This window comes from Vulpes lagopus, chromosome 18 (genome assembly GCF_018345385.1).
Source record: "Vulpes lagopus strain Blue_001 chromosome 18, ASM1834538v1, whole genome shotgun sequence".
Taxonomy (NCBI): domain Eukaryota; kingdom Metazoa; phylum Chordata; class Mammalia; order Carnivora; family Canidae; genus Vulpes; species Vulpes lagopus.
Window position 1 is genome coordinate 30150894 of NC_054841.1, and position 67857 is coordinate 30218750.

Below are 67857 nucleotides of genomic sequence, written 5' to 3' on the forward strand. Positions count from 1 at the left end.
AGGGGCCAGTTTCTTCCCGAGGCCCCAAAGAAAAGCAGAACATTGCTGAGTAGGTCAGGGCTGGAGGCCTGGCCCAAGTGGAACAAAGATTGTGTTTGAAAGGCAGGAGATAAGGTTGGAGCTTAGGTCTGGGAAGGGAAGCTTGAGAGGTCAACCAAGGGCAGGCTACTTCTTGGATCACTTGGATCTTCTCCTGTAGGTAATGAAGAGCCACAGAGAATATCAGTGGGGAGGTGATGGGGCCAGATTTGTACTTTGGAAAGTACAGTTGCCCAATAGAGATAGTTGGAAAGGCAGGACATCCTCAGAAGAAGGAGTGAGCCAAGGCCAGAGGTGGGAAGCCTGGCCTGGAGAGACACTGCTCCTGGGAGGATACTCTCAGATGTGGATCCTTACACCAACTTCCCCACCCAGGGAGAAGCAGAAAGCCAAGCAGAAAGCCGGTAAAGTCAGTGGGGGGCGGGAGGTTCCCACAATGGCACTGGGAGGGGAGAGGAGGGCATCCAGGCACACAGAGGATGGTAAAGGAAGGGGCTCTGCAGGATCCTTGTGCATGCCTTCATGAGGCCAAACCTGCTGGCAACTGAATCGAACATTCCTGAATTTGAGGATTCGCTGGGATTATATGCTGTCCTCTCTGTGTCAGACTGGAAGCTGCCCAAGGGTGGGGTCTGTAATTCCCAAATCATACTGAGAGGGCCTGAAATCGTGGGATGAGGAGGTGAAGGATGCCAAGTAGGATGCTGCTGATGTCTGGAGACCCCCTCCCATGAGTCTTCACTTTTGCTCAGAGCCTGCTGCCCTGGCCCTCAGAGATGAGCCAATAATGTAGAGCTCAGGGTGGGGATGGAAAGAAGCCAAAGTTGAAGGGCAAAAGAAAACAAGAGACTGGGCTATATTGGAGGGGCCAGACCCTTGGCCCGTTCGTTCCCCATACCCTCACCTGCAGCCACCCGCACCCTCCTCAGCTTTGCTCAGCTTCTGGCATGACATGAAGACCTAACAGCCCCCCATCACACACCTGTCACACACATAAATACAAACACATGCACAAAGACACAAGATACAGTGACACAATTATGTAATATACATAGACACAAAGATGCAGTCACACAGATGTCCCAAGAGACACACTAACACATGAACACAGATACACACATACAGCCACTGGCACACAGAGATGCGCTCATTCACACAGACACGCACTCACCGGAGCAGTCAGGGGAGGCTGCCGATTGGATACCCTGCTGGCTTACTGGCCTAGGTACTGCCATCCCAAACTGAGTGGCACAGCACATCCCCTACCCTGGACCTGGCTACAGGGGTGCTCCACGTCAGTGACCTGATGGTAAGGGCAACATGCCTAGGAGGGGCAATGCTTAAGCTTAGGAACTTTTAGATGCGCAGTAGGGGAGGAGGTACAGTCTCTAGGGAGGGAAAAAATGGCCCCTACAAAGGTCTGGGGTAGTGCGGCAACTGTGATGCCCAAAGAACTGTGGGGCCCTCGTCTGGGAGGGGGAGGCCAGCCCCCCTACTGCTGGGAGAGGTGGCTGAGAAGCAGCCCTTGGCCCCTGTCCCACCTGCGCCCAGCCGGGGTCCTCGTGGGGGCCCACTGTGCAGACCAAGCTTCATCAAGGAGAGAGCCAGGCCCAGCCTGGGCCCCAACGGGCTGACCTCACCTTCAGTCTGACCCTGGAGACTAGGCTAGGGCTGGGTGGCACGTGGAAGGTGGGATGGATTGGGGACTGTAAGTAAGAGGAGTCGGACCGGGGGACAGGAGGGGTCTGGGCCGGGCCCTCCCTCACCAGCGGCTAAGCTGAGCCCCGAGGTGGGCCCTTTGGGGCGGGCAGACAGAGCCCCTCCGCCGCCGCCGGCCGCAGGAGGCCAACCAGGGGTCTGGAATTCCTCTTCCCTCCCTCCGCCTCCCCTCCTCGCCCGCCCCCCACACCCACCCCGGAGCTGCGGGCGGGCGGAGGGGGGCGCGGGGAGGGGCGGCGGCGCGGGCCGGGCTGGGCCCCTCGGAGAGGCGGCGCAGGCAGGCCCCGCCCCGGCCTCGCACATCTGGGCCGGGAGCGCGCGGCCATCCGGCCTGGGGGAGGGGGCGGGGGCGGGGGCGGCGGCGGGGCGCGCGGCGAGCTGGAGGCACCGGCCCGGCGCACGTCGAGGGCTGCGGCCGCCGCGGCGGGGCACGGCCACGGGCTGCGGGCCGGGGATCCAGGCGGCGGGACGGAGGTCGAGCTGTCGGGAGCGCGGAGGTGAGTTCGGGGCGCCGGAGCTCCCCGAGAGGAGACAGGCGGCGAGGTGCGCCGTCCGGTGGGTCCCGGGCTGTCCGCTGAGACCACCCCCCCCTCCAAAAAGGCTTCCTAACCCTGTGGGGCCGGGCTGGGGACAGATGCTGCCAGCCGTCCTCTCCAGTGGGGCTGCGGGTGCGGAAAAGCAGTCGGAGCGGTGACCGTGGGCTCCCACCCGGGCTTCGGGACCCCACACCGGCTCTGCGGAGGGCGGGGGCTGAGGAGACCCCAGGGCGGAGGGAGGGGAGGGGCTGCGGGGCTGGAGTGGGGCCGAGGTCTGCTCCAATAAGCCAGTTTGTGGAGGACACAGTGCTCGACCAGACACGGAGACCTGGGGCTTGAGACCCGGCTGTCTGTGTGTTTGGGGGTCACCTGGTGGGGGAAAGGGCTCCTAGGGCCTATGGTCTGGGAAGCTCGAGAGTGGCAGGGTGGCCAGGATGCTACAGTTCCAGACGTGGGCAGGCCTCCTGACCAGGGACCTCTGGTTTCTTTCTGTGAGGCCAGTTCAGGGGCCCAGGTAGGGTGGGGTCTCCACTCCCTGCAGAGGCAGTGGAGCAGATCTGTTAAAGCAAGCGTGGGGGGGGGGGGGGGTAGAGAGACTGCGAAGGAGGGAGCTCTAAAATATGGCCTCCCTGTGAGAGCAGAAGGGGCTCTGGAGCCCCAGAAGGTAAGGGAGGTGATGGGGGGACTGGTGGGCAGAGGATGGGGAGGGGCTTCAGATCCTGGGCTCAGTGGGACAGAGGTTGTTTGTGAACTGGCTGCTGCAACGATGAGGACCCAACAGGGGTGGGGCAGGATGTATGGAAAGAAAAGTTGAGGACAGGGAGGGGCCATGGGAGGCCATTTATGCCTCCCCCTGCCCCACCACAGGAGAGGCAGCCCCCTTACCCCACAGCTCCTAGTGGTCTTGAGGGTTCCTCTCCAGAAACAGACTGGAACAGCCCTTTGGGTGCCATTTCTAATCTGTCCCTTGGCCCTGGTTGGTCCAATCTGTGGCTTGGGAGAAATGCCTGTGGCCTCTCTGCCTGCTGACAGAGACCTATTCCATTAAAGAGCCAGGAGGACATTGAGCAGAGAACAGTGGATGGGAGAGGCAGGGTCCAGTGAAAGGAAGCAGGCAGGGGAGGGAGGGGAACTGTAAAGATCTGGGTGGGCTCTTTGTCTACATGGGCAGAGGACAGGTATGTGTGGAGTCCTGAAATCCAGCAACTCTACACACCCTCAGTGTTCTTTGGGGGTGTAAGTACTCAGCCTTAACGTCCCCTTTCCCAGGAAGAGATTCTGGGAAAATGTTCTCCATCAGCCCAGAAGTCCTAGGCTTTTGTGAGTCTGGGAAGCACTCTGGAATGGGAGTCTCCTGTTTTGAGTCCATGGACTCACCCACACCCCATCCTGGTCCCCAGTGACGGGTAGGTCATACCTACTGGGTAGAAGTCAGGGCCAGAGGTCAGCGTGAAGCTGAAGATTGGGGATCATTATGAAGCCAAGGACTAGGGGTCAGTCTATGGGAGGGTTAAGGGTCTGGCTGTGGGTAGGGTTGGGGTCAGGCTGGGGCCAGAGTTTAGCCTGTGCTTGTAGCCAGGAAATGAAGTTCCTTTCTGCATAAATCAGACTACCACACCCAGTTACGCTCAAACCCATAAGCATCACCAGTCTGAATTAGTGGGCCCCTGGGGTGGGGGTCTACTTTGCCCCATGTCCAGCTATGGATACTGCCCAGTCATAGCTTTGGGGAGCCAGTGTTGTCCCGAGCTTCATGATTAACATTCTTTTTAAGTGTTTCTGGGTATGTATGCACGATGGGGGATGTCCCAAAGACATCTGAGGCTGCCACTCCCTTCTACTTCCATCTCTCAAGGAATCATCAGGATCCTCCTTCTTTAACACAGATTGATTTAACTGCCAATGTTCTCCCTCCCTCCCTCCAGAACTCAGAATGATTAGAATAAAAGTCTTAATAAGACCAAAAACTTCTGGGACACCTGGGTGGCTCAGTGGTTGAGCCACTTTGGCTCGGGGCGTGATCATGCCCCTTTGGCTCTGGGCATGATCCTGGACTCCCGGGATCAAGTCCCGCATCAGGCTCCTTGCAGGGAGCCTGCTTCTCCTGCCTCTGCCTATGTCTCTTCCTCTCTCTCTCTCTCTCTCATGAATAAATAAATAAAATCTTAAAAAAAAAAAAAGACCAAAAACTTCTAACGAGGAAATTCAAAATCTACACCATGAAGGAAAAGAAAACTGCTCACACCTGTTCAAGTCCTCCCTTAATCAACCACTTTCCTTACCTGGACTTGTTGGTCTTCACAAGTCCCCTGTGTGACCCATTTTACAGGAAAGACAATGAAGCACAGAAATGACACAATCACTCTGGCCAGGTGCCATCATAGGCCTTTGCTGGCCCTGAGACCTCAGGGGAGGGGCACTCTGTGTCCACATACTCAGAGATGGGAGATAACTGGAGCAGCTTCAGACAGCTGGGAGGACTGTAGGCACACAGTTTGGACATGGAATCCAGCTTAGAGTGATAACTCCTGAGTCGTTTTCTCCTGGTGGTTCTAGATTGATTCGCCTCCAAATACAATAGCATGGGTCCAGAAAATTCATTCATTCCTTCAACCTCCTACCACAGAGCCTGAAACAAAGAAATGCTCAGTGTTTGCTGAAGAATTGAAACAAACTACCAACAGGGCTGTCAGCCTCTCCCTTGTGTCCTCATTCCAGTGGTGTGCTGGTAAATGTTTTACCATCAACTCTCTCAGAGGGAGAAAAACCTGATGTAGAGGGTTTGCCAGTTTCTGTGGTGTAAATGCTTCCATTGTGGCTGATTTCAAGTCACCCATGTGCTGTCAATGAATACAGAGTTGGGAGGAGATGCAGAATCAGCTCTTGGGGCTGGCGAGGACCACCTCCAGCACACCACTCCCTCCCCCTAAACTGAGCCCCTGTTCTGGCTCTCAAGAGCCATACCCATGCCTACTATTGGTTTTCCCTTTTCTTAGCACCACCCTGCTGCTCAGAGTACCCACAAGCAGCCCCTATCTTTCTCGTGATTCTCATTCCTGGGCATCAAATTGTGCGCCTCTGCTGACAGCAGGATTGCAAGTGTCTGGAAATTTTTTTTTAATATTTAATGTATTTATTTACGAGAGACATACAGAGAGAGGCAGAGACATAGGCAGAGGGGGAAACAGGCTTTCCACGGGGAGACCTATGTGGGACTCAATCCCAGGACCCCGGGATCATGACCTGAGCCAAATGCAGATACTCAACCGCTGAGCCACCCAGGTGCTCCAAGTGTCTGGAAATTTCTATGGTGCTGGACATGGGGGAGTATTCTGGACATGTCGAAGTGTCCGTCCATCCTGGGGCTGGGCTGTATAAACTGTGTGAGCAAGGGTGTGTGCGTTTGCGTGTGACAGTGCCCAGCTCTGTGTGTCTGCCTGTGTTCTGTTAGCAACACCTCCTGATGGGGCCACTGGCTAGAGGGAGTGGGCTCTGAGCAGCCTCCCCTGTGTATAGTGGGGCTGCCCGGCCTATAGCTGAGGACAGTAGCATGGGTGATCTGAAGATTGGCCCAGAGGTACATTGCATGGCATCTCTCAAACTCGAATGCACATAGAACCATGTAGGATCTTGTTAAAATGCAAGTTCTGACTCAGCAGTTCTTGGGTAGGGTCTAACAGCTCCCAGGGGTCCAAATGCTGCTGCCTCTAGCCTGGCCCCTAGAACTTCACAGGCACAAATTCAGGTTCCTCCCATCTTAGGAAAGAAAATGAAAACATATTCTCCCCTCCTCAAGCTCTGTGTTCCTGTAGCTACTGCCCTCACACCAGCCCCTGATCTCAGCCAACCTTCTTGCAGATGCTCACTGCATTCTCCTACCCTCTTCTCACTTCTTGCCGAGGCTTGCTTGACTTCTACCCCATCTCCATCATTCACCGAAATGCTGGCTCTGGGCCAATGAAAACAAGTGTTTCGAGGCTCATCTAATAACTTCTAAAGGCATCTAGCTTCGAGTGCTTGTCTTAGATCTGAGATCTTCCCTGGAACCATAGCAGGCGTCCAGTCTCCTCAGGCAGCCTGCCTTCCTCCAGACAGCCTTTCTGTGCTGATTCTCCCTTCTCTTCCCCCGCCACTCCCTGCCAGGCCTCCCTTGACCATGACTCCCAAAGGCGCATCTCCACCTCCGCTTTCTCTCTGACTTCTGCATCTCATGTCACCTGGCTCCTTGTCTGTTCTCTTGGCAGTTTCAAAATTGTACCCAGAACTCTACCCCTTGCCCCTGCCAGCCTGACCTTCTCCAGTGTTCTCCACCTCACCGGCCACCTCCTAGCTCAAACTGGACAATGTCACCTTTGACATCTTCTTCTTCCTAATTCCCCATATCCAATCTGGCCATCATCTGTCATCGGCCCTGTTGGTTCTAACCTCTAACTCAAGAACTCTGCTTCTGTCTCAAGACATACAGCCACCACTATCATCCATCACCTGGAGCCCTGAGAGGGCTTCTGTTTCCATGCTGCCTGCTGCAATCTGCACTCTCCATACAGCCAGAGGGACTTTTGAAAATGCCAATTTAGTCATGCCTCCACCTCTGCTCTGCTACTTCAAACCTTTCAAGGTTTGCTGTTGATCTTCATATAAAACCAAATCTAAAGTGGGGTCCCCGAAGGGTGCCTGGATGGCTCAGTCATCTGCCTTCGGCTTGGGTCATGATCTCAGGGTTTTGGAATCAAGTTCATGAGGCTCCCTGCTCAGTGGGGAGTCTGCTTCTCCCTCTCCCTTTGCCCCTCCCCCCTGCTTATGCCCTCTCTCTGTCTCTCTTTTTCTCTCTCTCTCAAATAAAATATTCAAAAATTTAAAAAATAAAATAAAATAGGGTCTTGGGGGCCTGCCTACAGGATCAGACCAGCCCAGCCTTTCTGCCTGGTTTGTATCCAGCTGTGACCTTGACAGCATCCTTTGTAATCTCAAATTCACTTGGGTGATTATCTGACTCTAATCAGTTTCCCCACCAGGCTGTGGGCCTCCAGGGCAGGAACAGTGTCTCTCTGGGTCGCTGATGCCTGCTAGCACCTGGCACAGAGTGAGCACTTGAAAACATTTAGGAGCATCTTGATTCCAATAAAGCCACTGTTAAAAAGATATTTTTGAGACAAGCAGGGACTGTGGAACTAAACATTAGATGAGCCTGAGGGATTGCTGTTAATATTGTTACACATGACACTGGTGTTGCAGTGTTGTCTTTAAAGCCTTTATCTATTGGAGAGATGTATTGAAGATTTTATAGGTGAAGCAACATGATGCCTGGGATTCATTTCAGAGGACTCCAGCCAGAAGTAAACAAATAAAATAAATAAGCGTTCAAGGAGGAAACAAAAGAACAAATAAATGCCGTTCTGTTTGTCTGTTCCTGCTCACAGTCACAGGGCCTGCAAAGATGCTAGCTGTCCCGGACGTGGGCCTGCAGGGGCTCTACATCGGTAAGACTCTGCCTCACCAACCTTGGCCCTGACCCACCACCCCACCCGCCCTGGCACTGAGACCCACCCCCAGTCTGCATGTGGGTGTCTCTCCCACTCTGAGCAAGTGGACACAGGACTGTGTGCGTGAGTGTATGTCTGTGAGTGTGTGCACCCAACACTCACAGGACCGGGTGTATGTGTGCACGTCTTGAGCAAGTTCTGTGAACATGGGACCTGGTAGTAGTGTATTTGTGTTTGTCTGTCTGTCTCTCTGCCTGCGGGCAAGTCTCTGTGCGCAGGACCTTTGTGACAGTGCATATATATATTGGCAGGTGGGTCTGCATGCACAGAATTCTGCATGTGTGCACCCACTTCTGCCTGTGGCCTGGCCTGGGAACGGGCTCTGGGCTCTCTGCAGGGGTGGGAAGCCAGGAGGCAGGAGGGACACTCCTCAGGAAGTCCATTAACAAAGACCTGGCGGGCTGGGCCTTCCTTCCTGCCTCCCGTCCCCAGCTCCGCTTGAGCTACAGCAACTTGGCGCCTCAAGCTGGAGCTGGTGGCAGGGCCTGGGCCTGTACTGACCGCCTAGAGAAAGGAGCCCTGGGAGAGTGGCCGCCATCCCCTGCCCTTCCAGCACCTTGGGACAGACTCTGGCCCTACCCAGGCACTTCCTAGCATCCCCCACCATGCCTCACATATGTTCCCTGGGGTGCCCCAAGGCCAGGGAGAGCTAGGACCTCTCAGGGCAGGACAGCTGCTGAAGGAACACAGACCCTGGCCCTGGCTCAGCCTAAAGCCAGCCAGACATGTTTGACATGCCAATGAGTCTGCACACCAGACCCCATGAGCCTCCTGGGCCAGCCTCCCTATCCCCACACCTAAATCTCGGGGCAGCCGCAGTACCCCCGGTGTGGTGGTGATGAGCCACCAGCCCCCACCCAGGGGATGTCTGGCCAGGCAGGCCCTTGAGCTGCCTGACAAGCCAGACTTGGGGCTGCCTTCCGGAGCTGCTCTGCCTCCTGCCCCCAAATGCCAGCTCCAGGTTTCCGCATGTTGTGAAGGGAGGCTCAGAAGCCAACGTCCTAGTGTTGTGGGCACCCCCAGCTCAGGGCTGGGCTGGGGGAGTTCCATTCCCCTTCTTGGTCCTCACCAGGCAGCTGGCTGGGACCATCCTTGGCCCTTAGTGGAGGGAGGGTGGGAGGGTGGCTCCTTCAGCTCCTGATTAGAACCATGTGGCCAAATGCTACTGGGGAGGGGAGCAGCCCTACCTCCTGCTCAGTTCCCTCTGTACTTCCCCGTCTTCCCTGGTTCTCTGCCCTCCACCCTCACCTCTGCCCCAGGAGCCCACTCACCCCATCTCTTCTGCCCTTCTGGCTCTAGACTCAGTCTCCTCCATCCCCCATAATGCTTCTCCATCTCCCCCCTCCCCTTGCTGTGTCTGAGGGATGCTGGGGGAGACAAGGAGTCACCGGGTGAGGCCTGGGCCACCCTACAGGGGTAGATAACCTCAAATTGATTTACAGGCCCTCCATCTGCCCCTTCTTCTGTCTTTTCCCTCCCCCACTAGACCCACTTCCCCAGCAAGGTGCCTCTTGTCTCAGCCCAGTGAGGACTGATGGAGAACCTCCTAGTGCCAGGCCATCGGCCCCTATCCTGATTGTGCCAGAGTGACTTGCCCTCTCTTTGCAGGCTCTAGCCCTGAGCGGTCCCCTGTGCCCAGCCCGCCGGGCTCCCCAAGGACCCAGGAAAGCTGTGGCATCGCCCCACTCACACCCTCGCAGTCTCCAGTAAGCCTGGGAGAAAGGATCTTGGTGGTGGGTGGCCTGGATGCTATGGAGACGGGTCATGCTCCAGAGAGCAAAGCCTGGTGTCTAGCAGAGTCCTGGTGGGGCCTGGGGTGGGCTGGGAGTGGTGCCATGCCTCTTGCCCCAGCACACTCCAGTCATGTCTCTCCCAGAAGAGTCAGCCTCAGGTGACCTTGGACTATAGAGGTAACAAGTCTACTAAGGTGAGCCCCACAGAACTAACATCCAAACAGCCCTGCTCTGGGATGACATCCATGGACCAGACCCCACCTATGGCAGGGGGACATCTGAGCATGTAGTTACTTTAGGGCCTTAGAGCACTGGGCCTTTCAGAGTTTCTCAACGTCCTGTCACCCATAGCCCTCCCCGAATACAAGTTCTATCTGGGGAAGAGAAGACACATTGCTAAAAATTAGCTTGGAAACTATTAACTTGAAGTATACAGGATATAACCCGCCCCTGCAAACTCCCTGGGTCACCCCACCCAAGGTGGTGTCACCCTAGTGATCCAGCCTGAGGACCCCCCTTGTTCTCAGAGAGCCCAGGCCTGGCCTGGGAGAAGGAAGGAGCCACTGTGTGCATGTGCACAGGCCTTTCTTCTCTGCCACAAAACCGACACAGTCTGGTTGTCTCACTGTGGCCACAAAGATCTGGGGGATCAAATATACACAGATTCTTGTGTTACTAAAGCTGTCCCAAGGAGCTGTGAGATGGGGGTGGGGCTCAGGAATGGCCAGGCAGAAGGTGGGCAGAGAACTGAAAGAGGAAAACCAATGCTAAGCCAAAAGCTGCAGAGGGCGACCTGAGAGGCCTTTGGGATTCTGAGCAGTTGGCAGCTCCAGGGCTCAGCCTGGAGCGTGGGAGGCGAGGGGAGCCTGGACAGGTAACAGAAGCCAGGGCCAGTCTGGACCACAGCCAGAGGAGAGGAGGGGCTTGGGTATGCAGTCAGTCGGGCCCTCAGGCTGCTGCTTAACTCTGGGTCTCGCCCTCACAGAAGCCCGAGGCCCGAACCCCACAGCATGCTCCTTTCTCCGTGGTGGTGGCCATCGACTTTGGCACCACCTCCAGTGGCTATGCCTTCAGCTTTGCCAGTGATCCTGAAGCCATCCATATGATGAGGTGAGGGTAGCTGGGCTGGGAGATGGGAGCCGGGGTCTTCACTCCCTGGGATGGGCCTGGTCTCAGAAGACTGTCACTGAGGACACATGGAATCTCCCCAGAGCTCCCTCCATCCTTAGCACACACAGAGAGATGCACATATATGTGTTTTTTAAATAAAAGTGGGATATCATAAGATTTGCCTTACTTTTAAACTTGCAATATTCTTTTGTAGATGTTTCATGTCAACACATAAAGCCACAATTTCTTTTCTTTTCTTTTTTTTAATTCACCTGCTTTATTTTTTCTTAAAAAAGGAAAAAGAAAAAGGAACCAAACAAACAACAAAAACCAGGTAGCTGCCTGGCTCCCCTGGGATCTAGACGTGCATCTTGTTTGACAGAGCTTTTCTTCATATCAGCTCCTGTTAAAGCCACGATTTCTTTTAAAAGCTGCATAGTATCCCACAAGTACATATGTGTCATGATTTTTCTACTGATAGTTTTAGGAGGTTTCTTCCCCTCTCATTTTTCACTATTACAAAAAGTGCTGCAATGAGTATCTTCCTTGAAAGCCTGTGCTGCGCTTTGTGTGTGGTCAACAGGCAGATTCCTAGATTGAGCACCTCAGTTAAGGTCGGGGATGTGAAGGATCAGAGGCTTGACTGAGTTGACAGGCCACACAGTTGTTATGAAAGAAATGTGCAAAAAACCCATTCTGATAAGTTTTGTTTGAACAATGCCTTTGTTTGACACTCCCCTCTAGGCCTCAAGACCCTGATCTTTTCTTTGAGTGTGTCTTTAAAAAAAAAAAAAAAGATTTTATTTATTCATGAGAGAGACACAGAGAGAGAGAAAGGGAGGCAGAGACACAGGCAGAGGGAGAAGCAGAGGGAGAAGCTGGCTCTGTGCAGGGAGCCCGATGTGGGACCCGATCCCGGGACTCCAGGATCACGCCCTGAGCCAAAGGCAGGCGCTAAACCACTGAGCCACCCAGGGATCCCCTCTCTGAGTGCGTCTTAGTGAAGCTGCAGCCAGTAGGTGGAAGACCCTTCTAGAAGACCCCAAAGCTCCAACCCAGACTGGGATGGGGGAGCAACGGGGCTTCCCCAGGGCCTGGGAGGATGAGATGGCAGGGTGGATGAAGAGACAAACATTAGGGTCACTTCCCCAAAGATACAAGGGACTTGACCTGCATGAACTGTCCTTCCCCTTTCTCTGTTCTATCCACATCCATATCAAGCCACAAAGGCTCTGGGCACTTAAAACCCTCTAGGAGCTGCAGGGCATCCAAGCCGGCACGCTTGTCAACACACACAGCTGAGACCATGCTGGACTCCATGCTGGGGCTGAGGACCAAGAAAGGACACTGTCTGATGAAGGAGACAGTCATGGGAAGTAACTGGAAAACTTCTTGGCTTCCTCCCAAACCCTCCCCCAACCCTACCAGCCACCAAGCCCTGTCATTTCCATCTCCCTAATATCTCTGGAATACCCAGACACTTCTCTCCATGGCCACCACTCCTAAGTTTAGCTCTCCCCTCTCTCACCTGGATGGTAGCAATATCCTCCTCTCTGGTTTTTCTTCTCCATTTTTCTCTCCCTCCAGTCTGTGGCCACATGGAGACCAGTGACCTTTCCTCCGCCATCTCCTCCTCCTTTTCTCTCTCTTTCTCTCCCTTTTTCTCTCTCTTTGACTGGGCTAAATGGCTTTATTAGAGAAAGACAGGATTACAAAGGACTTAAGAGTTGGCACTAGGGCCCTTCTTCTTGCCAAATGTGGACACAGCATTAAGAAAGCACCAGTTCTGGGATGCCTGGGTGGTTCGGTGGTTGAGCACCTGCCTTTGGCTCAGGGTGTGATCCCGGGGTTCCAGGATTGAGTCCCACATCGAACTCCCCGTATGGAGCCTGCTTCTCCCTCTGCCTGTGTCTCTGCCTCTCTCTGTGTGTCTTTCATGAATAAATGAATAAAATATTTTAAAAAATAAAAAAGAAGAAGAAAGCACCAGTTCTGCATCCACTGTTTGGCCTGGCCTATCTTCTTTTTCTTCTATTTGGCCACTTTGGGTCTGCCCTCTTACTTTCCCAGCATGGCCCAGGGAACCATGGACTTTACCTTCAAGCATGTGGATGGTTACTTCCCAGGTGGTAGCTTCATCTTCTAGGAGCAGGACCTGATCTCCTTGGAGTGATGACTCTCCAACAAGTCTATGTGAGCCTTGATCTGAGCTATTGGCCCCTAGCCAGTCACCTCAAGGGTATGTAGCTCCTGGGCGTGAATGAAAAGCTCTGAACCAGAAACTGAATGGCGGTCACCACTGCTGCTACCACAAATCTAGGCAGAAGGAACAATAGCTAGTTCTCCTTGCTCTTTCATACCTCCAAACTTTTGCACATGCTGTTCCTTCTGCCTATATTCCCAGTTCCTTCCTCTAAAGGCTGCAGGGACAAGCTTGGCTTAGAGGGGTCCAGGCATCAGAGAAAGGCAGAGGGAGGGGAAAAAGAAGTTTCAAGCCAATGAACTAGACAGGGAGTTCTGGGTGGAGATCCAGATGGCACCTGCAGATGGGGAGGTTTGGAATCTGATTCAGGTTTTGAAGCCCTGCTGGGGTGCAGTCAACTTGGGGATAGCTGTAAAGGTGGGTCAGATAGGAATGATCACCAATGCCTTGAAGGACCTTGGTGGTGGAAGACAGCCTAGAAGGGGGCATACCATCTGTCTGGGAGAAAGCTTTTGCTAGTGTCCTCTAAGGATACGTCAGGAGGCCAGACCCAGACAGGTGGATGATGGCCTGCTGCTGCTTAAGAGTACAGCAAAGTGAAGTCCAATGGTGCACCTCATGGGTGGAAGCAGGAGCTGAGAATGTTGATGGGTCCTGTGGCCCAGGGATAGGGAGGATCCCATGAGCAGCATTTATGGAGATTTAAGTGGATGCCAAGCACCATCTTCACAAGAACCCTAAGAGGTATTATTTCCATATTACATGTAGGCAGACTGAAGCTCAGGAAGGCTAGGTGGCCTGCCCAAGGTCACACAGCTGATCACAGAGCTGGTTCCCAACCCCAGGAAGGGAAGGTTTCACTGGACCGCACTGACAGCCCTGTGCCTCCACAGGAAATGGGAGGGCGGGGACCCAGGAGTGGCCCACCAGAAGACCCCCACCTGCCTGCTTTTGACCCCGGAGGGCGCCTTTCACAGTTTTGGCTACACCGCCCGCGATTACTACCACGATCTGGACCCTGAGGAGGCACGAGACTGGCTCTACTTCGAGAAGTTCAAGATGAAGATCCACAGTGCCACTGTAAGGCACGCACCGGTTCGGGGACCAATCCAGCCAGGGAAGCGGGGCCAGGAGGGGAAAGGAAAGGGCTCCTGTAGGGGGAGCAGAGGTAAGGGGGGTGGGGAGGCTGAGAGGGCGGGGCTAGAAGTGGGCCAGGATTGGATGAGGGGCGGGGCTAACGAGAGGGGCTGGGGCCAGAGCTACTAAAGAATTAGCAAGGACACTTCAGAAGGGAAGCACCAGGAAGTGGGGGGATTTTTAGAGAGAGGTCGTCAGGAAATGGGGGCAGAGCTATGACCTTCTGCAGAATTGCCAATATCCCTGCCAGGATCTCACCTTGAAGACCCAGCTAGAGGCTGTAAATGGAAAGAAAATGCCAGCTCTGGAGGTGTTCGCCCATGCCCTGCGCTTCTTCAAGGAGCATGCCCTTCAGGTGCGCTGTGGCCCCACCCCTGCCCACCGAGGCAGGGACCCCGGGGGTCCATCCTCTCCTCTCAGCCTATCCATCAGGGGTCAGAAATTATCTTCTCTGGCCCCTGCCTTCCCATCTGATGAAGCCTGCGGGAGACACACAGGTCTTGGGGAAGGGGGTGTTAGGAATTGCTCCTACTCAGCTGGGAAGTCCGTGCTGAGGCCTGAGTAGTTCCTCCAGCTCCCATACCCTGAAGGCTGAAAACACCCCCCACCCCAACCCAAGCCAGCTTATCCCTCACTGCCCCCTCCTGCTCCAGGAGCTGAGGGAGCAGTGTCCATCGCTGCCAGAGAAGGACACTGTGCGCTGGGTGCTGACAGTGCCTGCCATCTGGAAACAGCCTGCCAAGCAGTTCATGCGTGAGGCTGCCTACCTGGTGAGGACGGGCAAGCAAAGCAGGGGGCATCACTGGGGAGGGCTCCAGGGAGGACCCAGGCCCTCCTTTACCCACCACCCTTGGGACCAGTCATTGTGTAAAGACCTCTGGCCTTCTCCTGCTGGGCACACTGGATGGTTGTTGCCCCCAGGAGAGGGTGTGAGTCTGCAGGAACAGAGAGCAGGGGGACAAGAGGCACAGCCAAGCCAGCTTAGCCGGTGTCTTAAGTTCCCTAGAAGCAGAGCCCAAGACAGGGACTCTTGTGCACGTGGTATATTGAAGAAGGGCTCTCAGGAGAAAGAGGAATGAGAGAAATGGACAGGATAAAGACCCGAGCAGGAATGTGGTCTCAACTGGAGTCTAGCCTCAGCCCGGTCCCATGGAGAGTGCTAGAGGGAGAACTGTACCCAGCAGTTGACCACAGTGAGGCAAGGCACCTGGCTTTCTGTATATCTGTCAGTCTGTCTTGGTTGCTGGGGGGTGTGCGGGAAACTTCTCCAAGTGAGATGGTTTCCTCCACCTCAGCCAGCACCAGTATTGTCAGGGACTCCACCACCATGCCTCAACCACTGTAATTTCTTGAGCAAGGGACACAGAACTATGAGACGATGAAGGAAAGTGATTTGGACCAAAGCTGGGCTTCCTACCATAAGAGATGCCCAAAGGTCTGGAGAATGGGGGGAAGGGTACACAAGTCAAGTCCCCACACCTCCAGTGAGATGGAGTGAGGAAGTAGGGAAGCACAACCTTCCAGAGCAAGACTCATTGTTTGGTCCTTGGGGGACATCCTAGGACCTCCAAAAGGCCTGCCAGTGCACCCCCTGGAAGATATCAGAGCCCCCAACCCCCACCCACCATGGGCCAGGTATGCTTCAGGTGTCAGATCTGTGTGTGCCTGCGCTTATAGGAGCTCACCCTGAGGTAGTGGGCATCCCTACTGCAGAGACCAGGATGAAAGCAAGGCTGTGCCCAGCCAGGATAAGCACCGCCCCCCACCCTAGTGCCCCCTGCCGGTTTATCCACCCTGGCTCCTCCCACACTGTTCCATGGCTGCCAGTTCAGGAAGGGCTGACCCTGGACAGGAAGTCTAGATACCCACCCATCCCCAACCCCCACCCAGTCAGAATCCAGGGAATCCCACAAAACCATAGAGTACTTCCCACAGGGATCCCCTGTCCTGATACAGGAAGCAGAAGATCCCGAGTGTTTTTCTCCCCTCAACTGACCTGTCCTGGCACCTGGAATTTTACTGTTGTCTCTTGGTGCCTGTATCTGATTCTCTGGGGAAGCAAGTTCTTCTGGGAGTGAGGAGGCCAATGGGTATTCTCTGCCACCAGCCTGGTGAAGTACATGAAGGACGAGGGTTCAGGGAGCCAAAGGGGACCCCCCACACATACCACCTCCTCTAATTGGTGGCCTGGCCATTACACCCCCATACACACTGTGCTAGAGTCTTCAGTTGGTGCTCAGCTGGCCAGCCCTGCACATGTGAAGGGGACCTTGCTGCATCCTGGGCCACCTTGGGCAGCTTGGAGGGACAGAGCCCAGGTGCTCTAGGTTTCTCACTCTGTCTAGGGTCTCTTCCTCCTGGGCAACCCCATGGCATTCCTGGCAGTGGCGGTGCCACTCCCCAGCCTGGTCACAGGGTGGCTGGGAGGCAGTTCCACATGTGTGCAGCATTGGCAGGGGGGGCGAGAGGCCCACCATGGGTGGGGTGTGATGGAGAGGTGGTAGGAGCCCCACAGCCCCTGGTTGCCTGCCCAGAGGTGCCATCTTAGGTGTGACACTTGGCCCATAGAGCTCCCTGGCCCTGCCCACCACCTCTCCCCAGGCTGGCCTGGTGTCCAGGGAAGATGCAGAGCAACTACTCATTGCCCTGGAGCCAGAGGCTGCCTCTGTCTACTGCCGCAAGCTGCGTCTACACCAGCTCTTGGACCTAAGCAGCCGGGCTCCAGGCAGTGGACGCCTGGGTGAGCGTCGCTCCATCGATTCCAGCTTCCGGCAGGGTGAGCTGCCCCCAGGGGCACTACCCAATGGTATTACATTTGCCCTTGGAGGGTTGGAGGGTCACTGAGGCCAGAGGCTTGGCCATGTCCAACATAAAGAGGAGATAACCCCTCCTCCCCCACCTCTAGCCCAATCTGAGAGGGCAGAAACATCTCTGGTGCAATTCAGTCTGAGGGAGGAGGCACAGCCCTGACCTGGGGAAGCCCAATCTGAGGACAGAGATTTCATGTTGCCCTGGAGGATCATTGTCTGAGGAGGGTAGGACTCAGCCCCCATCCTGAATCTGAGGGTAGGGGGAAACAATCTGTCCTGAGTGGGGGTGCTCAGGTACTGACAATGAGGAAGTCAGCTCCCATTCTGAGCCAAAGGTGGTCTCTAAGGGTTTTGTCTTAAATAGCCACTGAATCAGCGCCTCTCCCATCCTGGCACATCAGCTGTCATTCCCCTTCCCCCACAATAGCCTTGAGCTCCTGCTACCAAGCTCCAGCTCCAGTGTCCCTGGACTGGGCCCCTGAGACAGCTATGGTCAATCTTAGTCACTCTCCCAGATACCATCTCCTGTAAGTAGGAGAGGTCCCTAACGCTAGGCTCCCCTGGGTCACCCAGGACCAACCTCTCCCCACCTCCCCCAGCTACACACAGGTCCTCCAAACTGTCCCAACCCTGATTTTGCCATGCCTCAAGCCTGCCAGCGTTAAGGGAATGTACTGTAGCCAGAAAAACTTCCCCTCAGCTGTTGGTTACCCCATCAGGTTTTTCTGGACCCTCTGAGGTTCAACATTGCCTTCTCCTAGTTAGAAGTAGTAGAGCAGGAGTTTCAGGAGAACTGGCTGGTCCAGATACTCATGGAGGGTACTGGTGGGAGGATGGGGGTCAAGGTTGGTAGCTGAGGCACCTCCCTCTAACCCCACTGTCCTGCTGTCCCTCTCCGCCCCACCCCCACCCCAGCCCGCGAGCAGCTGCGCAAGTCCCGCCACAGCCGTACATTCCTGGTGGAGTCTGGTGTTGGAGAGCTGTGGGCAGAGATGCAAGCAGGTGGGGGGACAGAGGGATGTTTCTTGGGCCCTGAGGGGAACCGTAGGGGCAAGGGAACCTTCTTGAAGTGGGTTCCAGACCCTAGAAACTCTGCCCCTACTCCTCCATCAGCTGCACCTAACCTGGTAGTCTCCCCATGGTCACCTGCACCTCCATGTCACTCAGCCTCGCCCCTAACTCCCACTTCTCCGTGGGATTCTCTGCGGATAGAATCCTGGAAACATTTTCCCCAAAACCCTTGTGCCCCTTCCCGGTGGCCTAAGTTTCAACTACCTGAAGCCCCTTACAGCCACTCCTACTCCCATCCTCCCCGCAGGCAAGGGTCTCTGGTGTGGGGCAGGGCTGGGGGCTGGGTGAATCTGGAAGGGGAGCAGAGCTGAGGGTGCAAAGCAGACCAGGAGTGTGTGCTCACGCTCGCCGCCACAGGAGACCGCTACGTGGTGGCAGACTGCGGAGGAGGCACGGTGGACCTGACCGTGCACCAGCTGGAGCAGCCACATGGCACCCTCAAGGAACTCTACAAGGCATCCGGTGAGTAGCCAGCCAGGCAGCACGCTGGGTACCCAGCGCTCGCGGGCCCTGCCACCGCCCTCTGGCGGCGGAGTCTGCGCCGACGTCCCCTTTCTCCCCTGCCCAACCCCAGGCGGCCCCTATGGCGCGGTGGGCGTGGACCTGGCCTTTGAGCAGCTGCTGGGCCGCATCTTCGGCGAGGATTTCATCACCACCTTCAAAAGGCAACGGCCGGCAGCCTGGGTGGATCTGACCATCGCCTTCGAGGCCCGCAAACGCACGGCAGGCCCGCACCGTGCAGGGGCGCTCAACATCTCACTGCCTTTCTCCTTCATCGACTTCTACCGCAAGCAGCGAGGGCACAACGTGGAGACAGCCCTGCGCCGCAGCAGGTGGGCCCGGGGACCACGGACTCAAACCAGGGTTTGCGGCTGGGAAAAGCCTCTGCAAGGGAGGATGTGGGTCCCAGAGGACAGTGGGAATCCGCCCCATCTGCCCCGTGCACATTTCTTGCCAGCCGACGGCAGGCGGAGGGCATGAGCATCCCAGCTAGAATCCCTAGAACCCGGGTGCCAACTGGGGCACAAATCTTGAGCCTGGGGGAAGGGCCAGTAACTTTCTCCTTGCACCACACCCACCTCGACAGCCACACACAAACACACACCCTGTACCAGGCAGTGTGCCTTTGTTCCTCTGCCCAGAAGCAAAGAGAGGCTCCTCTCCTGGGACTTCATGCCTGGAACGCAGGCGGGCTGCTAAAGCCCCTGAGGGAGTGGGGTTGGAAGAACACACAATTTGCAGTCAGTACCCAGCCACACTGGCCTTCCAGGAACCCTGGAAGAACCCTGGACCCTGACCAATGAGCTTGTGCCCCCCTTCATCAACAGCGTGAACTTCGTGAAGTGGTCCTCACAGGGGATGCTCAGGATGTCTTGCGAGGCCATGAACGAGCTCTTTCAGCCCACCGTCAGTGGGATCATCCAGCACATAGGTGAGTGCCTGAGCTTGGGTCCTCCACTAACCCCCGCATTCACACTCAGGTGCAGAAATGATTCTTCCTTATTAGTGCCTGGACACATCCACATATCCATACACTGCAATGAGACCCAGAATCATCTGGAACACCTGGAGGACACAGTGTGGTGGGTATTAAGAACTAGGAGGGATGATATGCATAGTCTCTCCAAGTGACAGAACCTCTGATGCCTTGGTTTCCTTACTTATAAAACGGGGCGATAGTATTGGGTTCCCAAAACTGTTATCCCAGGGATTTCAATGAGCTGAAACATCTAGAGATGCGCACAGTCGGCAGTAGACACTTAGTACCTGTAAATGCGTATCCTTATCTAGCCCTCCACATTGTGGTGGGAGAGGAAAGGGGGTAGCATGCTGGGGAAGCAGAGCCCGCGAAGACTGCCAGAAGCACTAAATGAAAACTCTCGGTTTTTCTTCATCAGAACCTGGCTACTGTTTGAGTGAAATAGCTAGTTTCTAGTTGCCAGCTGCGTACAGGATGGAGGAGGGGAGGGGCCTGTGGCCGCAGCGCGGCGGCCTCAGCGGCTGGTGCTCCTCACCTCCTGTTCCAAGCTCTCACCTCCCCCCCCCTCCCCCCGCAGAGGCGCTGCTGGCGCGGCCCGAGGTGCAGGGCGTGAAGCTGCTGTTCCTGGTGGGCGGCTTTGCCGAGTCAGCCGTGCTGCAGCACGCGGTGCAGACGGCGCTGGGCGCCCGCGGCCTGCGCGTGGTGGTCCCGCACGACGTGGGTCTCACCATCCTCAAGGGCGCCGTGCTGTTCGGGCAGGCGCCGGGCGTGGTGCGCGTGCGCCGCTCGCCGCTCACCTACGGCGTGGGCGTGCTCAACCGCTTCGTGGCCGGGCGCCACCCGCCCGAGAAACTGCTGGTCCGCGACGGCCGCCGCTGGTGCACCGACGTCTTCGAGCGCTTCGTGGCCGCCGAGCAGTCGGTGGCCCTGGGCGAGGAGGTGAGACGCAGCTACTGCCCAGCGCGGCCGGGCCAGCGGCGCGTGCTCATCAACCTGTACTGCTGCGCCGCCGAGGACGCGCGCTTCATCACCGACCCGGGCGTGCGCAAGTGCGGCGCGCTCAGCCTTGAGCTGGAGCCCTCCGAGGGCGCGGTCCCCGGCCGCCGCGAGATCCGCGCCGCCATGCAGTTTGGCGACACCGAGATTAAGGTCACCGCCGTCGACGTCAGCACCAATCGCTCCGTGCGCGCCGCCATCGACTTTCTTTCCCACTGAGGGAGCGCGCGGGGCGCGGTGCCAAGCCCCACCCTGTGCTGGGCCCCGCCCTCTTGCGGTCCCGGGTCTGGGGCGCCGGCTCGGGTGGACAAAGCTGCTGGTTCTGAAGTCAGCGCCTCTTCCCCCTCCCTTTTGCCCGGGAAGATGAGGTCGCAGGATGGGTGGGGACAGACTCTAGCATTGGAACTGGGCCCGGGTCCGCTGACTGGAAGGCTGAAATGCTCTGCCAAGGGCTGAGGTCAAGGACTGGGAAAAGGTTTGTAAGACGGTGTGCCCACAGGGGGCACGTGACCTCGAAGGCAGCATGCACCAGAAGACCAAACCACGGTTTGAACTGGGTGGGTGGAGGGGTGGGAGGTGGAGGTAGCTGCGAGAGGCCGGCCAGGGCGGCTGCAGGAGGACGGGGGATGTGCAGAGCTTGGGCCTGAAGAGCCCAGCACATGGACTGATGGGCTTAGCCAGCACAGGGCACTGGACAGAGAAACCCTACGGTGTAGATAAACGGCTGGAGGCTGGCACAAGCGGCACAGGGGTATGGGACCTCCCCGGGTGTGGTACTGGCCATCCGAGTATGACTGCTAATCTTTAAAGTGCCTCAATTAACAGGCTAATGAGAAGTAATGAGAAGGATACGGGATGAAGGCACTTATGAGAAGATGTGGGGGAAGCCAGCTGGGGGGCCTTCAATCAGGGCAAATGACTCATCTGAGAAGGCCCCAAGGGCAGCCTATGAATGACCCGCTTGCACCCTCTCCCAGCCACCGACAGTAGGAGGTTGGAGGACTGTAGGGAGACTGGAGAACTAAGGGCTGATCCTGGCTCTGCCATCAACTCAGTGTGCCATTGGGACATTACCTCCCCACCCATGACGTGCAGCTGCCCACCTGCCTGAGAACCCTAAGGCGACAATAAAGCATTTATGCTTCAGGTGGGGTATAGCCTGCTGATACCTCACAAGAGAGGACCCCAATAGAGGAGTAGTGGAGGGGGCTGGTTCAAAAAAGGGAGAGTGCTTTCGGCTCTGCGCAGAGCTGGACACTGACCAGAAGGGGGCGCTGCTCTCTGTCAAACATCCCAAACAGAACTCGCCACTTCCAAAGACCTCTCTCAGGCCCAGGCAGAAGGCTCCTCCCCATTTACTCTCGTCAGCTTTTCCTAGGCCTAAAATACCACACGTGCACACTTCTTTGGGGGCTAGGTGCTAGAATACCACGGAGTGCCCTTGCCTCCTAAAAAAAATGGTTATAGCCAAAACTGTTCCTTAGCCTGTCTGCAGAGGATTGTGGGTGTTCTGAGAGCATCGAAGAACAAACACTGGCTGGCATCTGGTATCCACTGAAAATTTTATTTCTTTACGGTTTTATCCCAACCAGTCCTTTAAAAACCAAGTAACACAGACCTGGGGGCTAGGGCTTGGAGACTGTGCCTCCCTCCTACTCAGCGCTGACAGCAGTAGGAAAGAGGGAGGGAGCACGGGAGGGCTAAAGCCAGCCAGCAGCAGCAGTAATGGGAGTGACGACGTCACAGAGCCAGCTCCCTCCTCTCCCAAGCCCTGGCTAGATCCCCTATGGCTTGGGGTTGGGGTGGGCAGAACCCACCCCAGGCGCCCCCCTCCCCTCCTCAGATAGCCTCCTTGGGGGCTCAACCCATTTCTTCCGGCAGGAGACTGAGGCACACGGAGAGGAGGAAGTGGGAGAGGAGGACGCAGGAGAGGCAGGGAGGTGGCACAATGAAGGCAGAGGTGAGAGGCCCCTAGACACCCCACCCCCACCCCCACCCCGGGGAGGGGCGAGGAAGCCACACCATCACACAGCATTCGGGGAGATGAGGTGGGGTTTAAGGCTGTGGGGCCCTGAGGCGTGCAGGGCCTCAGGCCTCAGTCGAAGCCGTGCCAGTCGCTGTGCTCTGAGTCGTATTCTAGCTCAGCACCCACGCACTTGACCCCATCAAGCAGCATGGGTGTGCCGTGGTGTCGGTCTGCAAAGCAGATGACAAATCAGGAAGCCAGGCTGGCCCCTTGGTTCCACCCACTCTTTGGAGGCCCCTCCCCACCTTCCCTCTGGGCTCTGCTAGGAGGGTGGGGAGAAAGGCAGCCAGGTATCCAGGGGGCCAAGGGTAAGAATCCCTTTTTCAGACAGGGAAGATAGAAACCCCTTGCAGCCAAGCTGGCACCTCCCTCCTCTATCCAGACACAAGGCTCACACACTCACCCATGACGCGGGCCTGCACTGTCACTCGCACACAGGTGCCAGCGCCACCTTCACAGGCTAGCAGCATCTCCTCCTTCAGGACGCCCTCCTTGTGCGCTGAGTACTCACACTTGACACTGTAACCTGCACAGGTGATCAGCATTTCCATGGTCTCCACCCCTGCCCCTCCCAGCACTCACTGGCCTCAGCATGCCACCAAGACTGGCCACCTCCTCCAAAGGAGTAAGGATGGCCTAGGACCTATCTGCCCAGGGCTGGGCAAATAGGCCTTGGAAACTTCCCACTCTTCACTGAGCTCTATGTGACTCCAGACTGTGGACAACCCCATTAGGGCTCCAAGGGTCAAACTCAAGTTTCCAGGAGGAAGACCCACTGACTCCCCAAAAAGGAAAGCAAGGAGAGGGGGTGGTGGGGAAAGAGGGGCAGGGCAGCCCTGAGCATATCTGGTGGCAAGAGGTAAAGGCCAGAGGGAGGGAGCTCAATACACTTAAGGGAAAGATCATGAAGAGGAAGTAGGGGGCCATGAAACTGAAGCTGGGGTGTCAGCGTACTGTGAAACTGATACCCTAACCTCTGCAGGGGCAGGAGAGGACTTGAAGAGTTGGCAGGGTAGGGAGTAGCAGCCTCAAGTCTGAAGCCTGTGCCTGGGGGGTGCTAGGAGGTAGCTGCCCAGGATTCCTGGGGCTCTGGCAGATTTTTCTTAAGGGGCAGGCAGGAGGGAGAGCTGGAAGCCCAGAGCCAGTTGACTGGCTCCATGACCCCACTGAGGGAACTATAAGGTGACACACAGGCATGGGCCAATAGTGTAACCCCAAGGCCTAAGGTATGGGACCTCCCAAAATGCCACACTGCCAGCCCATAAGGAGGCCTCATGTCCCCCAATTGCTGAACTGCCCATCCACCCTAGAAGGGGGGATAGCACCCATGCTCTCACTCCCGCTTACTTCCTGCTGGAAGAGAACAGGCCTCCAGCACCTGAGCAAGGGACACACCTTCTGGGACGGGCATGACGCTGAGGAGCTTGAGGTGTAGGCTGGGGACTGGTGCTTCTCGGATGTCCTTGCTCAGCTTGTGCACTGGGGGCAGAGTGAAGGTAATCTCATACCTGTGCAGGATCTTCAGGAAGCCAACCTATAGCAGAAAGGTAGGGGGAAAGGAGGAGCACCTTCACTCTCAGCCTCCCCAGGGCCCACCCAGGTCCTGCCTCTTAGGATCCTGTGGGCCCCTGCACCCATTGCTTTAGGGATCCCAGCGGGGGCCTAACTCCCTCCAGCACTCTAGCCTGTACACGCCCCAAGCCCAATGGCTCCAGGCCCTTGGCCTGAGGACCTCATTCCCTCAGCTTGCTGCTCAGCATGTTTCACAGGCCCCACAGCAAATGGTGGCCCATTTTATAGATGGAAGCCAGTGAGTGGCTGAAGTCCGCACGGTGTGGCCAGGGTAAAGCTCTCCCTAGACGTCTGGGCCACTCCTGCCACATGTGGCACATAGCAAGGCACCTGCCATTGCCCACAAGGGGAAGCTCAAAGTCCCACAATACAGATCATTCACCTCTCTCCACCACTGCCAACACATGCCCAGAGCCAACAGCCTGGGGTCAGGGACACTGGTCCTCTAGTCACTCATGTGGAGATAGGGGCAACACAGATTACACGAGATGGCGGAGGAGACAGAATTAGAAAAAGACACTAGATCAGCTTGTCAGTCTAGAGCTGGCCCCTGGGCACCAGCTACTGAACCCTGCTGGCACCTGAATGTGGATGCCTGCCTGCCCACTCAAAGGCTCAGTGTGCCCAAAGCCCCAGCTCATGGCCCAAGCCCTTTCTATTGTTCATACACAGTGACTGGCAACCAACGCCCCCTGGGAGAGATGCCAACCTGGGTAAGTCCAGCCATGTGAAGGGACACAAGCTGAGGTGGCTGCTGAGCGGGCAGGCTAACCAGAGTGCAGTCCAGGAGGCACAGAGGTGCACACTGTACCTACAACTCATGTACACACACACTGGCTTGCTCACAGTTGCAAGGGCTGGACAGCCCTGTCACTGAGGCTTGTTAGGACTGGCTGCATAAAGCGTTTAGCTTTTCAATGGGATAGGCAGACATCAGTGTATGCTAAAGGTCAGTCCATGTGGCTCTCTCATGCTGCAGGTGGAGGACCCACCTCTCAAGAGGGCTTTTTGGCTATCTCACCAATGGTGACCCTGTGGTCCAGCTGCACCAGTTGCAGAATTTTCCAGGGGAAATCCTAAGAGATGTGCAAAAAAACACTCACCACTGCACCATTTGTAACAGTAAAAAATAGAAACAGTCATAAGCACCAGGAATAGGGAACCGGCTAAATCAATGATGATACATTTAATGGAATACCAGGCAACTGGAAAATCTCATGGAAAATTGTTTACTGACATAGACAGGAGATGGTTCACAACATAAGCAAACAAAAAACAGTGTGTCTGCTGTGATACCAGCTGTTTTTGGAAATGAAGCAAAAAAAAAAAAAAAAAGCTGAAATGACACAAACCAAAATATTAACTATGGTTGTGTCTGGATAGTATGATGGTGTGTGCTTTTAAATTTCTTTATAGTTTTCTCTAGTTTCCAAGTTTTCCCCAATAGATGTCAATGGGTTTTGCAATGGGGAAAGAAGGGGAGAGGGAGCTATTCTTTAAAGTTTTGATTCATTCTGTTAATTCCCTTGAGGAAGCTGTCAGCTGTAGGAAAAGAGCAAGGATTTTACAGTTGGGCAGAAATGATGAATCTGGACCCCTTCTCAGGGAGGTCTCCATGGACCAGATGCCTTCCCCTTGCTAGGGCATTCCTGTTCAACTCCAGAGCCCTGGCTTATTGTTCAACCTGATGAGGGGCTCATTCCCTGTTTCTCCACCAATATGTCCCCTCCAGACACTTCCTCCTGCCCCTCCCAAGTGGATGTGGGATGTGACAGTGCCCCAGAAGTTGGAGAAGCCATGCTGGGGTGTGTGTGAGGTGTGACCACTGGGAGAGGTGGGTCCTCCACCCAGGAGAAAACATAGGGGTGATCAGTAAGCATTAATACCACAGAGACCCTTAAGCAGCCAGAGGTTTGGCAAAGAAGAGTAAGTAAAGTCACGCCTTGTTATCACCAGAATTGGCCTCACACCTGTGTGACACACATACATTCTTTCATCTCATTCTCACACCAACTCTCTGGGATGGAAATGGTCTTCATTTCAAAGAAGAAACTGAGGTGACCTGTCCAAATTCACAGCTCCAGAATAGCAGGCCTGGACCTGATGTGCGGTATCCCAAGCCTTGACACCACCTTCCATTGCCTTGACACCACCATCTACAGGGTGGGGAGTGGATGTCATTGTTGGGATGACAATGATAACAACAGCTCTGTACCACTTGTTTGAGTAACATTCTAAAGGTACTCATTTCATTGTAATCTCACCACCTCCCATTTACAAACAGTGAAACAAAGGCCGAGGTAGGGACACAGATGTGCCTATGTAGCCAGCTTAGAAGAAATGGAACAGATAGGCCCAGGAAGCCAGGCAGGGCCAGGCAGGAGGCAGAGGGAGTCAGGCAGATGGTAGGGGGAAGTGTGCACGTACCTTGACCAGAAAGCTGCTGTCACTCTCCTGGGTGACCATGACCACAGAGTCATGCAGCTTCTCATCAAAGTGGACATGGCTCTGGGAGCCTTCTGCATCATGGCCTGCTGCAAAGCGGATACTCCGGACTCTGGGCTTATTGCCTAAGAAGAGAATGAGAAAGGGCTCCAGGGGCTGTGGGCTTCCTCTACTCCCCCTTGCCCTTGTCACACACACCCCCACACACACCCCTAGCAACTGCCCTTGACATCACTTAGCACCCACTAGCTGGGCTCCTTTCAGGGCTAGGCCATATCCTACTGGATACTAGGGGTCATGAGGCTTAAGGCCCCCTACCTGCCCAGTTCTCCCACAAAATATAAGCACCTTGGGAATGGGCGTGTCAGGGATTGGCTAGTATGACCCCTTACTTAGAGATGAGGCAGATGACAGAAATAATAAGAGGAGATAATCCTCCAGACTCTCGGCAAGCCCCAAACTGTGCAGACTCAGCCCTGGGCCTTGGGTACCCTGCCCAGTGCTCTCCTTCACAGTGGCGAGCTCCCCATTGCTGAGATCTCTTACAGGTCTATGAGTGCCAAGGCCCCTGCCTGCCCCTCCTGACGACTGCAAACTGAGAAAAGCAGGGAGTGGGGACTGGAACAGGCTCTGTGGGACCCTTCTGAGGGTGAGAGAAACAAAGGAAGGCCAGAAACCACACCGAGCCCACCCAGAAGAGGCTGCAACTGTCCCTAAACTTCATCACTGATCATCAGCAAGAAAGATGGAAGTACCCAGGGCAGCCTCTCAAACCCCTCCCAAAGACACCCTTCCCTCCTCTATTTAACACACACACAAGGCCATCAGCTGTCCCTACCTGGGTCCAGTTCTCCAAAGCCAGGAGGCAAGGAGTTGAGATAGGCAGAACAGTTGGAACTGGGCTGAGGGCCTGGGCTGGGGGAGGTGCATCTTGCCATGAACAGGACCCCAATACTCTGGCCCACAGCCATCGCCCTTAGGCCTCCCAAGAGCTTTGCCCAGAGTCCTTGTAGTGGGAGGGGCTGGGCCAGGCCTGGCCTGAGTTCTCAGATACTTGGTGGAAGCCTAGGGATGCAGGCTAGGTGCCCTGCTGAGCCCCCGGGAACTGACCCTCAAATTTTACCTAGCCTCCCTCGCCCAAAACCCTCTATGAGCCTTTTTGGATGCTAAATGAAGCTCAAATTCCCTTCTGTAGCTTCCTGTGGCCTACCTACCTCGTCACCCCAAGACTATTGCCCCCTAGCCACTGCAATGGAATAGGAAAGCTGGAACTTGGGGACATAGGGGCACATACCTCCACAAACCAGCACACCAAGGAGCCAGCATGAGTCTTCAGGTTCCCTGCTAGGGCTTGGGTCAGTGCCAGGATCCAGCACAAACAGTGGTATAATTACACTGATGTAATGTATATCACACACACACACAGCCAATGCAGGCCCCGCATGCAACAATATCCCTCCCGCCAGAGCCCACTGGAAGACTCATGCACACCCTGCCAAGCCAGGAAGGCACTTACCCTTGTTGGCTGCAGCCATGGATGCCTTCCCTGCCACAGGGTAAGACACACAGCTCCTGCCAGACTCGGCCACTCAAGCGCAGCAGCCTCCCATGCTCCAGGGACACCAGTGGGAGCCTACAGGGTGGGGAGTGGAGAGGGCAGGGGTCAGAGCCACCCACGGGGCCCATGGCTGGGGGAAAGCAGAGATCTCCCTTTAGGGAAGACACTAAAACTCAACCCCCTGCTGCTCTCACCAGCCAAAGGGTGCTTGTACCTTCTAGCCTGAGGGGGCTTCTGCTCCCCACTCTGCATGTTCCCCAAGAGCCCTCACTCCTGCCTGATGCCCTGTTGCCCCAGAGCCTTGCCAGCATGTGCTGAGCTACTGCTTCTGGGTGCCAGAGTTGGTACAGGACTCTTGTACCCAACCCACCTGAGGCTGGCAGGAAAGGCTGCCTGGAAAGGAAGGGGACCTCACTGGCACTTTTCAGAGGCTACTTCTCATGCCAGTGACCCCAAGGGCTCCACCCTCCTACAGCCAGATGCCCCGTTATTCAGGTGAAACACCCAGCGCAGCTGGTCCAGGTTGGAGTCAACAATATGCATGAAAGAAAGCAAGAAACAGGGCCCACAGAAGATGGGCCCTTGGAGCTTCCCTCCTGATAGCAGGTCAGAGCCATAAACAGAACAGAGCTGGGTGAAGGGGCTGCCCCATGGCAACCCACCATTCAGCCTCTGGCCTGAGTCTCTGAACTAGTCTCCTGGCTCAATGCCCCAAGGGCAGCCTCAGGGCAGGGGCAGCAGGAGGCACCCCCAGGAAGCCTGTGTGAGCAGCCTGGCCATTAATGGGCCAAGCTGGGACCATCTAAGCTTCAAGAAGAATAATGAGCGCAACTGCTGAAAACAGATGGAATACATAAAAGTGCAGCATTCACAGAGATAACAAAAAAAGAGACAAAGCAAAATAAACTCCATCCCTCATTTGTCACCACGACAGCAGCAATGCCCTAACTCTTTACTCTGAGGATTGGCAATAAAGATGCATGCCTGGGTGGCGCAGCTGGTTAAGCATCCAACTTTTGATTATGGCTCCGGCTTCAGTTGTGACCTCAGGGTCATGGGATTGAGCCTGGTGTTGAGCTCCAGACTCCGCAGAGAGTCTGCTTGTCTCTCTCTCTGCCCCTCTGCCCTCCTCCCCACCAAGCAGGAGTTCTCTCTCTCTCTCTCAAATAGTCTTTTTTTTAAAAAAGAAAATTGGCAATAAAGATAAATAATTTGGCCTGCCCCTTAGCCTTTCATGTAACCAAATCATCCAGGTGGCTAAAGGAAACCTCTTCTTTTCAGAAGAATTCTTGCTATTAAATAACAAAGGAATGACCAAATGCTAAATAATGCTGCAGCCGCCAAAGAAACAAATGCTGGAGGTGGGGGGCAGTCCAGGGAGCCTCAACCAGGAGAACAAAAGCTGACAAAAGTAGGTGCTCACAGATACCCAAGTGCCACTGACACATGGTCTGAGCTTCTTCAGGGGACTGACCCAGGTTTGCAGCGAAGGGATGTGGTGTCAGCCACACACACCCCTCAGTCTCCTGTCACTCACATTGGGACAGCCTGACCATAGAGGCCTCCTGAGGTGAGGCAGCATGAAGTCAGAGTATCACTGACAAGGAGGTCCTGCCTGAAATGTCTAATCTGGATCTAAGGAAGCCCCTAGTTCCAACTTCCTGCTGACTCAAAAGGCTGAGGTGAGTAGAATACATGAGATGACTCCCTGGGGAAGAAACAAATCCAGAAGGCAGAATGTTCTATGGGACAACTGACCCATCATTTGGGTTTTTTCCCCCCAAACTACAAGAAAATTAAGGGAGTGGTAGTTGTTCTAGATAGGGGATGGGCCAGCCAGAGCCTGAGGTGGACGCCTGTTTTCTACAGTGGTATTGGACAAGGGGATCCCTGGGTGGCTCAGCAGTTTGACTCCTGCTTCCAGCCCAGGGCAAGGTCCTGGGGTCCCAGGATCAGGTCCGGTGATCAGGTCCCAGGATCCAGTCCATCGAGTCCTGCATCGGGCCTACTTCTCTGTGTCTCTGCCTCTGTGTGTGTGTGTGTGTGTCTCATGAATAAATAAACAAAATCTTAAAAAAAAAAAAAAAAAAAGGAAAAGGAACAAAACTGCACTCCTTTGTTTAAATGGTGTCTAAAACTGCTTTTGCACTAAAGCAAAGCTCCTTTGAGTAGTTGCAACAGAGACCACATGGCCTGCCTGCAAAATCTAAAATATTTACCGTCTGGCCCTTGATAGAAAAAATTTGCCAACCACTGCTCTAAATTAACACACAAAGAGACCAAGAAGGCAGGGTGCTCAATGGGACAACTGACCTGGTTTTTTCCACTACATCAGCTACAAGAAGAAAAATAAATGGGGTAAGGGGTTTGTAACTACCTATTTAAAAAGGACATTTTGGAGATAATTGGAAAACATGAATAGGACTGGATCTTGCGTGGTGACATTAAGAAATAAAAGCTAATTTTGTTAGGTAAGATAATGGAATTGTATCGTATAGAGACATATGTCCTTATTTTTCAGAGAAATGGGCTGAAGTATTTAGAGATGAGTAAACCATGAAAGACCTTGGCTAATCCAAGGAGCAAAGAGAAACCACAGGGTGCCCTCCTAGTTGGGGGCTGGGCTATAGAGGACACAACCTCAATGTCCCTTAGGTACCAAGCTGCCCTGGGAGCAGGCCTCAACTCCCCTTTCACTTTCCAGTGCAAGAGAAGCCCACCCAGCCCCAAGCACCTCATGGGCAGGTGGACAGGAAGAGACAGGAACCAAGAACCCTCAGGCAGAAGGCCTAAGGAGCTACAGGGAAAGGCAAGACTTTGGTCTCAGGTCTCGGGCCAGTACCCCACCACCGCCACCACTGGAAGTTAGCTCCCAGGCCCAGGGTATAGGAAAAGGAACTATGCCCCCACTTATCTCTGGCCAGGGCCACTCTGGGGTCAGTCCCAGAAGGGCAGCCCCTTAGCCCTGGAATGCTCAGCTTGTCCCCAGACAGACTGGCCCTTGAAGTGAAGCCTCCCCAACCCCACCCACTCTAGCCATCCCTTGAATCTGTGGATTCAAAACATGGGAAAAATGGCCAAAAGCATACCAGGCCTTCTTCCTACCTTGAGCAGAGGCTGCTCTGGCCACACAGGAATGACAGCTCCATGTCTACAAGGTCCCTCCATCTCCCAAGACACTTCCCAGAGACCCAGATGAAACTCTTAACCAGTGGCTGGTAAGCAAAGGCTCCTGGAGACTCCTTCCACAAATATTCTGACCCACTACATGCAGAGCCCCCTCCCTGTATTCCCTATCAACCCACTGCCTACTGCCTGCCTGTCTTCATCCAGGCTCTCCCTCTGGCCTGGAACAACCCTTGTCCCCAACCAATACCTAAGCTCATTCTCAGCCCAAGGGCTTTTTTTAGGGTAACACAACTCTACCTCACGGCCTCCCATCCCAAGATAGGCCTAAAAATCTTTAAAAGGACCCCCTTTAGGGATCCCTGGGTAGCGCAGCGGTTTGGCGCCTGCCTTTGGCCCAGGGCGCGATCCCGGAGACCCCGGATCGAATCCCACGTCGGGCTCCCGGTGCATGGAGCCTGCTTCTCCCTCTGCCTGTGTCTCTGCCTCTCTCTATCTCTCTGTGACTATCATAAATAAATAAAAATTTAAAAAAAAATTAATTAATTAAATAAGTTAATTAATTAAATAGGTTTAGCACTGCCTGCAGCCCAGGGTGTGATCCTGGAGTCCCGGGATCAAGTCCCACATCAGGCTTCCTGCATGGAGCCTGCTTCTCCCTCTGCCTGTGTCTCTGCCTCTCTCTCTCTCTCTCTGAATAAATAAATAAATAAATCTTTTTTTTAAAAAAAATAATTAAATAAATAAAAGGACCCCCTTTCCCAGCTTCTGGGATCATTTTATGTTCCCCACATTGCCAGAGCAGTGACTATGTTTGTGCCAAACCCTGTGTACACACTACCCAGCCTAGCATGGGGCAGGGAGCAGCTGGGTCCAGTTATATTTGTTAAATGAATGAATAACCAAACCAAGGGGAACCCAAGCATGGGCCTTGGTTGGGCCCTCTAGGTAGATGTGACATGTCAAGGCCAGTATCTCTATACCGGAAGCTCTCAGAAAGAGGAACACCCCACCCCACTCTCTTAGCCAACTCTTACTCCAGAGGGTCCTCCCCTCCCCCCATCTCACAGAACATGGCTTCCCACTGGGCATTATTCTGGCCTTGAAATGGAATGCCCCCTGAGGGCAAGACCAGCATCTCCTGCACTGCCCAGAGCTCAATCAGGCCTGCCTGTAACCCTTGGGCAGTGAGAACACAGAGATGGAAGGCAAGTGACTTAAAGGGCCCAGAGGAGGCTGAAAGAAGCAAGCCTCCTTTCTCAGCAGAAAGTCCTGTCAGTCGAGGTCCCCTGGGAGCCAGATTCTCATTCAAACAAAATTCCTCATCAGAAGTGGGAGAGGGGATCCATCTCCCTTTGCTGCAGCTGTATCCATAGGAACTGCTGGGTCCCCTCACAACCCCAGGCCTCCTCCTGTGCCAGCCACATCCTGAATGTGGTCCAAGCTGTACAGTCAACAGAGACAGGAGGGATATGGTCACAAGCGTGGGCTCCAGAGCCCAGCAGTCCTGGTTCACATTTAGGCAGCTTGGAAAGTTAACTCGGAGTCTCTATGCCTCAGTTTCCTCGTCTATAACACAGGAATAAGCAGTGACCTCTTCCTCTGAGGGTTTGGTGCAGCCAATACCTGAAGCTCTGCTGGCACTCCCCGCTCTGCCCTCATCTTTGCAAAAGCAAATCCCAAAGGTCTGGTTTCTGAAGCAACAGCAATTTCAGGGCAGCACCAGTGGAGAGGCTCTTCAGTCTAATCCTGGAACAGTCAGGAATGGCCCTCAGGGGGGGCCCTAGGGACTTCAGCCTTCTCAGAAAACAGCTCAAGGGTTGAGGGGGCCCCCTCCCCCTTCCCTTCTCCCGCTTCCCTCCTCCCCGACTCCCAGGCTAGCCAAGTCCCCCAGGGATAACCAGAGAGCAGACTGCTGAGAGTCCGCTGTCCCCTTCAACCAGAGGAAGATGTGAGGAGTGTATATCCTGAGAAATGCCCCCTCCTCAACAACAAAAACAAAAGGACACCAAGGAGAGCCCCCATCCCAGCTTAGCTGGGCTGTGAACAGGTCATCAGTGATACCATGGACAGTCACAGGATGGGGAGGGCTGGCCCACTCGGAAGCTGGAACAAGAAAGGGCCTTGGGGGGCTTCTCTGGCTCTGTTATTCTCAGGGAAATTGAAGGAAGCTTCTCTCTGGGAGACAGAGCTGAATTCCCTCTCAGCTTTAGAGAGAAAGGCTGCTTCAAGGTTACCCTACCCAGGTCAGGGCTCAGCCAGGCCTGGTGGAACTTCTGGCAGGAGAAGACCCAGGAACATGGCAAGTGAGCAAACAAATGGACAAAGAGACAGTTACACAGATATCCAGAGTTCTCAGCCCCCTAGACTCCAGCCCCACAGGGTGCTAGCTGCTACTCCAGGCTGCCCCACACTGGGACCCAAGGTTCCAGACAGGAGGGAGGACCAGGACAATCTGTCCTCAGCAAAGTGGAGCTCCAGAACATACCCTCCATTCCACAGCTGCACACCTATACCACACCTCCCTGCCCTGGAAGCAGCTCCTAGATCGCAGGCACCACAGGGCGAGCCCCAGCTTGTCCTCTGGTTTATAGCTAGGAGCATGGCCCCAAACTCCTGGGTCTCATTTTTCATTTATTCCTCCATCTCCATTCTCAACCTGTTCAAGGACTTTGAGCCAGGATACTCCACAACCTTCCACCCCACCCCCCACCCCTCCTTGGCCCCACTCTGCCCCACCCTAACCCACCCTAAATCCTGGTCCAGCCTCTCATTAAAACTCAAGCTTGTGGGATCCCTGGGTGGCACAGCGGTTTGGCGCCTGCCTTTGGCCCAGGGCGCGATCCTGGAGACCCGGGATTGAATCCCACATCGGGCTCCCGGTGCATGGAGCCTGCTTCTCACTCTGTGTCTCTCTCTCTCTCTGTGACTATCATAAATAAATAAAAAAATTAAAAAAAAAAAAAAAAGCTCAAGCTTGTAAACAGAGCTCCCATTGAGACCACACTGACCTGCTGACTCCAAAACCTGATATAGAACTGGGTACATAGTAAGGGGACCACATACCTAGGACAAGGCCTGAAAAGGCAAAACTGGATGTCAGGTTTGGTTGTGGCAATTATACATCAACTCAGTCTGGATGGGACTCCATTTCCTCCTCCCTCCACCAGGCCAAAAGTGCAAGGATAAGTATGGTGTTCTCTTTCTCACAAGCAGGGGTGAATTAGGGAAGAGACTCCCACCATCCCACCCCCTTGTGTATCCACAAAATGTGCAATCCTCCTCTGCCCAGCATTCCCTTCTCAAAACCCCCCATCCCCCAGCTAGAGGGTCCTTAGACCCTTCTCCAACTCCAGATTGCCTGCCCCACCCGGTGCTTGCCCTGAGCCTGTCACCTGAAGGCCCCAAGAAGTAGAGGCCAGGCCTGGCTGGGGGGGGGGGGGGTTGTGAGGAGGGTGGTGGCACTTGCCCCTGACCTTCTTCAGCTCCCTGGGAGAGAAATGCCCTACCCCCACTTCCCAATGCCAAGATTTAAGAGGAAAGGTAACCCAAAGATTCTCTTCTCAGTCCAGCAGGGCTTCAGGTCCAGAACCTAAATAAAATCCCTCCAGCTGAGATGACAGGAAGGTGCTGGCCAAGCCCCCAAAGGCATCAGGAGCCCAGGTCTAGGACCCTGTCCTCTCCTGCCTCTATCCCCGTGGGTGTGGTGGCCCATCACCGCCCCCTTCTCATTTTCTAGGGGGACAGATGCAGCTAGACGTTCCCCCTCCACCACACCCCTCCAGGGCTTCTAGGCGGCAGCTTTGTCCCTTAGAGATAATCCTGTGCCCTTCCCACCCTCACCTCTGCTGACGCAGGAGTCTCAGGAGCCTGCACTCCCCGATATCACCGCCCTCCTCCCCGTAGGTGCCCAGGCAAGAGAGGCTCAGAGGCTACTTGTCCAAGGTCACACAGCGAGGCGTGACAATAGCGGGGGAGGGGGAATGCTGACGGCGCTGACCCCATTACGCCCCCGCCCTCGCTGTGTCACACGTGCCCCCGACGGCGCGCCGCGGAAAACATCCCCGCTCCACCACCTAACGGTCACCCGCGGCGTCAGGCCTGACATTTCCCTAGCTCAATTGCCAGGGAGCACTCCCGTGTGCGGCCCCACGGCGGAGCCGCCGCCCCAGCCCCGCAGGGTCCCAGTCACCGACTGCCCGGCACGGGAGTGCATCTCGGCGAGCAGAGCGGAACTGGGAGGTGGCGGGAGGAGGAGCAGTCTCACCGTGCAGGGCGCACCCTAGGGCCGGTCGGAAGGGTCCACCACAGCGGCGGCCGTGGCGGTCGCGGCGGCAGCGGGGGCTCAACGCCGAACACGAGGAGCGAGCCCCTTACCCGCGCCGCCGCCGCCGCCGCCGCCGCCGCCGCCCGCCTCATGGCTACGCCCCCTACCTCTACCCATTGGCCGGCCGAGGGGGTGGGGCGAGAGCGCTTCCGACCAATGAGCGGGCGCCAGAGAACCGCCAACAGGCGTTGCGCCACCGTGTCACGTGCAAGGGGCCCGCGGCTGCGCGGGGCTAGCCCACGCCTACCCACGACCCGGCGAGTTCTCGCGATGAAGGCAGCTAGGCCGCCCGACGCAGCCTGGGGAAGGAGGGGCGTCTCCAGGAGTCCCCGCCTGCGTCCCAACTTCGACTGCGGAGCTTGCACCTCCTGCCCGGCCCTAACTCGGAATGGGATTCCCCTGGCCTCTGTGTCCTCGAGCGGCCGTGAGGCGGGACTCGCCTTTCTCACTAGGCTTCCAAGCTCGCCTCGGCAGTCGATATGGGAATCTCTGGGTCCTGTTGCGGAGCTGAGGAGCCCGCCATCCTTCCCACTCTGCGACCCTCCTCCCCATCTACCCACCAGCCCCCTTCTCGGAGGAGGAGGAAGCGCTCTCGCACTCGCCCCGCCGGCCCGAATAGGCATCAGAACAAAGAAAGCACGCGGGATGAGCCTCCGGGGACCGCAGCCGCTGCTCCTGGTCTCCATGGAGGCGGTCGCCATGGCAGCGGGAGGCGCCTAGTTTCGCGCGGGTGGGGTGGGGCGTGGGCAACTGCACGGAGCCCCGGGGCGAGAGGTGTGGCCCTAGGCTCTTTAGGTGTTCCAGCCGCCGCCCCCCTGGCGCTCCTGGAGCGACTGTTCTCCCCCAATTTCTCTGGCCGTGAGAGGGTCCCTAAACTTCCTGCGGGGAGCAGTCCGGAGCACTAGGTTCCCTCCTTACAAACAGTGGAACTAGGAGAGCGACGGTAATGGCTCGGGGGGTCTGCTTCCTCTCAGAAGGACCTCGGCCGCTGCCTTTGAGGAACGGCCAAGGCTCCTATCTTCCGCTGTATCCCTGTGGTCCCTAACGTGTCTCATGGTCTCTGGTCTCCGCACGGTGGGCGAATTAATTTTCCTGAGCTATTGTTTCCATCGCATCTTGCCCTGCTCTGGAATTGTCTCCAGCAGAGATTCACAAACTTTTTGGAAGCATTTTGGGTGATTCGTGCGCACTCTGGCGTTTGAGATACTGCCCTCCAGCGTGGGCATTAGGAGATTTCACATTCTGACTCCTGCCACATACTTTCTAACTTGCCAACCCCTTCGTTCTATGTGCCCCACTATGCTCCCCCTCAAAAGAAAAATTGCATTCCCATGTCTATACTATTCTTCAACGTCTAAAGTTGGCAGACAGTGGGCTCAAAGTGGGCTACAGACATATTTTGTTTAGCCCATACGGGACTTTTTAAAATTCTAATTCTTCCTCTTCTTTTTTTCTTTCTCCTCTCCCTCTTTCTCTTTTTCCTCTTCATCCTCTTTGTCTTCTTATTCACCTTTTGAAATAACCGAAGATCTAACAACATGGACTCACATTCTAGCCTGGCACCAGAGTCTGGCACATCAACTTGCTGTTGTCCCAGTAATCCCTGTTTTCTCACATTGATTTTACCTTCTGGGTCTGTGCAGAATTTGATTTCCTGATACCCTCCTTATGCTACCTTTCTACATAGAATGCCCTCCCACTCACCTCTCATAGCCAAACTCACCCTCCCTTCAAGACCAAGTTAAGGCCTGCCTTTTTAATGTCTACAGCCCTCCTCAAAATACAGAGACTAGCTGCTTACTGGGCACTGCCTGGGGCCATTTCCTACTGTCAACTCCTTTATTATTTTTTTTTTCTGTCAACTCCTTTAAACAAGTATTTACTAAGTGTGTATGATAAACAAATTACTCTGGAGTTAGAGACACTCACAGCTCAGGATGGGAGGTATACCACACAAAGAGTTGCGGTTTCTTGTCCCTGCCAAACACGTCTCACACTCCTAGGTGTTGGGCAGTCTCGCCGACTAGCCAATTGGAAGGACCTCTAATACAGAGCTATCCATGCCTGGGGATACTGCAGCCTCCCAGGAAAGGTCCCAAGGCCACAGTAAGTACAGATGGTTCTGGAGAGCTTCCAGGAGAAAATGTGATTCTTTGTGCTGGGGGGAAGCTAGATTAGAAGGTACATGGCTGCCCCATTGCAGCTCAATGGGTCTGTGCACCAAGAGGAGGGATGCCAGTATCAGATTGATGCCCAGGCCCTGGGACTTCCTGTGCAGAGGGCCTTAACAGAGCTTTGAGGGAAGCCACAGGCTCCCTGGAAATTGGGGGCTATATGGGAAGGAGTTAAGAACAACTCCAATTTAGCAGAACAGATTGAATACATTCCAGTTCCAAACACGTGGTATTATGGACTCTATTCTTTAAAAAAAATATATTTATTCATTTATTCATGAGAGACACAGACTGAGAGAGGCAGAGACACAGGCAGAGGGAGAAGCAGGCTCCTCGCAGGGAGCCCGATGCGGGACTCAATCCCAGATCCCGGGATCATGACCTGAGCCGAAGGCAGGCGCCCAACCACTGAGCCACCCAGGCATCCCAACTCTATTATTTTTAATAAGAATTAAACAACCATAACCTTGTTAGAAAACTTCTGGGCAGTACCTAATAAAGCTGAAAATGCCAACCCTTTGAACAGACAATTCCACTGGCTTGGTTACATACCAAAAGACACGAATACAAATATTCATGGCAGCACTATTGGTAATAACCCCAAACTGAAGACAACCCAAGTGTCCATCAACAACAGAATGAATAAAGAAACCATGCTGTATTCATACAATGGCCTCTCCTATAGCAATGACAAAGAACAAACTCCACCGAATGCATGCAACAACGTGGATGATTCTCACAGACAATATTGAGCAAAAGAACCCCTGCCCCCAAATAGTATAAACTGTATTGTATATTCTAGTACCTGTCTTGGTAAACATATGTATGCATTTCTCTTGAGTGTATATTGAGGAATGAAATTACTGGAACATAGCTGTGGCAGCTTTTTAATCTATCACCTTAGCTATGGTGAACTGCATTTTCCAGAATTCCCTTCCAATTACGGTGGGCCACAACAGACATTTTTGCACAAAATTTGGAGAGTGGAAGGAAAGCAGTGGCTGTATTGGTACATTTGCAAAATGTGGGCAGGAGCTTTGTAGCCCATAAACTTTGTTGCTGATCTGCTGGCTCACGTCATTGACATGGGATAACAGTCAGGCCTGCAACTACTCCCCCTTTCCCTGGATCCTCCTTCAACTTCTTTGACTCTTGGGCCAGATAACAGAGGGCACCAGCCTCTACTGCTGGACACCCACATCATCAAGTAGGAACTAACATGAGTTCCAGTTTGTGATTAAAGGTTCCAGCTTATGCTAATGGATTCCAGTTTGTCCTTTCTCTCTCCTACTTTATATCCCTCTTTCCTTCCCAGTGGCCTGACCTGTGGGCTTTAAACTCCAGGATCAGTTGTAAAACCATAGTCTTACAGAGACCATTTAAGAGTTACCCAAAGTCAAATTCCTGTAACAAATTCTTTTTGCTTCTCCAATAAAACTCTAACTGATACAACACCATAGACATATATTTCATTTTATATGAAACTGACAGGGATGCCTGGGTGGTTCAGCAGTTTGGTGCCTGTCTTTGGCCCAGGGCATGACCCTGCAGACCCAGGATCAAGTCCTGTGTCAGGCTCCCTGCGTGGAGCCTGCTTCTCTCTCTGCCTATGTCTGCCTCTCTGTGTCTCTCATGAATAAATAAAAACTTTTTTAAAAGAACAAACTGTTCTCTGAAATGGTTGTGCTCATACTCCATCAGCAGAGTATGAGAGTTCCAGTTGCCCCACATTCTCATCAATACAAAAATCAGCAGTTAGTTTTGTAAAAACATGATACTGTGCAAAACCAAAGCAAGGCAATGGGCCACCAGTCTTCAACCTCTGCTCTGAACCTTGAGCCCTTGTGGAGGAAATTTCACAATATCAAGATCACAAATGCATATATTCTTTGTCCTAACAACCCCAGTTCTGGCACTGATCATGCAGATATACTTGCACAGGATACTAAACTATGAATGCATGAGGTTATTAATTGTTACATTATTGTTATTAATAAAATAAGGTTAGAAACAACTTAAATATCCAAAGAGAGGACTGATTAATTAAATTCTGTACAGACAATACAAAGTACATGGCTTTAAAAACAGGAAATTTCAATGCTTTGATGTGGAAAAATCTTGTATTAGTTGAGGTTCTCTGGAGAAACAGAACTAATGGCAGATGATATGGAGGCACATTATATAGGTGATACAGATAGAGATTTATTAGCTAATGGGATGAAAGAGGCTGATCTACAGAATTGAGTCAGCAAGTTGGAACCTAGGAGAGTCAAATCCAAAGGCTGGCAGTCTCAAGACACAGGAAGAATTGACATTTCAGTTAGTGTCTGAGACAGAAAAAAAAAAGTCAATGTCCCAGTTCAAAGGCCACCAAGAAGAAGAAATTTTCTCTGACTCAGGGAAGAGATATCTTCTTTATTCTATTCATGCCTTCAACTGATTGAATGAGGCCCACTCACATTAGGGAGCACAATCTGCTTTATTCAGTCTACCTTTAAATTTAAATGTTAGGGACGCCTGGGTGGCTGAGCAGTTGAGCATCTGCCTTAGGCCCAGGGCTTGATCCTGGAGTCCTAGGATCGAGTCCCACATCAGGCTTCCTGAACAAAGCCCGCTTCTCCCTCTGCCTATGTCTCTGCCGCTTTCTCTCTGTATCTCTCATGAATAAATCTCAAAAAAAAAAAAAAATAAGTTTAAATGTTAATCTCGGGATCCCTGAGTGGCGCAGCGGTTTAACGCCTGCCTTTGGCCCAGGGCGCGATCCTAGAGACCCGGGATCGAATCCCACGTCGGGCTCCCGGTGCATGGAGCCTGCTTCTCCCTCTGCCTATGTCTCTGCCTCTCTCTCTGTGACTATCATAAATAAATTTAAAAAATTAAAAAAAATAAATGTTAATCTCATCTGAAAACACCCTCACAGAATATTTGACCAAATATCTGGGCACCTTGTGGCCCAAACAAGTTGGCATGTGACCATTACATATCTATAAAAGATCATATTGAGTGGAAATCAAGATAGAGGACAGAGTGGATAGAATGTGTTCCCTTCATGGTTAAAAAAAAGGTGAGGAGAGTAACAATAAGGGTGCATATTTGCTTGTATTCACAAAAAGACGTATTGGCAGAATGCACAGAAACTAAAAGGTTAACCCTATTAGAAGTGTGTGGACACCAAAGAGACTTCTTACTTTTCTATGTGCATTAATTAGGTGTGTTTTTCTATTCAAAACATTAAGGTAGGGATCCCTGGATGGCACAGCAGTTTGGCGCCTGCCTTTGGCCCAGGGCACGATCCTGGAGATCTGGGATCGAATCCCACATCGGGCTTCCGGTGCATGGAGCCTGCTTCTCTCTGCCTCTCTCTCTCTCTCTGTGCAACTATCATAAATAAATAAATAAAAATTTATAAAAAAAACATTAAGTTACAAAAAATTTTAAGTGCCACTTTGCATGCCTTCTCCTCTCTTCTAGGATTGTAAACGCTTGGGGAGGCAAATCATGTTTTATGCTCATCTTTGTGTTTCTGGCATTTAGTACATAGTTGGCACTAAATGCACATTTGAAGAATTAATGAATGAATGAACCAGAAGAAAGCAGATTTAGTGTGTGTCAGAAAGGGAAGAGTAGGGTAAGGATCAGAGCGGGAGAAATATGGCAATAGCTATTGGAGTTTGGAAGCTTGGGGAACAAGAGAGATATTTAAAGAAGAGTTATAGGATTATAATGTGTGATGTAATTCACTTTCATATTTATTCCCAAGAAACATTCAATAAAATTCTCCATTGTTTTGGGGATTTAATTTGTAGGGTTTCAGATATGATTTTAGATTCAAGCATATCTGGATACTAGGAATAGCTGGGGTCAGCGTTGGAACTCAGGGAAGAGGAGGACTTGGCTCAGCCTCTAGCATGGAGAGAGTCAGCAGTTTCTTGAGAGGGTGATCCCTGCCACCAAACTTGTACTCTGGGCCCACTGTGTTCCTGTCAGGCAGAACCATGCCCTAACCCACCTCCTGGTCCCCAAGCCCCTCTACAAACCATTCCTATTAGCTCCACACACAGGAATCTACAGATGTGGTCCATGATGACAGACCCAGAGAACAGAACTCTGGAGACCCAGTGCAGACTACAGCAAGATAACAGTGCTAGAGCTGAGGTCAATATGTGTGAGGGTTGGTGGTTAATTTGGGGAAGGTAGAAGGTCAGGTTAAAGCCAATGTTAACCTGAGACCAGGCTGAGTGCAGAGAAGAGGCTCAGACCAAGGTTAGGAGTAGTCATCAATTTTTATTTTTATTTATTATTTGAGGAACTTAGGTGAACAGAATTTGACTATGCATACTCCTTAGTTCATGACACTCTCTCTTGCTTGTCCATAAACAGCCCACTATGAACACCTGTAAACCCACCACCTGTCCAAGGACTAAAACATTACAAATAACTTGCATGCTTCTTGCATCTCTGCCCTCCACTTCCTCTCACAGGTAACCACCCTCCTAGCTTTTACTCTTTTATTACTTTTTCCTCTTTGTGGTATACAGTTTCTAAAATGGATCCCAAGGATCCCTGTCTCCTAGTATTCACACCCACATGTACCACACCCCTTGAATGTGGGCTGGACCTCATGACTTCTAATAAATAGGATACAACAAATGTGATGGATGTCACTTCTCTGATTACATTAGATAAGATTGTAACTGTGATCTTGCTAGCAGACTCCATTAACTCTCTCCTTTGCTGGCTTTGGTGAAGTAAGCTAATATACTTACTGGACAGGACCACATGGGAAGGAAATGAGGGCAGCACCAGCTAACAACCAGTAAGAAATTGAAACCCTCAAACAACCTACAAAAAAAAAAAAAAACTGAACTCTATCAACAACCACATGAACTTGGAAGTGATTTCTTCCCCAGTCAGGACTTCAGATGAAACCACAGCTCTAGCCAACACTTTGATGGCAGCCTTAGGAGAAACTCTGAAGCAGAGGACCCAGCCTGGACTCTTGACCCACAGTAAATATGATATAATAAATGTGTGTTAAGACACTAAGTTTGTGGTAATTTCTTATACAGTGATGGATGCTAATACAAGTACTTTTCAATTATTTTCTATTACAGAGACTGTCACTGTGAACATCGCTGTACATGTGTTCCAAAATACAAAACACAAGAACTTAAATTTCCCTTGGTATATGTCCAAAAATAGAATCATGGGGTTCCAGAATGTTCTAGTAGTCACTAAATTATCAAGAGTTAGGGTCACTTCATGGCCACAGTGTCTTGGTCATGTTTGAGAGTCAAGCTTGGCTTCAGTTCACAGAGCTAGGGATGAGTCTGTGAGCAGGATAGGGAGTCAAGCAGAGGACAGATTTAGGGGTCAGTCCATGGGCAGAGTTGAGGGTGTGTGGTTACATTTGGGGAGAATCTGAAACCTGGGTCTGGAGTTGGGTTTTGACACTGTGAAGATGGATTTGGGGGTCAGTCTAAGACCAGGGTTAGAAGTTAGGCTGTTCTAGTGCACAAGACCTGAACCCTATGATATCATCAGCCTACCAGGCAGTGGCTACCCAGGGCCCAGGTGCCCATAAGATGAGCCCTGCTCTGGGCCTACAAGGCTCTTTCACTCAAAGGGAGGAGGTGGTGGCGGAGTGCGGCATAAGAGAGGCAAGAAATCTAGACAGAGAGAGAAGGCAGTCAAGGGAAAGATAGCACAACTCTTTAATGGGGGCTGTGTGATACCATAACTCCCAAGTATTCTCAAAGGTGCCCCACAGGAAGGGAGAGTAATTGGGACAGGCACAGCCCATGTCTTCCCCACTCCTCGCTGAACCCACTCATCCTTTCCTCTCCAGCTGCTGTGTTCCTCAGCCTCGATCTGGGTCCCAGGTGAGTGTCCAAGAGAGGCAAGGGTCTCCCTCAGCTGCCTGGGGCAGCTTCCTGCACAGCCCAGAGCACAGAGAACTAGCCTGGATGGAGACAACGCTGTCCTCAGAGCTGGGCTTGGACCTGTTTCTAGGAGTGTGGACCCAGCGGGAGCACTGGCTCTCAAGGCCCAGAGCAGGGAGCATCAAGGTGGAGCCCCTGGGGTTGGGTGCTGCTTTGGGGAGCATGCCAGGTCTCTGCACGTGGCTCCGGGGTTCTGGAAAGCGGTCCATTCTCCTGACTCGGATGTAGTGGAAGAAGGTGGCTTAGTTCCAGGCTCTGCTCTAAAGGCTCCTGCCTCGCTGCCCCACCGCCCACCCCATACGCGCCCCCACCCCAAGGGAGGGACGTGTTGGCTCCCCGGGAGGCTCATTGGACCTGCTGGCTCCGCCCGCCCATTCGTCCATCCGTAGGCCAGTGGGTGCGTGGGTGGGTGCTTCGGTCGCAGTGTCTGGGCTCTGGCGGGTACTGGGGTTTTCCGCTCGCTCGGCCAGGGCCGTGGCTCGCGGCTCACCGCTCACCGCTGCTTACGCTCTGCCTGCTGGAGCCGCCGCGAGAGGTCGTCGATGCGCACGTTCTTCAGCTGGAGCAAGTGCTCCAAGCGCCTCACCTTCATCTGCAGGACCTGGGTCGTGCGGCACAGAGGTTAAGTCAGCTGCCTGCTGCCCTCTATCCCCACCACCGCAGGCCCTAAGCACCCATTGCCCCACCACTGCCCACACTTTCCCAGGGCGCCCTCACCTGCACAGTCTCCTGAGAGGCCAACAGCTCCTGCTCTTTTTCGGCGATCTGGAGGACGAAGCTTGGGTCGCCCTGCACTGCCTGGCTATATCCTGGAGGCCGAGGCCCGGGCAACCGGCCCTCCCTGGAGTGGGAAGCTGCTTAGCAGAGGCTTGGACCTTGGGCCCCACTCTCACCCTTCCAAAGTCCCTCGGCCAGGCCCTCCCTCCCCATTCCCCTGAATCCTCCCCCTCCTGGTTCCTGCCTTCCCAGGAACAGCCTGCCCCACTCTTACCTGCCAGTGTTGGGGGATCACCAGGCCTGGTAAGATAGGAACTCCCAGCTTCCTTACCTGAGCTGCCCCCCTCCCTGGGGGTCCAGGGCACCTTCCCCTCCGGCCTTCCGGGACAAACCTGAGACAAGGCAAGTACAGGAGTTAGCCATGCTAGAGTCCTATTTTCCCAACAGGAAGGTAGGACAGGAAGAAAGCTGCTCCGGGGGAAGGAAGAAAAATAAAGGCCACTTTACCCACATCCATGTAGCCAGTGCCATCCTGGGGAGCCAGCTCCTGAAAGAAGCCCCGGGGTGTACTGTGAGATCGGGCTCGCTCATCCCCAAGGAACCCCATATCTCTTCCATGGTCTCCAAGGCCAGGCTCCTTCTGCCAGACTCCCTTCTCCCACACTTATCGGCAAGGTGGGGCTTCCTGCTGCCTGGGAAGCTTCCGCAAAGCAGTGGGAGATGTTTGAGCAGGGTGGCACCTGTAAGGAGCTGGTGCCCTGCTTCCTGCGCCTCTGGCGTTCCTCCAGGCGCTGCCTCAGCGGAATCAGTACTAGCTCCACCACGCCCGGCGCGCATTGAGCGATCTTTCGCATCACATCCTCTGGTACCGAGAAGTTCAGTTTGTTCAGCACTTTCCTGGAGGATAGACACAGGGATGGCAGACTGGGTCCTCAGGGAATGAAGTGAGGGACGTGATGGAGGAGGAAGTGGTGCGGCTGGGGGTGGGGGTGGGGTAAGCCGGATTCTTGGGTATCCCATTTCCTTGTCTCCTCCCCCAGTAAAAGAGTCCCTTGATTTTGTTACCAGATTCTGTCTGCGTTATGTCACCAACAGAGTCCCAGCCTGGGCTCTGGGACTCTGTTGGAGACCTTAGGAGATGTGTGTGGGGGTGGGGGTGTTGGGGCAGCCCTGCCTGGGATCCGGGGGTAGGGGATGGAGATTCCGGTAGTGCACCAGGTATTCTGCTACCTGTTTAGGTGACCCCAGTTGCTGAGCTTCTGTTGGAGAGAGTTGGCAGGGACATAATTGTGCATCTCCACCATCTTGGGGAAGTAAAACTTGATGACTTCTGCGACCAGGACTGAGGAAATGCGAGCAGAGAAAGTGGTGGTGGGGAGAGGGGAGGGAGAAGGAGTAGGGAGAAGATGTGCACGGAATGGGAGAATCAGGGGTTGCAAAGTGGTAGGACCAAGCAGAGAGGTAGAGATGTCAAAAGGGAAAAGATGACAGGGAGGGAGTGGTGTTGAAGGAGAGGGAAAAGTGTTCAAGAAAGCAAGATCAGAAATCAGCAATCAGCCTCCAGTATACCCCAGAGGAGTGGCATCCCACCCCCATTAACTCAGGCACATGAAAAGGTCACAGGTCCTCTAGTAGAGAATGAGTCTCCAAGACAGCCCATCAGGAGCCTGGGTTCCACCCTAATCATTTACACGGATACTCCTGCATATGCAGGTACACACACACACACACACACACACACACAAACTCCAACCCTAAAGTACCAGGAAAGAGTCACAGATTCACACAAGCAGACACATGTGTAAGATCCCCCTATAGAAATGCATATAGGACAAAGTGTGTAGACATACAGGACACACACATGCCCATACATACACAAGTCCACATAAGGCACACACGTACACACAACACAGAGACACACAAACATACACACACACATTTTTTCCATCACTCAAGTTCCAAGAGATAGTCACGAACATACACAAGCACAATAAGTCACACAGGGACCAATAAATGCATACAGAGATGCATACTCTGTCATTAAAATCTCAGGAGAGAGTCTCAGACACAGAGACTCCTAACAATCACAAAGAAACACACATGCACACAAGACGTCCTACATGCATGCAGGACAGAATCATCAATAAACAAATGAATATACACATGCTCAGACTTCCACAAGACAGATATAAGGAATGCAGCAATGAGGGATGCCTGGTTGGCTCAGTGGTTGAGCATCTGCCTTAGGCTCAGGGTGTGATCCTGGGGTCGTGGGATGGAGTCCTGCATTAGGTTCCCTGCAGGGAGCCTGCTTCTCCCTTTGCCTATGTCTCCGCCTCTCTCTGTGTCTCTCATGAAAAAATAAATAGAATCTTTAAAAAAATACAGCAACGAACAAGAACACACAGAAAATGGACAAAAACATACACAGACACACATCTTAGTCATTAAAGTCTCAGGAGTCACAGACTCACACAAACACACCACACATGCATAAAGGATAGAACAAGGGGACATACATACGGACACACGCACACTCACATTCCCATAGAGATAGAAACACACACACATACACACACTTCTACAACTGAAGTTCTAAGAGATAGACACCCCCCAACAAACACACATACCCCCCACACACAAAAGCACAAAGAGACATATGCATACAGACCCCTTACACATATACACACAGGACAGAACGTGTCAACAAACATGGGCACAAGGGATACACACAGGAGCGCACACACACTGAGGTGCACACCTCCATCACTGAAATCCCTGGAGAGATTTCGCTTGGGCCGGGACAGAGGTATGTTGTCCACCCACAGGTACAGCTGGTGCAACGCCTCCTCGTCCACACTGCCCGCCATTGGCACCGTCGGCAAGGCCAGGCTGAGTCGTGCAGCGTCCAGCCTCAACCTCACGATCCCTCAGGCTCCTCTTCTCTTCCCACTGAGGGCGACGAGACCCGCCTCCACCCCTCTAATCCGGAGACTCTCCTCCCAGCTGGGAGCAGCCATATTGTTTTCTGAAACCATGGCAACTATCCTTTACTAGGTAGGGAGCAGGGATTTCTGGGAGTTGTAGTTCTCTCCCTCTCCTTACTCTCAGGCCCCAGCTTTGAAAGGCGATTAGGTGGCCTTGTCTTCCCAGCAGGTGCGCCCACTTCACCTGATCAGCCATTGGCCCACTCAGGAACCTGCCAAAGCCAACCAGACCCTCAGAATCCCTGCACCAGCCTCCCCAGGGCTGGGATTTCCCCTTCTGGATCCTTTAGTGATCAGTCCCAAGTGAAGGCAGTATCCCAATGTTTATCAGCTTTATCTGGCCATCCACTGTTAATCATCTGCTGCTTCCCAACTGGATTGTGTGATAGGCTGTGTGACAGTGCCTCCCTGCTGGGTCCCTCCTCAGAGCTCTGTGCTACTAAGGCCACCACCACTACTACCCTTCCCAGCAGTGTCCTGGTAGGGCTTTTAATATGAGACTCAGACTCCCAGGTTCAAGGCCAGTGCCTAGGGCAGGTTATTTAACGCCTTAACCCTATTTCCTCTTTGGTGAAGTGGGAATGGTTCTCACCTATTTGTCCCAATGGGGTAATAGGGAGGAAAATGGGAAAGGTATTTACAGAAGATCTGCATTTGTATGGGGACTGGGGGGGGGATGGGAGTTGGCCACAGGTGTAAAAGCTCTAAGAGCTCCCATAGACACTTTCACAACCCCCATCTCCTTTCAAAGAGCTATTCTTCCAAGGATTAAATGGATTTCAGTAGCCAATTCCACTTCAAAAGAGCACGAATTGTAGCAGGGTTAGGGATGTGGGTCCTTCCCTAGTGAAGGGACACAGTAGCAGCCAATGAGCCAGAGAAGAAAGCTTGCTTCCACCAAAGGCTACCAATGTGGCTTTGGGTACAATCCTGGATCTTTCTGTGCCTGTTTTCTCATGGTTTTACTTCCCTCAAAGGGGATGTATGAGCATCTGAAGTGCTTAGCACAGCGCTTGGCACACAGCAAGGGCCCCATTTACATCAGTTGGTGCTACCATTAATGAGATGACCTCAGTTCAGCAGAAGAGGAGACAAATGGAAATAATTTGCCTTGTTGGTATTTGAAGTAAGGAGCTGGGTTGAACAGGAGGAAGGCTACTGCTCCCCCCTTACTCCAGAGCAGGCCAGGGGGTAGGCTGGGCTTCCTTTTGACTATCCGGTTTCCTCCTCCACAACTCAAATGGGGGTGGGGGATGATGATAAGGGGGAACCCAACTACTCTTTGCTGTCACTCAGTTTTACTGTCTGCAAGGTCTACAGGGGAAGCCTGAGCACCAGAAGTGTGGAAGGCCAAGTGTGGAATTGGCACTCTACTTTGTTTTAAAGTCATACATGGTGGCCTTGCCTTTCTAGAAGAGATCACACCCAGCACAGGCAGGGGACAAAAGATGACCTAGACAGTCTACAACCCCCCAACATTCCAGGGTGGAGAGAGGAAGAACTGAAAGGAAGTGGTAGGGAGGGAAAGGCAGCAGTGACATGCCAGCCTTAGCGGAGGTGGGAAAACCGGTTTGGGGCCTGGAGCTGCCTGGCGGCCTCAAGCCCAGGCCCTCCCCCGGCTGGAACTGCTGGGGCCGAGCCATGAAAGGAGAAAAGGGGTAGGATCAGCAGAGATACCAGTCTTCACCTTTGGACTGGGGTGCCCCCCAGCCTTTTGGAGGTGCAATCTGTCCCAGGAATTTTATCTTCCTCCTGCCACTGTCCCCAGGATAGCCACCAGGCTCGGAGATGCCAATCACCAAAAGATCTAAAGGGTTCCCTCTTAAGGCATCAAAGATAAACCAAGGGATGCCCTGTATGTTCCTCCAGACTCCAACCTGGACCACAGAAGTTGCCCCAACACCCCTTTTGCTCTGCCTTCTGACTCCAATCCTGCAAGGATCTTCTTGGGCTTGATAGGCCTGGTTGCCGGTGTAATTTGGCCCAAGAGGGATTGTTGGCTCCCTCCCTCCTCTCCTACCCGACTGACCCCCAGCTTCTTTCTAACCCCAAAGCAGTGCAAGGCCTGGCCTTCCTCAAACCCAAGCCAGTGTGAATATGTCACCTGCCTCCCCAAGCCTAGACAGTATTTAGATATGGAGGTGGCCCCTCACCCCAGTCAGGGCCTCAGCTGTGGCTACCCTCTCAACAATTGGCTCCATGTCCCACCAGAACAAGGACCAGAGGGAACCAGGAAAGGACGTGTTCCCAAGACAGACGCAAGCCCAGACCATGAAGGATGCACCCTTGGCTGTTAAAACGTTCACCCCCACAAAAGGGGGGTGGACGGATTTATTGAATTCAGACTGGCAAAGGAGCGGCTGGATGGCTGGACTATGGGCCCAGCCCCAGGCCCCCTGCCCAGGATAGGGCCCTGCCAGAGAGGGAGGAGAGGCATGGCCCCTGCAGCTACCCACAAGGGAAGTGCCCATTACCACTCCCCTGGAGGGCCTCTTGGGAACCTCCAATCTGGGAAGAAAACCAAGGGCCAAAGTAACCTGGACTGGACCAGAGAAAGGGAATGGGAAGATGGGGAAGCAGGCAGAGGCAGGCTCAGGAGCCTGTGGTGAGTTAGACTGTGCTTCTCAAGGCGGCCCAGGGGCAGGGGTGGGGGGCTGCCAGCCTTGTGGGGGCCTAGGCTGGACCTTCCTCTGGAGCCCTTCCCAGAATGGCTTTGGGGTCCCCCCTACCAAAGACCTGGCGTGGACGGCAGAGGGGAGAGGCACTCTCCGGCCAGGAGCTTCCAGGGCCCATCCCTGGCTGCTCCTGTGGCCTAGTCCACTGATGGCACGGTGTGGTAGCACCGGACAGCTCCCCACCCTCCCCACCTGGTCCCCCAAGCCCAGGGGCAAATGGGGAGGAAAGAGGACTCTGAGAAAGAGGCAATAAGCAGGCAGTGAGGCTGACGCCAGCCCTGGGCCCTATGGAGGTGGCTGGGCCTGTCACCCGGCCCAGGGAACATCACTAAAGGATCTGGAGCTCCCCACTCTGGCTCCATCTGCAGCAGTCGCCCCGAGAGTTCTCTACCCTGGGCTGGTGCTGCCACATCCGGGTAGGGCATGGCTAGGCCCAGTGGCTCAACTCTGATGTCCAAGACCCCGAACTCCCGCCTGTCTGGCGTGGTTCTTTCTGGTCACGTGGACCAGATCGTGTTCCAAGTGAAGGATGTGGCTCTGCACTCGGTCGTCGATGGGGAAGGAAGTAAGGTACCTCTTGACCATAGCAAAGTAAGCCATGGCCTCCCCAAAGCTAGGAACAGGCACCTCATCACCATCCTCCTCCTCATCTTCATCATCTTCATCCTCCTCATCCTCCTCCTCTTCCTCCTCTTCCTCACTGTCAGACTCTGAGTCCTCTTCACCCTCCAGGAAATGGAGGGTTGGGCACTGGGCCTCCTCCTGGGCACCGTAGCCCCCAAAGCTGCCACCGGCTTCCACTACCCCCTGGGCCCAGTCCTCCGCCTCCAACCCCTCAGAGGAGCTCTCTTCCTCCTCTTCCTCCTCCTCTTCATCACTGTCATCAACATCACCCTCCTCTTCTACCTCCTCTTCCTCCCCCAACTCCTCTCCTTCCCCCCCTTCCTCCTCCTCGCCTTCTTCTTCCTCCTCCTCCTCCTCCCCTTCACCCTCCTCCTCCTCTTCCTCCTCTTCTTCTTCCTCCTCTTCCTCCTCCTCCTCTTCCTCCCCCTCACTCTTGAGGGCAGTGGTGATGGTGGCATTTGGGCCACCCCCGAAGCCAGCCTCACGGAAGCAGGCAGCTATGTCCGAAGGCTCCACTGCCTGCCAGGCAGCAGCCACAAAGTGCAGGGCCTCCATCAAACCTAGCTGCAGGCCCGAGCGATCCTGGCCCTCTAGTGCGGCCATGGCCTTGAGGAGCATAGCCTGCCGGTAGTGGCCCTTCACCTGTTGGACCACTCCCCGCTCCAGCGGCTGCACGGTGCCCGGAGGGAAGAAAGCCAGCTGTACGTGCCGCAGGCCCGAGGTATCCAGGGACTGGGCAGCCAGGCGGCCAGCCAGCAGCAGGACTCGGCGAGACTCTGCAGCCATGCGAGTGTCCAGGGCCTTCAGGTACTTGGCCAGGGCCTGGGTGGTAACACCACCCTTAGAGTTGGCCGTGTAGTCGCAGGGCAGGCCAGCTTGGCCTGCACGGGGCTTGGCCGACTTGCCGGCCACAAGCGGGGGCAGCTTCTCGCTGCCGTCTGCGTTGGCGCACAGCAGGACACTCAGGCGCTGGGTGGCCCTGCGCGCCCGGCCATCGCTGCCGCACAGCCCCGCAGCCTGGTCGGGCAGGAAGTCGTACCACAGACTGGTCTCGATGGCGCTGAACACGTCCTGGGAGGCGTAGCCCTCGGCCACCGACGGCGGCTGCTCCTCCCGAGCGCGCCAGCCCGTCGAACCTCCGCCACTGCCCTCCGAAGGCACCGCAGGCGGGCTGGCGGGAGCCGCCGGGGGCCGGGGGGCAGCACTGCGCGACCGAGCGCGGGCCACACCGCTGCAGGACACCACACCGTGGCGCCGGCGGAAGCGGTCCAGCCAACCGTTGGAGGCGGTGAAGTCGTCCATGCCCAGCTCCTCGGCTATACGCAACGCCTTCTCCTTGAGGATGATGCCCTTGACGGGTAGGCCAGCGGCGCGGATCTGCTGGAACCAGGCGATGAGCAGCCCCTCGAGCTTGTCGTAGGGGGACAGCTTGTTGGTCTTGCGGCAGGTGGAGGCCACCCCGTACTTGCGCTCCGACGCCAGGATGGCGCGCTTGTTCTTCAGGATGGTGCTCAGCGTGGACGGCGGGATGTTGAAGCGCCGCGCGATCTCGCCCTTGCGCAGGTCCGGGTTCTCCTCCACCTCCTGGATGATCCGCGACTTCTCCCGGAACGTCAGCTGCCGCCGCTTGGGGCCCATCCCGGCGCGCCCCCCGCCCCGGGGCCCGGCGCCACCGCCGCCACCCCGGGGCGGGGGGCCCGGGCCCGCGGCGGGGGGCACCTGGCGGCCTCTCCCGCGCGCCCCGCCCGAGACAAAGCGGCTCGCGGGGCGGCGGGCGGGGCGGCGACCCGGCCGGGCCGGGGACACCTTCGGGGGCGCCGGCGGGCGCGGCGCCGGGCGGCGGGCGGCAGGCGGCGGGCGCGGGCGAGGGCGGGCGGCGCGGGCGCGGAAGGCAGGAAGTGCCGCGGCGCGGGGAGCGGGGAGCGCGGCGAGCGGGGCGGAGCGGGCGGAGCGGGATCTCGCGGGAAGCGCGGGGACGCCCGGCGCCGCCTCCCCGCCCTCCGCGCCCACCCCCCCCCAACGCTGCCCCGGGCCGACCGCGGGGGGGCGCTGCGGCCTGCTGGACCCGCCGGCGCTCGAGCGGCCGGCGACCTGCGGGCAGGGGCATCGGACAGGCCTCTGCACCCAGTGGGCAGCGATCTGCTGCGCATAAAGAATAACAACTGTGTTTTGTGGGGGTTTTTTGTTTGTTTGTTTTGTCACAGCAAAAATAGTTCACGCCTTTTGAGGAAACTGAAAAATACGGGAAACTAAAAATCACCTTTCACCTCAACACCTGGAGAGATGCGCACAGGTAACATTTTGATACGTTTCCTTCCAGTCTTTTCTCTAGGCTCATGCAGTTTTCTTTTTAAAAATTTATTGGATAAACCTGGTATCAGATGTATAGACTGTGTATCTGGCATCTCCTGCTGTTTTACCTGGCATCGAATGATGAGAATTTTGCCACGTCGATAAAATATTGCCAACATACTTTTTAATGGTTGTATATTGTTCCAATTATGGGTGAACACCAATCTATGTACAGCCTATTGTTATACATTTAGATTATTTTTATAAGCAACATTACAATTTTAATCTATTTGATAGTAGTCCCATAATCCATAGGTAAACCCCAGTAACATCTCTGTGTGTCACTTTCTGGGCTTTTCCGTACATACAGACATAAATGTTTGTATTTTCACCTACAGAAATAATATATGTATATGAATCCCTGAAACCTTCTCCTGTCCTGAACACATAAAAATGAGATATTCTTAAAACAATGAATGCATTGCAGTGTTTTAAAAAATCTCTTAGGGGATCCCTGGGTGGCGCAGCGGTTTGGCTCCTGCCTTTGGCCCAGGGCGCGATCCTGGAGACCTGGGATCGAGTCCCACGTCGGGCTCCTGGTGCATGGAGCCTGCTTCTCCCTCTCCCTGTGTCTCTGCCTCTCTCTCTCTCTCTGTGACTGTCATAAATAAATAAAAATTTAAAAAAAAAATCTCTTAGGGTAGCCTGAGGTGTAGTCGGAGAGGAAGCCTGTGACCCAGGGGCATGGGCTGGGGACCTGGGGCTGATTAAGGCTTCAAGTGAGGGGGCGTGCACAAAGAAGAAAAGAGGACCAGGGACAGTGCTCTGGGCTCCCCAAGGTTAAGGGTTCAAGAAACGACTAACAAGAAATTCATGAAAAACAGCTGAAGAGATAAGAGCAACATCAAGCCAGTGTGGTGTTTCCGTAGGCCAGGTGAAGAAAGTTTACTCACTGCTGTGTTCGTGTGTATTTTTCTTTTCATATGTGTTTTGGCCATTTGAATCCTGTGATTTTTTTCATACTCTTTGCTGATTTTTCTCTTATATTTGCCTTTCTGGGGACTTTTAGGAGCTCTTCATAGGCTCTGAACACAAAATCTTTGTTAAGTATGTTGCAAATATGTTCTTCCAGTCTGCCAGCTGTCCTTTAATTTAGCCTAGGGAAATCTTAGATATGGAAAGTTTGTAAACCTTTAGGTAAGCAGGTCTGTCAAATTTTTCCTTTATTGCTTCAGGGTTTTGTGTCTTACTTAGTTAGGCCTTTCCCACTCCTGAGACATAAAAAATGTTCTTCTAATCACCAGATCTAGGAGAAAATGTGGGAGACTTTTCCCTACAGGAGCCAAATCAGTTCTTGGTCCATAATAGGTGATGGTCCGTATGCAAAGGTGAGTGTAGGGCTACCTGTCTGAGACTCCCTGCTATACATTTTCAGGAAACTATGTCAACATTTTGGTGATTTCATCCATATGTCCCTCCTGCCTCTTCACCTATCCTGGCTTACAATCAATGTGTGCTTGGGTGAATGCAGTGTGGGTAGGCTTACTTTTCCTACTTTGCTGAATTTCCCACGTTTTTTGTTTTTGTTTTTTTTCAATAAGTGAGTATGAAATGAAAAGGAGGAGATCCCTGGGTGGCTCAGCGGTTTAGCACCGCCTTTGGCCCGGGGTGTGATCCCGGGGTCCCGGGATGGAGTCCTGCGTTGGGCTCCCGGCACGGACCCTGCTTCTCTCTCTGCCTGTGTCTCTGCCTCTTTCTCTCTCTCTCTCTCTATCATGAATAAATAAATAAGATCTTAAAAATAAAATAAAATGAAAAGGAGTCTGGAAAGCTTTCTAAGAGGCATGAAAAATAATGATTAGATAAGTGGAATGGGTATTAGGCCTGGTGGGCAACTTTGGACAGCTTGGACCAAAAGAAGAGAAGGTGGACTTTGGACTTGTTTAAGGTGGGGAATTGGAAAGATAGGGATTACAGAGGGAAGTGGGGGGGGGGGGAGATCCCAGGGTTCCAGATGGATTGGCATGGGGATTATTGCTCAGTTTAGAGGGAGTGGAAATGGACCCTATGCCCAGCTACAGGCAGTGGGTAGATGAGATGTCTAGAAATGGCTGTGTAATCAGCACATGTGTGTGGCTTTTTTTTTTTTTTTTTTGGTCCTGGAAATGGTCATACCAGTATCCTCTGTATGGCACCAAGAATGGGCCTAGAAATTGAAGACAATGTGGGCCTGTTGATGGAGGTGGATACAGTTAGAAGGAAAGAGGTTGCCCAGCCATTTGAGGACATCTCCAGAGTTCCTAGAGCCAAAAGTCCCAAGAGAAATACCTTATCTCTCCCCCAGTCCTCCATAATTCTCTTCATGCTTTCATTTTTAACAGCTTTATTGAGATATATTTCACATATCATACAATTCACCCATTTAGCATATACAATTAATTGACACATGGAACTATCATCACAATTTTAGAACATTTTTATCACCTTAGAAAGAAATCCCATAGCCTTTAGCTACTATCTCCCTATCCACTCCCTGCCCCTTCCCCAGCCCTAAGCAACCACTGATCTACTTTCCATCTGTAAGTTTCCCTGTTCTGGACACTTCATATGAATGAAATCATGTAATATGTGTCTTTTATGACTGGCTTTTTTCACTTAGCATCATGTTTTCAGCATTCATCCATGATGAAGCCTCAATTGGTACTTTATTCTTTTCTTACAGCTGAATAATATTCTATTGCATAGATGTATGACACTTAAAAAATGTTTTATTTCTTTATTTGACAGGGAGCACACAAGCGGGGGGGCTGGGGGGTGGCAGGCAAGCAGAGACCCTGACATGGGGCTCAATCCCAGGACTCTGGGATCCTGACCTGAGCTGAAGGCAGATGCTTAACTGGGTAAGCCACCCAGGTGCCCTGATATATGACATTTTTATCTATTTGTTATTTGATGGACATTTGGATTATTTCCGTGTTTTGATAGTTATGAATAATGCTGCTATAAACACTTGTTTACAAGTTTTTGTGCAGACATATGTTTTCATTTTTCTTGGGTATATACCTAGGAGTGGAATTGCTGGGTCATATGGTAACTCTATGTTTAATTGTTTGAGGAGCTGCCAGATTGAGATCACAGTCTTTTAATTAACTTAAAAATTATACCTGTTCTTTTGAAAATATTTGAAAATACTGAAAATTTTGAGGGTAGAAACATTTAATTCCACTACTCAGAGACTATCCTTGTGGGATACTTTATCATGCATATTGTTTTTAATGGGACTACACTTGGCATGATATTTTGTAGCCCATATTGTGAACATCTTTTCATGTCAGTAATTATTTCCATCAGTGAGTTTCAAACTTCTTTTGCTCTAGGAACCCTTTCTTCAAAAGACTATTTTCTGAAAGCCCAATATGTAATCATTCAAATATTAACAATTACTGATTGGGCCCCTGCCAAGTGCCAAGCATCCCTACTCACCCCCATGCCTGTTCTCTTTAAAATTTGCAGGTATTACGCAGTATAGAGGAGTCATTTCATTAGCTACACCCCTGTAAATACACCCAGCTAGCTCTCTGTATCTCATTGCTATTAATGGTGGTTCAATGACCATATATCTGTGTGTACTTTTATCATCTCTTTAAGAGAAATCCCTAGAAGTGTTATATTGGGTCAGAGGCCAACCTTGGACTTGGGCCCATATGAGGTGCTAGGAGATGGAAGGAGAGGCAGATGACTTGGTCTCTGTTCTTTATCAGCTCAGTTAGCTTGAGGAAATGAAGTTCAGGAAAGGGAAAAGGAGATTTCAATAAATAAAGCCATACCTTCCAATAGTTCCCTTTTCTTTTTCTTTTTAAGTAGGCATCATGCTGGGCCTAGAGCCCAGTGTGGGTCTCGAACTCACAACCCTAAGATCGAGACCTGAGCTGAGATCAAGAGTCATATGCTTAACCAACTGGGCTACCCAGGCACCCCCTAATAGTTCCCTTTTATGAATTAATTCTGTGTGTACCTGCTCCATCAGTGTGAAAGCTAATAACCTAATGTTCAGCATTAGGGAATTAAATATATGGCATTATGGTACTAATTAATATGGATCCATCTTCAAGTAAAATGAAGAAAGCAAGGCGTAAAACAATGTTTCACATACTGTTTGCTATATTTGTAAAAATATGGAAATACATTAAAAAAATATGGAAATACATATGCTTATACATACCTGCACTGTGCATTCCAGTAGCCATGAGTCCCATGTGGCTATCGAGCATGTAAAATGTGGCAAGTCTAAGCTGAGATGTGCTGTAAGTGTCAAATGCACATTGGACTTTGAGACTTGGTATAAAAAAAAAGGTACCTAAACTATCTTTTAATTTTTTTAAATTTTTTATTTATTTGTGATAGTCACACAGAGAGAGAGAGAGAGGCAGAGACACAGGCAGAGGGAGAAGCAGGCTCCATGCACCGGGAGCCTGACGTGGGATTTGATCCCGGGTCTCCAGGATCGCGCCCTGGGCCAAAGGCAGGTGCCAAACCGCTGCGCCACCCAGGGATCCCCAGGTACCTAAACTATCTAATTAATAACTCTTATATTGATAATGTGTTGAAATGATAATATTTTGAATATATTAGGTTAAATAAAATATTAAAATTTCAGCTGTCTCTTATATTTTTTATTCTTTATTTTTATTTTTTAAAAAAGATTTTATTTATTTATTCATGAGAGACACAGAGACATAGGCAGAGGGAGAAGCGGGCTCCTCGATGCCGGACTTGATCTCAGGATCCTGGGATCACCACCTTAGCCAAAGGCAGACACTCAAACCCTGAGCCACCCAAGCGTCCTTCTTTTAATATTTTTTGGTGTGGCTACTTGGAAATTTTAAGTTCTGAATGTGGCTCATATCTGTGCCTCCCCATTATGTTTCGATTGCCTACAACTGTCACAGACTATCTCCAGAATATACAACAAACTCATATTGGTGGCTACCTCTAGGCAGGGGTGCTGAAAGTTTTTAGTAGGGTGGAAGACTGACTTTTCACTGCTGTTTTGTACCATTTGAATTTTGTCCCTTGTTTGAATTTTTGGTACCATGTGCCAATTAAAAAAAAACATTTATCGTGTTAGAAGCCACGAGAAAAGGCACTGGAAAAGTGAATACTGCAAAAAAGATGCTGTGTGGGAACAGGCTTGGAGAAGCAGAAGGATTCTGCAAACGTGATAATTTTTTCTTCTTTTCTGCCAAGGTACTGGGGTCACACTAGACCTCCTTAAGTAAGCCCAGAGCTTGATGTGTTCAATCCAGAGCCAGGGTATTCTTTTCATGGGACGTGGAGGTTTCTGCAGCCAAGAACTGTCATTGTACTCAGGACTTGGTTGGATGGGAGGAGTCATTCCTCCTATGATAGAATTGCAAATATTTATTTTAGCTTATTTTTATTGACTACCTTTTTTTTTTAAATTGAGCACATAATCTGTGATCTAATTGGTGATTGGGGAAGACACAAAGAGCTGACGTGTAGGATGCTCTGAAATGACCCTTCTGTGGTCTTGGCCTTTCCTCACTGGCCCAGAGGTGACCTCTGAGTGTAGGATTTCAAAGGATTCAAGGGTAAAATACTCCCCCACTTTTTGTTGGCCACACACACACCTTCCCCACACCCTGTAGAAGTGTGTGTGTGTGTGTGTGTGTGTGTGTTGGAAGGGGATACCTGTTGGGTTGATTTTGAAAATGTAACCCCTTGGTTTTATTTCTGGTGTTTGAGGTGGGAGGCCCACAGAGTGTCTCCTCCTCCCTCTGACCTCTCAGGACAGTTGCATCCTGGGTTGTGAGTAGTGGCTAGAGGCTGGGAACTGGATCCTTGATCCAGGGTGGATGGACCTGAAACCTCAGCCCTGTCCAGCATGAAGCATAGCACCTGACACATCACAGAAGCTGAGCAAAATGTTGGGTGAAGGAAAAGTCATGATCTGCACCATCCTACCCCTCTTACATAGGACTGGGGTCTTTGTATCCCCTTCTTCCACAAGTCCCCTAGCTCACTCAGCCCCACACAGGCCAGGCCTTCCCTTCTGCCACTCCCACCCACTGCCCGTGGAACCAGAGGGATGCGGCTGCAGAGAAGGGAAGCAAAGCCTCAGTTCCTGCTTTCCTGAGCTGTGTTCCACCCAGCCAGAGGCCATCTCCTTGCTGGGGAGATGAGATGCAGAAGCACTTACTGCTAATTCACTTTTTACTGTAGCCTTCCAGGGCTCATTCCAGGAAAGCAGGATTGCTGAAAAGTCATCAGTTATAAGATGCTCATTTTAAACTAGTGACAGATTCCGTTTCATTGGTCATCAAAGAAACACCAATTAAACAATGTGATGCCCTCGACATCACATTAGCCAAACCGTCAGTGGGCATGAGATTATTTCCATAACTTGGTTCTGAGGTTGGAACACCTTCTTTGGCCCCCGTCGCCAAAACCTAGTCATTACAGCCTCCACTGAGACTGCTGGAGAAAACAAGACCCCCTGGGGTCATCTGTACCCCGGGGCCCCATGAGTTACACGTAGGTCCCCACCTCGGCTCTACCTCCAGTGCCGGGTGTGGGGAGGCCCCGCTGGGCACTGACGCTTCACGGACGCAGCGCGCTGCCAGCCGCTAGGGCCGGGAGGCTGCAGGAGCGCCGGGGGTGAATCTTTGCTCTATCACTTGCCTTGGGTGACCTTGAACGAGTTAATGAACTTCTTCACGCCTCAACATCCGAGTGGATGATAAAGTGGAGTGGCGAACACAGACCGCACGGTGAAGCCGCGGAGGGGAGCCTCTCACGGTGCCTACCGGTGAGATTGTAGGTGATGTTAAATCTCGGGGGGGGGGGGGGGGGGGGGCCCTCTGAGGCCACCCCAGCAGGTGTGGCTTCCTCAGGGACTTTCTCCACCGAGGGTACCTCCAGACCACATCCCGAGAGGCAGAATTTGGGAAGCCAGGATCCTCCACGGTGCGTGGAGGCTTCAGAGGTTCCCCAATCCCTTAGCCCCAGCCGAAGCCGGGAACTGGGCTGGGCCGGCTGGTCAGCCTCCGCGCCTTTCACCCCCGGGCCCCGCCCTCGGCCCCGCCCCCCTACCCCGCGCCCCCATTGGCGGCGTCCGGCGGCGCGGCCGCTGTTATTTTTCGAATATATAAGGAGGTGGAGGTGGCAGCTGCTGCCGAGAGGCTTCCCGGACTGGCGGTCGGTCCCCGCGTCCCTCCACCCCGCCCCACCCTCCCCGCTTCCCTCTCCTCCCTCCTCCCTCGCTCCGGCCCCGTGGCTCTTCCTCCCCCCCACCCCCGGGCCTGCTCCCCACCTCGTCCCGGGCAGCTGTGCCCCGCGTCGCCCCGCGCCCGGCCCTCCCGCCTGCCTCCTGCGGGCCCCGCCGCGATGGAGCTGCCCCAGCCGGAGCCCGCGCCCGCTCCGGCTCTCAGTCCGGTCTGCCTGGGCCGTGGAGCCGAGCGTCCCCGCCACCTCCTGGGCCTCCAGACGGGAGCTCACGGCCTCGTGGGGTCCCCGGAGCGCGCGGCCGCTTCCTCGCCGGTCACCACCCTCACCCAGACCATGCACAACCTCGCCGGGCTCGGCAGGTAGGGCGCCCCACCGACGCTGGGTGTGGGGTGAGAGGCCGGCACTAGGGTGTTGGTCCCCGGCCTCCCGTGGACCCCCGCGTGGGAGCCGGATCTGAGAAGCGGAGTGGGGAGGTGTCCTGGGGAGTGACTGGTTCAGGGATCTGGGACTAGGGCGATGAGGCCGGGTCTGTGCTGCTCACACCCTCCAGGTGGCTTGCTCCTGGCAGCACAAGCCTCTGGAGACACCCGTCCCACCTACCACCCCCCAACACACCCTCATGTGCCTCCACCATGCTGTCTCTCTAATCTCTGCCCTAACCACCACTATTTTGCCCCAGGTAGTGGATCCTGAGCCTGGAGTGGGAAGTTGAGGGTGGCAGAGGAGCCTGGTTCTCTTATGTCCTCCTGTCTGTGCCCCTGCTCCCTCCACCCCCAGTTCTTTCCGGAGGTTAAGGGTTAAACACTGATCCTGCTTCCTGAGCAACCTGCAGTGTCCAGGCTGGGTTGCCCTCAGCAGCAGTGGAGAGCTAAGTCTTGCCCTTGCTCCAGAAAGGCTTGTGGATGAGTAGGGGTCTGATGGGTTCCGGGAAGGGGCAACTCTGCTGCCATCCCCCAGAATGGCCCTCAATCTACCTACTTGCTCTTGCCCCGGGCTCACCTCCTGAGGAACCCAAGAGGACCTTTCTTAACAAAGAAAAGCTACTTAGGCCTCTGCAGAAGGCCTGAAAAGAGGGCAAGACCCTCAGGGCCATTGCCTCCCTGGGGCAATGGTGGGCCCTTCAGAGGTGGGTGGGTGGTGGGCACATAGGCCAGCCAGCCCTCAAGCCCCAGTTTACCTTCCTCCTTCCCTGGGTCCCTGTTGCCTTCTCAGTGAGACCCCAAAGCGGCAGGTAGGCAGCCTGCTCACAAGCCTATCCCTGTCCCGGAGGCGGGCATCTGAATCCTCCCTGTCGTCTGAGTCTTCTGAATCTTCTGATGCAGGTGAGGCTCAGGGGTGCCAGGGGACTTAGGGGGGCTGTCTGAGTCTCTCCACTTCTTGCTGATCAGACTAACATTTCCCCTACAACCTGGTGGGCGCAGGAGCCTCCACCTGCTCACCCCTGTTGGGGCTCACCACACCCAGCCCAGACTGGCTGAGCGGGCGGTAGGGTGGGGCCCTCTGGGGGAGATGAGATCTTACCTATTTAAAACCAGGCGCCAAAGTCCCTGAACCACAGCCCCACCTGGGAGGCATTAGGGCTGAAAGTTGGTCATTTTATAGCGTTCACTTGCCTTCAGCTGTAACCTTTTCCTTTAAAAAAGCTGTTATCTCTTCTAAAACATATTGCTTTAAACCAGTTCAAGTAAAATGCTTAGCAAAGTTTTGGTTTAAAACCTATACCAAGGAGTTTCCCTAGTAAACAGGGAGTGGAGCCTTGCACGATTTTGGGGGCAGTGTGTCAGCCTTGGGGTTCATGGGTGGGTTTCTGTTTCACTATTTTTAAGTGTGTCAAGATCTAAAATAGAAACTGGTTTCTCCCTTTTCTGAATAGAGTTGGGACATGGTGGGGGGAATATGTGCAGAAGATGCCACCACTTTTAGACCAAAGTGCTCTGTCCCCCCAGGTCTCTGTATGGATTCCCCCAGCCCCATGGATCCCCAGATGGCAGAGCAGACGTGAGTAGAGAAAAGAGATCTCCACTACCAAGGAGTTGGCCCCTGCCTTTGGGAATCTTGGTTCCAGCATAAACCCACTGGGGAAGTCTGGGAGAGTGGACAGACCCTTCTAATCTGTGTGGTGGTGTGTGTGTGTGGGGGGGTGGGGACTCGTTGATCTCCCAAATCCTGAGATTCTGCTTCCGGTCTCAGAGAAGGGCTTGGTCCCAAAGGAGCAGCTGAGTGTGGGCTCAGGGCCAGGTGGTGGGGACAGTCGCTACTGGGAGCAGTGGATACTTCAGCCAGCTCTTGGCCTATGGGATATAGGCCTGGTGTGTGTCCTGTTTTTTTTGTTTTGTTTTGTTTTTGTTTGTTTGTTTTTGTGTGTGTGTGTGTGTCCTGTTTTTCTTTTGCCTTTACACATGTTTTGTTTTTTTTCTGTGAAATATCACTATTTTAAGTTATGCTCCAACCAATTCAAAACTTTTAATTCACTGTAGTCCAAACAAAACAGTTGCTGCAGGTTGGTTCAGCCCTTGGCTGTCCTCTCAGCAACCTCTGCCTTCAGTGACATTTAACCCTTCTGGCCAACCCCTGGACCAGGCCCTTTGTGAGAGAGAATGGAGAGGGCCTTCTGCTCAGGACAGATCCTTACCCCTTGGTTGTGGGGCGTGAGTAGTATCTCCCAGAGTACAGCTGTTCCCATCCAGCTGTTAGAGCCCCAGCAGGAAGAGCAGCTGCCAGGCAATAGTGGGGACAGCTGGGCATCCCCAAACTGGGCTCAGGGACTATGGCTTTGAGGTTAGGGTAGTGGCTGTCTTTCCTCCCACTGCCTTTGATTAGACTGGGCTGGGCCACAGGGTTTGTTCACAAACAGGAAACAGGGAGAGAACTCAGTGGGGGTGGGGAGGGGGTGAGCAGGGGAACTGCAGGTTGGGTTTTGGTGGCAACACAGAACTGTTCCTGCTTAACTCACGAGGCCCAGGTGCAGATTGGAAACCAAGCCAATAAAATTCATCATTCCTGATGCCAGGTTGTCTGGGCACAACCACTCCCCACCCCTGGGAGTCGTCTCCATGACATGAGCCCTCAGCGGGACCCCAACCTCTACACCTGCTTTGACAGTTACAGTTTCTCAGAAAGAAGCGTGTGTGTGTGTGTGTGTGTGTGTGTGTGTGTATGCGCACGCACGCGCCTGCACTCCCATAGACACACAAAAGCCCTGCGTGGCAGGTGGTCTCTGGTAACATAGCTAAGGGGTGGGGCTTATCTACAGAAGCTTGTGCCCCAGCCTCAAAAGGAACATCTGTTGGAATTCTTTGCCTGCTGGCCTCTTCTAAGGCAGGAGAAGGGGGTGGGACAGAGGCTGGTCCTGCAGAATTCCAGAGGAGGGAGGAGAGGATGTGACCCTGAACATTTGTCGCTAGGGGGTCTGGCATGGCACACTAACCCAGGCCCCTGTCCTGGGGTCAGGATAGCCCCATGCAAGGGGAGGAAAGCCCAGTCCTGCTGGCATCCAGGCCCTGGAGATACCCACATTGTCCGCCACGGTCTGTCATCACGGGATGGATGGATGCCTTTCCTGGCGGCCATATGGCCCCGCCGAGATGATTTGCATACAGGTGGAAGGCCTGTGGGCAGGCTGGCGAGACCGTTGCCTTGGTAGCGCCTTAGCCACCCTGTGACCTGCCCCAGCTGTCTCTGTTGCTCCATTCTCTGGGTCCTCTTCCATTCAGGGCAGCCTTCAAAATCCCAAGCTGCTTCTCCCCCTCCCCAGTACCTGGACCCTGGAGAGTCATCATTCTTCCCTCTGCTTTCTACTGGCCTGAGCCCTGGCCCCCAGGCCTTGTGGACCCTGGGGCCTGATGCTGGGGGTGGGCACTGGGCTGTAGTGGGAGGCGGGCTGCATGGGACTTTTCTCTCTCCTAGGTTTGAGCAGGCCATCCAAGCAGCCAGCCGGGTCATCCGAAAGTAAGTACCCCAGCCTTCCTCATGCAGGCTCTGGTGGTCTGCCTACCACAGGCTCTTCCCATGCCCACTGTTGGATGGAGTAGGCATGGGGAGGGTGCTCCTCCATTCCCTCCCAAAGTGATGCACAGAGCTCTGTGGTGGAGGGGCATTCTGTGTGTTCTCCTTCACTGCCCCCTACTCTCCAGCCCTGACATGTCCTGTTTCCTCCTGCAGCAAGCAGTTTGCCATTCGACGCTTCCAGTCCTTGCCGGTGAGTGTCCTCTGAGGCCTGACACTGGAGGCTCAGGCACTGGCCAGGCTTGAGGAGGAACAGGAGGGATCCGGGGTCACCTCCCCAGAGGATAGACTTGAACGGGTCTGGTGTCCCTGGTCTGGCTGTGGGAGATGGGGTTTTGGAGGTGGACTGGAGAAGGTAGGGCCAGGGCTGGTGCCAGAGGAATGCAGCCTTCAGTATCTGCTGCCCTACCTGGCTCTCTAGGTGAGGCTTCTGGGCCACAGCCCTGTGCTACGGAACATCACCAACTCCCAAGCACCTGGCAGCTGGAGGAAGAGTGAGGCGTGTGGCCGAGCTGCCCAGAGCTCTGGGGAGGACAAAGAGAATGTGCGCTTCCAGAAGGCTGGAGTGTGGGAGCACTTCAGGGAGAGAAGGAAGGGGGTGTGCTGGGATGGTTCTCTGGCATTTGATGACACCCACCCATGTTGCCCACAGGATGGGTTTGTCTTCAAGATGCCATGGAAACCCCCACATCCCAGCCATGCCCATGCTTCAGCAGAGTGGGCAGACCGCAGAGAAGCCTTTGCCCAGAGACCAAACTCAGCCCCTGACCTGATGGTACATCAGGAGAGCTGAACCGTGCAGGGCGGGCTTGCATGTAGGGTGGGTGCCCTTGAAGGCAGCCTGGGGAGAGGGGGAGGGGGATTCTGAACCCTTAGGCAGTGGGGAACCTTTTTCTCAGTAGGGTGGGGGTGGGGGCTGCCTTAAGTCCCCACCCCTGAGCAGCCTGTGTCTGTCCCCCACCACCACCCTGCACAGTGTCTCACCCCTGAGCGGAAGATGGAAGTAGAGGAGCTGAGTCCTCCGGCTCGATGCCACTTCTCCTTGATTGCCCCCCGGGGAGCCTCCGAAGAAGATGATGGATTTGTGGACATTCTGGAGAGTGACCTAAAGGTAACCAGTCTTGCCCCACCAGGCCATCCACCTCCCAAGGCCTGTGAGACTATGACATCATTCCAATTTCAGAAGAGGAATCGGAGCTGATGGTCACAGTGTGACCTCTGGCCTACCAGAGACCAGCAGGTGGCTGGTGCTGCAGTGAGGGAGGGTGCTGCAGGGCAGTGACAGGTCCGACCCTTCCATGTGGCTGCGCTTCTCAAGCAAAGTGGGGGGTTTCCTGGTCCTGGGGACCACCCTGCATCGATGGGCTGGCAGAGCCAAGGAGGGCCTTGCTGGAGGACTTGGGGCCTAAAGGGTTGCCTTTGCCTGAGGGTGTGACCCTATACTTGCTGATTTGGCCTCAGGATGATAATGCGGTACCCCCGGGCATGGAGAGCCTCATTAGCGCCCCACTGGTCAAGACCTCAGAAAAGGAGGAAGAGCAGGTGGGTCTCTGGGAGGCCCACCACCCTCAGAAATTGGAGGAGATGGGGTTGGTAGAGGGCAGGGGCTGGGCACTCTGACCCCGACCTGCCACTCCTGCCAGGACCTCATCATGTACAGCAAGTGCCAGCGGCTCTTCCGTTCTCCATCCATGCCCTGCAGCGTGATCCGACCCATCCTCAAGAGGCTGGAGCGGCCCCATGACCGGGACCTGCCCATACAGAACAAGCGGAGGAGGAGTGGGACTCTTCCAGAGGAGCCACGGGAGGCTGAAGAACCTGTGGGTGCCCTCCTGGGGTGGGGTGGGGCAGCCACTGTCCAAGTCTACCCTGCAAGCTCTTCTTGGCTGGATCTGTGACAGAGGACAGGTGCAGGGAAAGAGGTACCAGCCAAACGGGGGCACTGAGGGGCAGCCTCACCCCTGACCCTGGCCACCATCTACCCTGCAGAAAGCCCGTGTGCTCCGCTCCAAGTCCTTGTGTCATGATGAGATTGAGACCATCCTGGACAGTGACCACCGAGAACTGATTGGGGATTACTCCAAGGTACTAGCGGTGAGGGGACGCTCAGGAGGCTCGACCGCTGTGTGACCCCTGAGCTCAGCAGCTGCTTTGGTATCTCCCCCTCCCCACCCACATCCCAGGCTTTGTCCTTTATTCTCACCTAGACTCCTCTCTCTGGCTCTCCTTGTTTCCTGATTCTACCCCAAATCTGTCTGGGGCATCAGCTGTTAGTATGGAAACAGTTTCCAAGGTTGAAACACATTTAGCTTTTAGCCTCCTGGCCTTGTTGTGGGGCCGCCTCATCGTGGGGCAAGAAGTTCATCTCTTATGTTCCCTTCTTCATTTCCCCTGGGGGAAGGGGGTTGTTCCCTGGATATCAGACCGAGAAGTGCCTCTTGGTTGCTATGGGAACCAGAGCTGAATTTGAAGGTCAAAGCAGGTGTGGCCCTCTGGGCTACTAGTCTTGCCAATTTCACCTTTTTCCTCCTGTCTCTTTCTCCCATCTCCCTTTCTCAATCTCTCTCTCTCCTTCCCTTCAGGCCTTCCTTCTGCAGACTGTGGATGGAAAGCACCAAGATCTCAAGTACATCTCACCAGAAACGGTACACAGGGATGAGCCATTCTCCAGGCACAACTAGGGTGGCTGTTTGCCTGTTAACCTTCCTTGGGGGGATGGGCTGCATAGGCCAAATTGGTGGTAGGGTTGAGGTCAGCCCCTTCCTGCCAGCCTGACTTGCCAGGACCCACCTCTGTGGCCCACAGATGGCAGCCCTGCTGGCAGGCAAGTTCAGCAACATCGTGGAGAGGTTTGTGATTGTGGACTGCAGGTACCCCTACGAGTATGAAGGCGGGCACATCAAGGTGAGGTGGGCTGATGGGAACAGGCCCTGAAGATCCACCTGTTCTATCCTTCTTCTGTGGGGAGGGTGAATCAGTGGAGGGCGGCTGCACCCTCTCATAGGGGAAAGATCCTGTCTAGTAAGAGGTGGGAATCACCTGTTTGAAAGTTGGGGATTGCAAAGGAGGGACCTGCCACTCAGCCCCAGGGCTGTGGTCTGACCTCTAACTCCTCTGGCAGACTGCCGTGAACCTGCCCCTGGAAAGGGACGCTGAGACCTTCCTGCTACAGAGCCCCATCACACCCTGTAATCTGGACAAGAGAATCATCCTCATTTTCCACTGTGAATTCTCATCTGAGCGTGGTCCCCGCATGTGAGTCAGCTAGCTAGTATCTGCTCCTGACCTTCCCCGCCGGCTTTTGGGTGCTGGAGCCATCTGATACCCAAGAGGCCTAAGCCATGCTTCAGCCCCTCCTAGACCTGGGCCTAGTCTCCTGGCACCTTGCAACAGAACTCACCCTACCTTCCTGTGCATGGCACACTCTTCCCACCTCCCTCTCCCCATCCTTCTCATCAGGCCTTATGTCCACCTTTATCCATTGTCACCACCCAAAATCTGGTTCTAAGTCTCCAGCAGTGTTCTTAATACCCAAGGACCCAGTCCCAGTCCTTGGTGATGCTGGCCCTTCCAGGGTTTGACTGACCTTTCTGCTCCCCACCTCTCATGCTCACTAAGTCTTGTCCAGATCTCTCAAATTGTATCCACTTCTCTCCTTTATGCTTCTTCTTTATCTGTCCAGGTCTGTTATATCTAACAAAGATTGTGAATTGCCTTCTAGAAACAACTCCTTTGATCTACCTCCTCATCTCCCCAACCTCT

General features: G+C 53.7%; 5 protein-coding genes across 10 annotated transcripts in view; 2 read left to right on the forward strand and 3 right to left on the reverse strand.

The window, feature by feature from the left end:
- Positions 1 to 2079: 2079 nt before the first annotated feature.
- HSPA12B (heat shock protein family A (Hsp70) member 12B) lies at positions 2080 to 21523 on the forward strand. 3 transcript variants are annotated; one of them, XM_041732727.1, is made up of 13 exons: positions 2080 to 2255; positions 7715 to 7774; positions 9446 to 9543; positions 10556 to 10680; positions 13777 to 13963; positions 14271 to 14375; positions 14674 to 14790; positions 16589 to 16796; positions 17746 to 17832; positions 18259 to 18363; positions 18476 to 18734; positions 19230 to 19333; positions 19959 to 21523. In XM_041732727.1, exons 2-13 carry the CDS (start codon positions 7732 to 7734, stop codon positions 20594 to 20596), a joined length of 2076 nt encoding a protein of 691 aa, XP_041588661.1. In that variant the 5' UTR covers positions 2080 to 2255; positions 7715 to 7731; the 3' UTR covers positions 20597 to 21523. The 3 variants fall into 3 exon arrangements, with proteins under 3 accessions (XP_041588661.1, XP_041588662.1, XP_041588663.1); XM_041732728.1 differs by having other exon boundaries at positions 2081 to 2255; positions 16622 to 16796; XM_041732729.1 differs by lacking the exons at positions 2080 to 2255; positions 7715 to 7774; positions 9446 to 9543; positions 10556 to 10680 and adding an exon at positions 10693 to 12919.
- Positions 21524 to 21922: 399 nt separating this feature from the next.
- On the reverse strand, positions 21923 to 35517 carry C18H20orf27 (chromosome 18 C20orf27 homolog). Of its 2 annotated transcripts, none has more exons than XM_041732731.1 (6): positions 35372 to 35517; positions 27937 to 28053; positions 26403 to 26545; positions 23799 to 23937; positions 22807 to 22929; positions 21923 to 22573 (listed from the first exon to the last, which is right to left on the reverse strand). In XM_041732731.1, the coding sequence occupies exons 2-6, from the start codon at positions 27953 to 27955 to the stop codon at positions 22473 to 22475; spliced, it is 525 nt and encodes a 174-aa protein (XP_041588665.1). In that variant the 5' UTR covers positions 27956 to 28053; positions 35372 to 35517; the 3' UTR covers positions 21923 to 22472. The 2 variants fall into 2 exon arrangements, with proteins under 2 accessions (XP_041588665.1, XP_041588664.1); XM_041732730.1 differs by having other exon boundaries at positions 23751 to 23937.
- A 6352-nt stretch (positions 35518 to 41869) lies between these two features.
- SPEF1 (sperm flagellar 1) lies at positions 41870 to 49391 on the reverse strand. Of its 2 annotated transcripts, XM_041733135.1 has the most exons (7): positions 47026 to 49391; positions 45495 to 45606; positions 45005 to 45161; positions 44772 to 44811; positions 44596 to 44656; positions 44265 to 44388; positions 41870 to 44148 (listed from the first exon to the last, which is right to left on the reverse strand). In XM_041733135.1, the coding sequence occupies exons 1-7, from the start codon at positions 47132 to 47134 to the stop codon at positions 44041 to 44043; spliced, it is 711 nt and encodes a 236-aa protein (XP_041589069.1). In that variant the 5' UTR covers positions 47135 to 49391; the 3' UTR covers positions 41870 to 44040. The 2 variants fall into 2 exon arrangements, with proteins under 2 accessions (XP_041589069.1, XP_041589068.1); XM_041733134.1 differs by lacking the exons at positions 45495 to 45606; positions 47026 to 49391 and having other exon boundaries at positions 44124 to 44148; positions 44265 to 44656; positions 44772 to 45473.
- Positions 49392 to 49537: 146 nt separating this feature from the next.
- On the reverse strand, positions 49538 to 52387 carry CENPB (centromere protein B). The gene has a single exon (XM_041733133.1). It carries the CDS (start codon positions 52186 to 52188, stop codon positions 50368 to 50370), a length of 1821 nt encoding a protein of 606 aa, XP_041589067.1. The 5' UTR covers positions 52189 to 52387; the 3' UTR covers positions 49538 to 50367.
- Positions 52388 to 57644: 5257 nt separating this feature from the next.
- The window catches only part of CDC25B (cell division cycle 25B), an 11991-nt gene continuing 1778 nt past the window's right edge, over positions 57645 to 67857 (forward strand). Inside the window, exons 1-14 of one of the 2 annotated variants that reach the window (XM_041733356.1) lie at positions 57650 to 60449; positions 61303 to 61412; positions 62037 to 62088; positions 63997 to 64038; positions 64252 to 64288; positions 64517 to 64639; positions 64748 to 64870; positions 65072 to 65206; positions 65557 to 65637; positions 65739 to 65915; positions 66085 to 66180; positions 66678 to 66740; positions 66901 to 66999; positions 67217 to 67350. In XM_041733356.1, the coding sequence (XP_041589290.1) occupies positions 60250 to 60449; positions 61303 to 61412; positions 62037 to 62088; positions 63997 to 64038; positions 64252 to 64288; positions 64517 to 64639; positions 64748 to 64870; positions 65072 to 65206; positions 65557 to 65637; positions 65739 to 65915; positions 66085 to 66180; positions 66678 to 66740; positions 66901 to 66999; positions 67217 to 67350 (1472 nt within the window). In that variant the 5' untranslated portion in view covers positions 57650 to 60249. Of the gene's footprint in view, positions 60450 to 61302; positions 61413 to 62036; positions 62089 to 63996; positions 64039 to 64251; positions 64289 to 64516; positions 64871 to 65071; positions 65207 to 65556; positions 65638 to 65738; positions 65916 to 66084; positions 66181 to 66677; positions 66741 to 66900; positions 67000 to 67216; positions 67351 to 67857 lie in introns of both variants that reach the window. The other variant, XM_041733355.1, reaches the window with a different exon arrangement.

Bases quoted from the DNA above. Each gene is read 5' to 3' on its own strand.
- HSPA12B (XM_041732727.1), top strand. From the start codon at position 7,732: ATGCTAGCTGTCCCGGACGTGGGCCTGCAGGGGCTCTACATCG. The intron at 7,775-9,445 runs GTAAGACTCTGC...CTCTCTTTGCAG, and splicing joins CCTGCAGGGGCTCTACATCG to GCTCTAGCCCTGAGCGGTCC. The intron at 10,681-13,776 runs GTGAGGGTAGCT...GTGCCTCCACAG, and splicing joins GAAGCCATCCATATGATGAG to GAAATGGGAGGGCGGGGACC.
- C18H20orf27 (XM_041732730.1), bottom strand. The intron at 22,930-23,750 runs GTAAGCGGGAGT...TCACCTGTGCAG, and splicing joins CTGTTCTCTTCCAGCAGGAA to GTTACAGTGTCAAGTGTGAG. The intron at 22,574-22,806 runs GTGAGTGTGTGA...TCTGCTTTGCAG, and splicing joins AGTGCAGGCCCGCGTCATGG to ACCGACACCACGGCACACCC.
- SPEF1 (XM_041733134.1), bottom strand. From the start codon at position 45,284: ATGGGATACCCAAGAATCCGGCTTACCCCACCCCCACCCCCAGCCGCA. The intron at 44,657-44,771 runs GTAAAGTGGCCT...GCCTTGTCTCAG, and splicing joins CACTGGCTACATGGATGTGG to GTTTGTCCCGGAAGGCCGGA.
- CENPB (XM_041733133.1), bottom strand. From the start codon at position 52,188: ATGGGCCCCAAGCGGCGGCAGCTGACGTTCCGGGAGAAGTCGCGGATC.